The sequence below is a fragment of the Pan troglodytes genome, chromosome 14, assembly GCF_028858775.2.
Source record: "Pan troglodytes isolate AG18354 chromosome 14, NHGRI_mPanTro3-v2.0_pri, whole genome shotgun sequence".
Taxonomy (NCBI): Eukaryota; Metazoa; Chordata; class Mammalia; order Primates; family Hominidae; genus Pan; species Pan troglodytes.
The window spans coordinates 112,143,589-112,215,677 of NC_072412.2; the positions used below are offsets into that span (position 1 = coordinate 112,143,589).

At 39.8% G+C, this 72,089-nt stretch overlaps 1 protein-coding gene across 2 annotated transcripts; it reads right to left on the bottom strand.

Moving 5' to 3' along the window:
• Window positions 1-3,980: 3,980 nt before the first annotated feature.
• On the bottom strand, window positions 3,981-28,676 carry ARGLU1 (arginine and glutamate rich 1). Of its 2 annotated transcripts, none has more exons than XR_010150559.1 (4): window positions 28,330-28,676; window positions 18,340-20,437; window positions 17,829-17,912; window positions 3,981-4,818 (listed from the first exon to the last, which is right to left on the bottom strand). XR_010150559.1 is itself a non-coding variant. In XM_509724.7 (4 exons), the coding sequence occupies exons 1-4, from the start codon at window positions 28,674-28,676 to the stop codon at window positions 4,654-4,656; spliced, it is 822 nt and encodes a 273-aa protein (XP_509724.2). In that variant the 3' UTR covers window positions 3,981-4,653. The 2 variants fall into 2 exon arrangements, 1 of the variants encoding a protein (XP_509724.2); XM_509724.7 differs by having other exon boundaries at window positions 20,212-20,437.
• Between the last annotated feature and the right edge of the window lie 43,413 nt (window positions 28,677-72,089).

Here is a 72,089-nt window from a genome sequence, read left to right on the forward strand (position 1 = left end):
TTATAGACTGTCACATATTCCTTATGGAAGAAAAATACCGTATTTTCCACTAGTATCCATTTTAATCTGAAGCTCAACCTCTCATTTCGTTGACAGCATTATTAATGTAAAAACAGCACACATGGAAATACGAATGGCTCCAACAAGCACGCACACCTGGCATGAAACTTCATCTCTTTATTTGCAAACCAAGTGTGGAGGACCAAACTCCACTCATCATTCCAAGCTGGATTAAGAGGTGTGGTGGATACAAAGGAGCAGGTAATGGCTAGCTAGCTGTGCGCTCTCGATTGCATGATTAATTCTAATATTTAACCTCTCTAAACAGGATGTTTTTTCAGACTGATTTGATACATACATGAAAATTTAAAAGTTAAATACTACTCTTAATAAACATAAGGAAAACTTCTGACAACAATCGTAACGGATCTCCTCTTTTGGGTCCATAAAATCATTTTTTGCCTCCTCTTTATACTACTTAACAGCTTCAACAGCACTTAAAACCAGCTGCAATAATGTATTATTTTGTTAACTCCTTATTCTACTTGTCATTTCTTTAATCCAAAGTGAAAACCTAGAAAATGAGAATCATCCAAATGGTAAACAAACCCATTTTATTCTAACCCTAATAAGCCTAGGTTTGGTAATCAACAGTTGCAGCAATCAGAAAACATACACTATTAAAAACATACGCCTTTGGCCGGGCGCGGTGGCTCACGCCTGTAATCCCAACACTTTGGGAGGTCGAGGTGAGCGGATCACGGGGTCAGGAGATTGAGACCATCCTGGTCAACATAGTGAAACCCCGTTTCTACTAAAAATATAAAAATTAGCCAGGCGTGCTGGTGGGTGCCTGTAATCCCAGCTACTCAGGAGGCTGAGGCAGAAGAATCGCTTGAACCTGGGAGGTGGGAGGTTGCACAGAGCCAAGATTGCACCATTGCACTCCAGGCTGGCGACAGAGCGAGAGACCATTGGGGGTGGGGGGGCAACAAAACAAAACAAATACACTTTTATAGCATTGATACAAAAACAATGAGAGAAACAGCTGGATCACTGGAGTTACTATTCTCTAATGTACTGGCTCTTTAGAGCTAGAGCAAAAAATAAAAATATAAAAATAGAACTGTCCCAACATCCTCTGATCAACCACTGTAGGCTCAGAAAAAGATAAATCTTCAAGTATGACTTCCAATTAAGTTTTAATTTCTAAACCCAATAATGACTTAGGTATAAAAGCACTTAACTTGTGGAACACTTACATAGATGTAAAAGCAACCACTCTGATTTGTATTACTTTGTAATATCAGAAGAAAGTTCCAAAGAAATACTTAATGGAGTAAGAAGCTAGTTATTTCTCTCACACACGCAAATCCCTTAATTAGGTCTTCTGTATCCCCCACTTCCACTGTTTGCCAGCACTAAATCAGTTACTCTAGAACCAATACTGGATGGATGGATGGATGGATGGATGGATGGATGGATGGATAGATTAGGTAATACAATCCACTCATCTTAAGCATATCTACAAAGTAAACAGTGTAGTTTATCAGCAAATGCAAATCTTCTAGATTACTGCACCACATTTTCCATCATCACGGACAACTGAATGTTAAAAGCCAAAAACAACGCAAGAGTAAACAAAAAACGTTACAGACAACAAAGATAGTGAAAGAATCAAGACCACTGTTAAATGGCAATTCAACAGATCAAAAAAGTAGGGTCTATTGCTTGGGCTTCCACACTCATTCTAGACTTCCAGGTTGAGGCTTTTACCTTCAGCAGTCCCTTGAGGTCCTCTGATTAGTAACACTAGTACTTGTTCACAAGGCTCTCCTGGAAGGGGGAGGAGAGCCTCAAAAATTAGGATAGCCTGTCTTCAGTATTTCTCATGGCCATTAATACAAAACAGATGAATGGTTTTGCATGTAAAGATGCAGAAAATTTAGACAACTGAAAACAGACGCTCTAATGGATAGAAATAGCTTTGGAGAAATGTCAGTGAAGTGACAGGCTCCTCATAAAATGAGGCATTAGAAATGATACATAGAGTTCAACAAGCCAGGATTCTACGCTTACTATACTTAGAAAATTGAAAAAATACAAACCACTGAAAATTCTTAAGATACTGCTAAATCCAGGACAGGTGGTGATACAAAAAAAAAAAAAGCTATGGACACATACTAGCACAGTAAATGAATACGGAGATTACTTAGAGTAGAAATAGTCTGATTTGCTGCATCTTCATAAGGGAAACTGAAGTAGGTAAAATCTCATACTACAAACCCCTTCCCCAATTTAAAGCATTAAAGAGTCCTCACACCAAGCTAATTTAAAGGTTTAGTTTATACAATTGATAATTCTGCAAACCACAATATGTCAATAACTACATACTGTAATAAAAATAAACAAAGTCATAGTTAATTCTATAATGCATTAAGAATAACCTAAAAAAACAAATTGTGAATAAAGGCATATTTAATAAATTAGGGAACATCTTAACTTCTAATAGACTGGGGGAAATTTTTAAGTTTTTTATGTACACAAAGGCAGTGGGAACAAATGAAAAAAACAAATTACTACATTGTTGCAGCACATTAAAGACTGGATGGTGTATATTATTCACAATTACATCCTCTTTCCCATAGCCTGGCAGAGGAAAGTAGTTACCAAGCACAGGAACAATTTCAACATCTCATTGGAGTCTCCAACAGCAAGCAGATACTGCAGGATGTCATTAAGCAACTTACTGTCACTTCACACCATATGTGGCAGTAAGAAACTTAAAAAAAAAATTAAAAGGCACGCATAAGCTGATTTCAAATATTTTAAGTCCAGGCTACTCTGTTTAGATACAATGTTTTGAACACTTGTATAGAACAGTTTTTAAATAAACATTTCCAAAAACTTGAATACAGAACTTAGGAACCATGAATCTTCACCAAAAAAAGTTACATTGAAAAAAAAAAAAGATTCATGAAATAATTACAGCTAACCTATATTTAGAGATAAAATATTTTTTGGCAACCTATATTCTTTAGGAAAATAAAATGTTTGATTTTAGAGTAAGTAGTATGTTTACTAAAAGTTCTCACTATATTTCATGCCTATTTAAAATTCTACCTTTAAAGATCTTTAAACTGATTTTATATTGTTCCTTACCACAATTAGACTCATTGAAGAGCTCAAAACTAAAGCAACAGCATTTTTCCTAGCATGCACACACAAAATAATCTACCATTTAGTCATCTCTTTAGCTTATGTTTTCAATTTTTAAGAATAATCAAACTGTCTAAAAAATATTGGGCAAAAATAAAAATATTTTCTCTACTTGATGACATGTTTATGCATCTCAGGTAGCATTTTAGATCAATGTCCTTTTCTTGAATGTTTTAATACCAGTATACTTAAACATATGTTAAGAGTAAATGAGGCAGATTCTAGTGTATAAAATGAAAGCCATTCATAAGATTTCACATGCAAAAAAAAAAAAAATTCATAAAGTTCAAATGTGTTTGTCCTAAAAATAAACGTGCAAGTACACTACACAATGAAAATGACTCGACCATCTTAGCCTTTTTTTGACAGTATAAAGCTAGTTCTTTCTGATGGCCCACTCTGAAAACGATCTCAGATTCCATAACTTAAAAGCATTTTTCTAGCCTTTATTAAGTATACTTTGTGATAATACTTATATCCTAAAACAGAGGCACAGGTTTGAGAATTTAAATCTTCTGGATGTTGTTAGTCTTTCTTAAAGGTAACACTGATGCCATTTGCTCTATCAGCATAAAGTTGATATTTGTAAAAATAGCCATTAAATACTAATTCACAAGTATATTTAATGTACATATAAACCCTATGTTAAAAGTATAAACAAGAGGAAATATAGTTCTAAGACTTCTAAATGGTTGACCATCAAAAAGTGAACCACCCTCTTTAAGACTTAACATAACTTTAAAAAAAATTGCTTCAACATATGAATTTAAGACTTTACTTTATTCAGCAAAATCATTTATTTACACAATGGGGAATGCTGGTTTGATTTTGTCAATGAAATAAAAACAAAATGAACAGAGACAATACTGAACTGTATATATACTTTGTATCAGAGTTGACCAACTGTTTCCTTACCTGTATCAGGAACATCAAGAGCAACAGTATCACAAGGACACTGGTTTAACAATACACCACATAGGTCCAGTAATACCCTGGGAATTTCCCAATGCAATCACCAACTTTTTCTTTTTTTATAAATATATAAAAAAACAAAAAGTCAGCAAAACCAGCATTATGATGTAGCAAACAGAGTATAACTCTGAAGTCAGTGGGGTCAGTAAAAGCCTTATCAGACCATCCATAGTTTTACAATGTGATCTGCTCTTCCTCAGACCACTAATATAGAATCCAAACAGGTGAAAAATACGTCACTCCTTAGAATACAACAATGATCTGATAAGGATTTGACTTAGTGGAAGGAAAAAAAAAAAAAAAAAAAAAGGGAATTGCAGAGCATAGCCCCTATTAGAACAAGCTAACTTTCCAGATTTTACAAATTAAAAAAACAAAAACAAAAACAAAAAACCACTTCAACATGAAGCTACCATACAAAGTTTTTCCATTTTTCTTTGTAAAAAGTTCAGAGTTTGCAATTTAATCCTGGGTTTTTAATGAGAAGGACAGTTTTGGCCTGGACTTCCCCTTGCCCAGGATAATTTTTTGTTCTTCTTTTTGTTGACGTTGTCGTTCTTGTTCTAGTTTCATCCTTTCCTCATGAATCTTTCTTTGTTCTTCAACAATTCTCAACTGTTCTTCGGCCTGAAAGTTAAAAGTAAAAATTAATTATAGAAATGTATTAAAAATTATCATATGTACCCCTGCAATAGGTGTTATCTATTATGTATCTACAAAAAAATTTTTAATGCAAATGCAAAAAAGGGGGTAAAAACAAGGACTTCCTATGAATTACATGCCTTCAAAATATTTTAGTTATGAGGTGACAACTTACACACAATGGCATGTGTCATAAAATCTGACTAAGGTCACATAGTTTAAGTGGTAGAGAAAAAAGAATTAAGAAAATTAAAAGAGAACCCTTTATTAATTACATCTACATTTTCTTTCATTTTCAATGAAAATAAATGAACAAATTATGGAAAAGCATTTACACATTTTGGAAATGGAAATTAATTTCCACAAATCACATGTTGAGATCATGACAGATTTTGTGCTATACCTATTTTTATCTCTAACTTCATTGTACCAGATTAATAGATTGTTAATTATAAACCGAGGTACAGATTTACTCAAAGAGCAGGTTATCTACCAATTACCATATTTATAGTTGAACGGCATACACACACACAAAAAAACAGAAACATAGGAAAAAATCTCCACTGGGGCTTTTTGTGTGGTCAAATCATGCTGAAAAAAAGGGACTATATTATAGTATCAGTAGACAACCAAGAAACACGACAGACCCAATTACCTGAAGAAAAATATTACAAAACCTTCTGACCTAACTATAAAGTGCTATCTAATTTCAAAAGGACACTGGTATAACTGATTCCACTCCTGCAGTGCCTTCAACTCCTTCCATGTCAAGCAACTTCCTTCCCGCATTCTTCCACAGATTTCCCCCTCTTTACCAAAGTCAGGCCCTTCTCATGCTTCCTAGAGATACCATACACACATCTTCAATTCTCAATTCTCAACCAAGCACAATTTTAATCCCTTCCCCAAGGGGACATTAGGCAATGCATGGAGATGATTCTGGCTGCCACAACTGGGAATGGCTCCTGGCATCTAGTGGGTGGAAGACTGGGACAATGCTACACGTCCTATAATATGGAAGACAGCTCCCACAACAAAGAATGATCCAATCAGTGCCAAAATTGAGAAAGCCTGCTCTAACCCTTTTTAATATCAGTTATCATGATTTATCCTTTTTCCCCTCTATCTGACAGTGATCTTAAAACATTCGCTGCATCCTTTGAGCTGCCTACCTATTCCCATTCAAAGTCAAATTTTAGGTCATTGATTCCATCTCCATTATTCTACTAAAATTTTCTTCTGTATGGTCAAAATCTATCAAATTCGGTGATTTTTCTCTTTATTCAAATAAATTCTTCTGTTCACTTAAGTCTTTTAAAAATGTTCTCTCTTCTGATACATTCTCTAATGCCACACACTAATTACTTCTTTTGTCTCCATTGATACATATGTATTTTTTAAATAAAGTGTAATGTGACTGGTTTACAGGTATTTATGGCAGAGGAAGATGGAAAAGGTAACAGGACTCCGGTATGCAATAAAAAATGTTGAGATTTTATCTTAAGTAGCAAAAAGGGAAGAACGCAAACAAAGAAGTTTAGACAGCAATGTGACGTAGACTAAAAGATAGGTCTTGGAACAAATCAACCACAGTCAAGTAAGGTTGGAGATAACATAGATCAGAATTACAAGCAGTGAGAGAATCTGGCAGGTGAGCATGGTGGAAAATCCAACAGAGAGCTAAAATGTATCTTTAAGATACAGCTCTCCAAAACCTTTTTCCCATGCTACATTTAGACCTGGCTACTGGACACATCCACCTGGGAGACCTAGGACTTGCTTCAAAATTCAACATGTTTTAAGATTTAACTTCTTCCACTTTATCCTTAAAATAAATCTGCCCTTTACACTTTCCCTTCTGCCAATCAAATTCTATAGCTTTATTTCATCTCTTTCTTCTTCAGTCAAGTTTGCTAATTCTTGTTTTATATTCTCTGCCTAGAGTTTATTTTCATTTCTTTTGCCAGCTTCATCAGTTTAGGGCCACATATCTTTTGTACATCTAAAATGGTGCCCGTTTCCAGTGTGTCCTTCAATCCATCCTACACGACACTGCCAGACTCACCTTTCTTGACCACTGCTCACTCTTTCTTGTTCTCAAATTGCCAATGATATCCACTGTCCATGGCATACAGCTTAACTTCCTAAAGTATAATGTTTCTCTAAGACAAGATTTTCTATAACCTGGCTCCAGCTTTGTTTCTACTCCTCTTCTAAATTCTCCTTTCTATCTTGTTCCCCCGTCTTTTGCTCATGCCATTCTTTCCTTCTATGGAAATCCTACCTGTACATCAGAATCTATTTCAAATAGCCACTCTCTTCCTTAGGCTTTCACTGATATTACAACAAAAAGAACTGCCTGCTATCGGTCATCATTAGTGAATTCATATGCCAATCACTTTATCCAGTTTTAATAAATCATCACAAATTTGGGGTAAGAGCTTAGTGTGTGCAACTGAATCAAGATGTAGTAAGGGTTCTTTGGATGTGTGCGTGTGCCTAAGAAACATTTTATCAATATAAATACTCAGATTCACTTTCTTCTAAGGTTCTAACTCAACCCTACGAAAGCATCCTAGAGCCCTGGAGAGTGAGGGTACATAAAGAACATCACAACCTTAATCCATAAGAGAAATCTAATGAACATTACAAATATACCATTTTTTACCCTAGAAGACAGAAATTCAAAGTGTGACAGCACACTGCTGTGGTTTCAGTATGTCCCCCAAAGGTCGCTGTTAGAATTAACTGGCATTGTTAACAGTATTAAGATGTGGGGCATTTAAGCAGTGATTAGGCCATGAGGGGTTCATTCTCATGAATGGATTAATTCTGTTATTACCCGAGTGGGATGTGGGTTGGTTACCATGGGAATGGGCTCCTGATAAAAAGATGAGTCTGGCCACCACTTTTCTCTCTCTCTAGGGTCCTCTCTGTCTAGCTTGCTCGCCATGTGATGCCTTCCACCATGGGGAAACCTCATGGGATGCCTGTGCCATGTTCTTAGGCTTCCCGGCTTCCAGAACCCTGAGCCAAATATTTTTATAAATTACCCTGTTAGAGCAGCAAAAAATGGACTAACACACATATGCTATCATATAAAGAGCACTCTCACACTATCAAAATTACATCTTCATAATACTTTATGCCAGCAAGTACATTTTCTGGAATTTACATTATGTACTTGTACAGCAATGTGCAAATTTTGCACCCATTCGAAACTGATATATTTACAGGGTTACATATTACAACACAGTTTATAGAAAGAAAAGAATGTGAAAAAAACCCAAATATCCACCAATATGGGGTACACTAAATAAATTACTGAAGATATATAAAGGAGAATATTGTATAGCCATTAAAAACAAGAGGAAAAAAGGAGGCCCCTATGTTCCGCAATGGAAAAATCTCCAAGTTACACTGTTAAATGAAAAAAAGAAAGTTCCATGTGTACATGCTACTTTTGTGCAATAAAGGGAGAATTAAAATATTATGCATTTATATCTGCCTGAATATGCTTTTACAGACATTCTGAAAAGATTTTAAAAACCCGTAACTGAGTACACTTTTGGAGATGGGGTTGGGAATTGGGGATTGGGTTGGGGGTAAGGTAAAGGGACTTCACTGTTTCTCTTCCTAAAAAAACAAAATTTGAACCATGTGATCATTTTGCCTAATTAAAAACAAGATTTTTAAAGTAAAGCAACTTCCTTCAGATAAAATACTAATTCTGCACTTTAGATTGGGTAAAGAATCAAGTTTCTTCACTTAGGTCTACAAATACAGAAGGCAAAAGTGTGTTGTGTATGTATGTACAGAAGAGTTGATTTTCTCTGGGACTACGGCTCAACAATGTTAATCACCAATGCTAGGCATACAGTGCCTACTAGAAGTATTTAATGCAATGATTTAAAAATTAGTTGAATATACTGTCTATATACAAATATTGGTATTTTGTTCTACTGTGGCTTTAAGCATAAATCTTAATTACACTTTGACAAAAAAAAAGACTATTCAAACACTAACAACCGTCATCTCTCATTTTAATATAGTCTCTCAAGTGATAAAAGCTGGTTTCCTGTTCATCCACCACTTGTAAGTGTGGTATGACCCTATACCTTATTTGCTAGGTATTTTCCTAAATCCTACCCTCTCTCTGTGGTAACTTTTTCTTTCCTGATGACTTGACTTGCCAGAGAATACAACCATTGCTCCTTTCCCTGCTTGTTTCACATTTATGCACAAGAAAGCAGTATTTGCATGGGGGGTTGGGGATGCATATATGTATTTATACAGATGAGTAATACTAAGCAACTCACTCACAAGGATTACGTAGTGGACAGCTTGGAGGCCAAGGAGAAAGCTAACATCCACAATACCAGAACCATTACACTGGGGCAGACCCTCCTAGCCATTATGCCCATAACCCTGTTCAATCTCACAAAGGTGGCTTTCAACTTTGTACCCCAAGCTAAAGAGTGACTGGTGGTAAGAAGTACACACACACAAAAAATGTTCCATTATAGTTAAAAGGCCTACTTACCCCTCCCAGTAATCTCTGCCCTATTTTATTTATTTATTTATTTTTAGACAGAGTCTTGCTCTTGTTGCCCAGGCTGGAGTGCAATGACACGATCTCGGCTCACTGCAACCTCCGCCTCCCGGGTTCATGCGATTCTCCTGCCTCAGCCTCCCGAGTAGCTGGGACTACAGGTGCGTGCCACAACGCCCGGCTCCTTTTTTTGTAGTATTTTAGTAGAGACGGAGTTTCATCTTGTTAGCCAGGATGGTCTAGATCTTCTGACCTTGTGATCTGCCTGCCTTGGCCTCCCAAAGTGCTGGGATTACAGGCGTGAGCCACTGTGCCCGGCCTCTGCCCTACCGTCTTTACCCAGAGGATCTACTGATTTTATAAAGATTACCTTTCTAAGCATTCTCCTTCTTAAACTGTCTATAAATTTAATCAAGGTAGTTCTTAGCAACAGTCCCTTTAGCAGAGATACTGAAATCTATTCTCTATTTGAAATATATGTAACTTTATAAAATTTTAAAAAGCCATAGAAATATTTCTTTTCAAGAGTGATTATAGAAATGGATGACAAACAGCACAATTAGAAACTATGCCACTATTCAGAAAAGTGATTTCTACATTTTAAACCTTCCAAGATAAACAGCCTGATCCACTCTGCCATTTATAATTTTAATTCCTTTATTCATCTTCCCTTCCATAACTTTTTAAATGTATATCCCATTTTAGATAACCAATGAATAAAAAAATGAAAAAAATATATGTGATACGATTAGTTCTGACACTTAGTAAACTACGTCAGTACATTTTTCTGAGGTATTCCATGTACAACGTTAAATAACAGAAGGGTAAAACGCAAGGATCCCCTTCATCCCTGTGACAACATATTTATTCTCACAGTTACCTCCTTAGGGTTTCTAATATGCCAAACCATCATTACGGGATATCATTAGCTACCATCTAAATTCCTATCACCACCTACTCCCTTTACCCCCTTTTATTCTTAATTCCCCTCTTGTGACATTTATATATAATCTTAAATCATTTTTGAAACTTCAACCTTAGATAATATCTCCATGGATTCCATGTTACCTGAAGTGAAGACAACTGTTTCAAAAGGAGGAAGTGACTGAGATTGAGCTTTGTATGCAATATTATGTACAAAAAGCACTGCCTGAGCACTCTGGAGAGACTGCTGTATAATTTTGCCAAGGAAAATCAGATGCCTTTGGGATTTTCTTTATACTTTCTGTTCTAAAATTTCACAAATAAAGGTATTACCTAGATGTGGCTCTTTTAATCTTCTGTATCCTACATTCTCTCTTTTTACAGTTCTTCTGTCTTGGTCATTCACTATTTTGTGCACTAAGTTTTCCTTAAATGCTTAGGGATACCTGGCATGAGTTTGTTAGGAATGATTACATCAGGAGTGTCTTCTCTGGTTCCTACAACAGACTTCCCCCTGCGTCCCGGCTTTTTCATACCTCTTCACTCACCAAGTTTATTAGTTCTCCCTCACAGTTTCTAAGAACTGCTACTTTGGTGATTCAAGGCCCCATCTTTTGACTGGCCTTCAGTGGCTTCGTGTGTCCAATTTGTGTCCTACAAACCCATCCTTCACAATGTCAATACACTCACTCATGTCCAGAAATTTATTTTTTAAATTACTGTCCCAAATACATTAACATAAGGTCTTCAACCAGCTTTTTATCTTAACAATCAGGAAAAAACCTCTCGCTCTCTGAAAATCCTTACCTGACTTACCCAAAACTTCATTTCAAATTAAAATATTTGACATTTACATTTGGTGCCTTATTTTTCCTAAGTATTGTACCATTTCAACTTATAGAAATGCTCACTCTACTATAAGATACCCTGTTCTTTTTCCAACTGTGTTCATTTCCTGTGGCCACTGTAACAAACTGCAACTGGATGAAATTTATTATGGAGGCAAGAAGTCCAAAATCAGTATCACTGGAACAAAAATCAAAAGTGTTGGCAGGGACACACTTCCTCCAGAGGTTCTATGGGAGAATCTGTTCCCTGCCTCTTCCAGCTTCTGGTGGCTGCCAAGGTTTCTTGGTGTGTGGACACTTCACTCCAAGGTCAACATCCTCAAATCTGTGTTTGTTTTCACATCACCTTTCCTATGTGCGTGGATTCTGTCAGGAGTCTGAACACCTTCCTTCATCGTGTCATGTGTCTTTTTCAGTACCAGTTGGCAGTTTCTGCTGACACAACATTCTCAGAAACTTTGGAGGTCCCCTACACGTCACATCATTAAACATCGTTCTCCATAGATATTTCCTGGATAATCTCATCTATTTCTGGCTTTTACTGAGACAGTACGGGAACCTATGAGTTACATGCATAGTTTCTTCCACACAAACAAAAGGCTGTCTAGCAATACCCCTGGCCTTCTTTCCAGAGACAGTTTTTCTAACAGCGAACACCTTTTGCCATCTGAGTAGCCTGAGATATTCCCAACATCCAGTGCTGGTGGTTCTTTCTATACTTATCAGTTCATTCTTCAATTTAGCTCTTCTTGCCACTTTACTATAAACAGGAAGAAACCAGGCTACAACTTCAACACTTACTTAGAATTCTCAGCTAAATATGAAAAAGTTTTAACTTCTGCCTTATATACAACTGTAGGACACAATTCAGCCAAGCTTTCTATCACTTATAGAAAGGATCTCTTTCCCTCCAGTTTATATGTTCCTAATTTGCTTCTGAGCCCTAACCAGAAGCACCTTTAAAATCCACATTTTTGCCAACAGTCTTTAAAGGCAACATATGCATTTTCTATCATGTGACTCAAAACTGGAGCCTCTACCCACTGTCCAATTCCAAAACCACTTCCACATTTTTAGGTAACATATTACCACAAACTAAACAGCTCAAAACAAATTTATTCTGGAGGCCAGCAGTCTGAAATCAGTATCACTGGGCTGAAAGCAAGGTGTCAGCAGGGTGTCCATTCTCCTTCTGGAGTCTTTAGCGGAGAGTCTGCTCCTTGTCTCTTACAGCTTCTGGTGGCTGCGAGGATTCCTTGGCTTCAGCCTACATCACTTCAATCTTCAACGCCAACATTTCCAAATCTCTCTCCTCTGTCTTTACTTAGCTTCCTTCTCCTGTCTGTGCTATATGCTAAAATTTCCCTCTGCCTCTCTAAGAAAACATGTGATGGCATTTAAGGCCCACCAGATAATCCAGAATAAACTCCCCATTGCAAGATACTTAATCACATCTGCAAAAGCCCCGCCCTCCTTGTCATATATGGGCACATTCAAATTCCAGGCACTAGAATACAGATTGTTTTTCATGGAGAGAGGACAGAAGGGATTTTTCAGCCTACCATACAAACTCATTTAAAAGAAAGCCATCTCGCAAAGCAAACTCTGGTTTATTTTAAACTTATGTATGTGGTACACATTTGATATATAAGCAACTTTCAAACATGGCATATCTTTTCTTCTCTCAAACTGCTGAGATAACAAACTGGTGAGATACAAAGTGGTATAACACGATGAACTTGGCAAGGGGTGAGAAGAAAACTATTTCATTAGTAAAGAGATCTGTAAATCTAGAATTTATAACTTGCATATACTTTAAAACCCCAAACACCCCCATCTCCCATCAAAAGTAATTTGTCCTTCCTTTGACCAGTATGTTACCTAAAATTTTATTAGAAATTATCAATCTATCAATCTATTATTATAGTTTAGGCGTTTACACCAGATTCACTAACCAGGTTGTACGGTTTGTATTTTACAATCTTGACAAGGGTATAGATTGAGAGTTTCTTCCTTCTGCTGACACAACCTTCTGGAAGAGTATTTTATTCTATAGCAAAATCTATCCCCAATTTTTAAGTCTGTTTCCCTCTCCAAAAAAGTAAAATTCATATACATTTCAGAACAGTATCTGAGATTTTCCCAGGCACATCACAAAAACACCATGAAGAAGACTTCAAAAAATTTTAAGCATTATTTTTAACAAAAGAAAATTAAAATTTTCCATTGTATTAACCCTTCAAATACCTAAAGATAGTTATGTGTCGCCAACACTAACTCAAGAACAAAGAACAATCTGCCAAAAAGCCAAGTCAAGTCATATTTGGATGCTTTTACTTTGTAAATAAAGTATGTTTGTTGGTTAATACTTTTGTCTCTGTTGACAAACCAAATATCTTGGTACACAATGTGGAACTGAAAAAAACAGTAACTACCCATGGATTAGAGCACTTAATGATTTTCACATATGGATGAGCTCGTGTGGCTAGGCTAACACATTCCTTATTAGTCATTACGGGGTTCAATCTGTGAACTTGTGTCACAAAAGGCTACTTAAAAGTCAAAAGTATGACTTTAACTTCTTTACTAGTATTTCTATGTGATAAAAAAGTGATATATATTACTTGTAGCATGTAGAAACTGAAGAAAAGTATAAAGTTACACGTAAGACTACCAATTAAGGATAACTATTTTTAGCATTTTGGCTTATTTTTCTGTCTCTTAAAATGTGCAAGTATATGTTTCTCAAAATAAAAGGATCATATTGGATATATAAATTTTGTATTTAGCTACCTCCTATTTTGAATTTCCCCTGAATTATCAAATACTTTTTGGCTACAGAAAAACCCACTGTGTAATAATAATGAATCCAACAACTTGGACATTTCTATTTTAAATAATTTGAGGGTATCTTTGTACGTAAATTCATTTGTAAATGATTCTATCTCATGAGATAAATTCTTAGACACAGAATTAAAGTTTTTTATATTTACTGATTTACTGTTAATTGTCTTTGGAAACTGTTACACCCATTTAAATTCTCATGATCATCAGGTAAAGAGGTATCTGTATAATAACCCGCCAACACAGGACACTATGAAAAACAATGGCTTTAGGGGATTTCTATTAAGGAAAAAGAAAAGAGGGGGACATTTCTTTGCTTCTCTGAGGTTGAGATATATTTTCAGAAATTTATTGTAGTTGCTTCTTGTCCTACTTGTGTACAAATCTCCTTTTTAATTAGGAAGTTAGTCTTCTTTACTGATCTGTAACATCATTGTATTATTTTTTCAGTTAAAATGTTTAAGAAATCTCCCTCCCCACTTCCAAGGTACTTTCATTATCAACTTGTCTTTTCTATAATCCACTTTCCACACCAACTTCTTAGCATACATAAAGTTGGATGGCTGCTACTTTACTATAGCTACTTCTCCCAATATCCCAAGTTTCCACGCCCTAGCCTTTGTTTTATTCTACTACCCCAAAGGCCTTTGCCCTGTTTCATTTCCTCACACTCTTGTCTACCTCCTAACAGAATTTCCACCTATCCATCAGGGCCCAGCTCAAGGGACTACCTCTTCTAGGAAGGTTTCCGAGGCCACCCAGGGCAACTATGTCATTATCTTACATTACCTATACCACTTACCAAATATTTCCATGGTATTAGTAACTTTTTTTGGAGTTGTCTTTGTTTCCAAAATATGTTAAATTATTTTAAAGCACTTAATGGCTTGTCTACTTTTTCATCAAGTTGCTTTTCTCAATATAGACTTTAGCAAACAGTTACCTTTGATCACCCTTCATCATTCATCACTTTCTAGAGGCCAGAATGCTTCTCATTCTTCTTGCTTTATATGGTATCAAGTACTTTTAATAGGAGTTTGAATGTATTTTACATATTTCCCAATAAACATACATAAAGATTAAAGAATAGTGCTCAAAATTGAGAGGAAGGGGAAGGAAAAAGGCAATAAAAGTGGAAGTGGGCCTCAACGTGTACCGTGCCATCTTTATACATTTTTTGTCTCCTCCTACACAAAGAATACCCTACTTTTCCTGCCAGCATATGACTACCAACAGAACCAAATAAAAAACTTTTCTTGGCCGGGCGCGGTAGCTCACGCCTGTAATCCCAGCACTTTGGGAGGACGGTGCGGGTGGATCACAAGGTCAAGAGTTTGAGACCAGCCTGGCCAACATACTGAAACCCCGTCTCTACTAAAAACACAAAAATTAGCCAGGTGTGGTGGGCAACTGTAGTCCCAGCACTTTGGGAGGACGGTGCGGGTGGATCACAAGGTCAAGAGTTTGAGACCAGCCTGGCCAACATACTGAAACCCCGTCTCTACTAAAAACACAAAAATTAGCCAGGTGTGGTGGGCACCTGTAGTCCCAGCTACTCAGGAGGCTGAGGCAGGAGGATTGCTTGAATCTGGAAGGCGGAGGTTGCAGTGAGCCGAGACTCCGCCACTGCACTCCAGCCTAGGCAACACAGCGAGATTCCATAAAAAAAAGAAAAAAAAAATTTTCTCCAGTATCAATTTACTGTGCTCCCAACTTTATTGAACACTATAAGCAAACATGTTAAATATGTTCAAATTCTTACTCAACTTTCTCAAATCCAAGCCTCTTTTTCCCTAAGATATGTTTTTTACTGAAGTTTATCACAAGCATGCCATCAGAATAGTGTCACTCTGGGCCAGGAGCGGTGGCTCACACCTGTAATCCCAGCACTTTGGGAAGCCAAGGCGGGTGGATCACCTGAGGTCAGGAGTTCGAGACCAGCCTGATCAACATGGTAAAACCCCATCTCTACTAAAACAGAAAAATTAGCCGGGCATGGTGGTGGGTGCCTGTAATCTCAGCTACTCGGGAGGCTGAGGCAGGAGAATAGCCTGAACCCACCCAGGAGGTGGAGGCTGCAATGACCTGAGACTGCGCCATTGCACTTCAGCCTGGGCAACAAGAGCAAAACTCCGTCTCAAAAACAAAACAAAGCAAGAATAGTGTCACTCTGATCAAATCTACATCTGTGTGATCTAGAAAAGTGCTAATGTTAAGCATGGCCCACAGACCACTTATAATCTACAAACTAATCAATCCCCAACAAGGACAAATCAATATAAGGGTTTTAGAAGTTTTTACAGCAATATGACCTCATTTTTCTAGTAATTCATCTTAATTGTATTTTGCAAAAGTAGAGGTCTGAGACAAACTGGGATTAAAAAACAAAAACAGAACTTTTACTACCATTTGAGAATTATTAGGTTATGACTACCAATATTTTTTCCAGTGATCACACACCGAAAGTCATATTTTTTATTTTTCATGTGGGCAAATAATAGAGGACTGTAAGAATAATGCAAGGAGGCCAAGCCGTCCCTAGCTACCACAGGGTCAGAAGGGATCAAGATCTTGGCTGGGCACACCAAGCTTCCAGGCCACCCACATAATGAACCCACCACAGCTATCCAATCTCTTTAACATGTCCTAAAAGGAGGTCCAGTTCCACCTGCTCAGTAATTTTGCTTCAGTGATTTAACTGTCAACCATATTTTTTTCTTCTTTTCTGAAACATCCATGCCTCACAAACCAGAGTGTATTTACCCTTCAAAGCTCAACCTTCTAACCTCAAATTCAGATTGAACACTTTCCCTCTTCTTCCTATCTGCACTGAGGTTCTCTCCTCATATGGAATCCCAGAATAACTAAAAAAAAAAGTTATCACATACTTATTCATAAGCATGCAGCAATATAACTTAGAATGACTCATCCACTTCACATTCCTATTGCTTTTTCTACCTTAGCAGATTTTAAGATTTTCTTTGGGAAAGCGGATTATGGCCTTCCAATAGATTCCATTATGGCCTTCACAAATACCAGGTGATATTTACCAAGAATCCATTGTGCCATGCTCACTAAGTTATCTGGAGTATTTCTAGCATTATCTCTTATCCAGAGTACTCTATTTTTCAGAAGATGATGTTCTAGAAACAACTGCCCCGTATTAACTTTTTACATTCTTATTAAGGTTATTTATGGTCTTCCTTCATCCCTACTCTCAATGGGATCCACTGTTAACTACTCAGACCCACTTGGATATTTTTCTGTACATTTATAACCACAAAATTTCTTTATACCATGTAACTGGAGCTTACAACTTGCTTTCCCCCACCCCCATCTTTCTATATTATATAATTATCGAAGACTCTGTATTTCTTAAGATTATAAACTAGGAATAGGAAATTACTCCGGTGCACTTACTATCAAATAAATACTATCTACTCCTGGTAACAAGCCAACTAACACAAAGTAAAATGCTGCATATTATAGTTGGTTTAAATATACCCCCAAGCTTTTGTTGTTGCTATTAGTTTTTTAGGCATAGGAGAATGTGAATGAGGTTAGGAAAGAAAAAACTGGGGATAGAGAACAAAATAATTTCCCCAGAAAACTTGTTTTTTAAAATAACTGCAAATTTTGGAGTTCTGTCCAGATTGGAAGGAAAAATCTCAATTGTTCCTATCCTTGCCTCAAAAAGCCTTTAAAGTTAGTCCTGAGAATCCCCCCAAAATAAGTCAAATTATAGGGCACAAAAATCAATCCACAAAATCTGAAAAAAGGAAATAAAGCAAAATACAAAACACTTTTCACATATGCTTTACACTTACCAGTTTGGCTTGTGCTTCTGCAATTTTTCGGTTATTCTCTTCCAGTATTCGCTCTAGCTCCTCACGTTTTGCACGTTCTTCCTCCTAAAGGGGAGGATATGTTAAGATATTAGAAAAACAAAATGTTTATTTTTATTGATAAATATTTACTAATCTTCCTCTGAACTTTTTTGATATGACTTACAGGGTAGCTTTATAGCTACCTTCTGTCTGACAAATGATAAATTGTGCAGTCACTAAAATTGGTTTCTAGCACTAAATTTAAATCATCCCTCCCAGTCCAAACAGCAACCAACTAAACCCTCCCTAATGATAGTTTCCTGGCAATTATTACTAATACTTTAATATCACACAAATCAACAAGGACAACTACAAAACTGGATAGTATTTACCAAATTAAAAAAATAATATATAAAATATAAATAAAGTGAATATTTGTCTCACCAATTATGTATACCTACGTATTCTTTACCTATACTCCTTTAATCAGCATTAAAAGTTGAATATTTACTGTCTTGTCCAGTGTCCTGCAGAGTGTGCTCCTCGGCTGCCATACGCGCCAGCTTCCTCTTTAAAATGATTTGTACTGTTAGCTTGGCAATACCTGCATCAGCAGCTCAACCATTTATAAAGAAACAACATACAAGGAAGGCTGAGCTGAGGAATGCAGATGTTTATGGTAAGAAGGAACAAAAAATGTAATTCATCATTCCTAAGGCAAACAATTAATAAGAAAAATACATTTACTGTTAGTGAAAAATACAAATGGTAATCCATACTTCATGGAACTACGGGCTTCTTCCATGGGGAAAATGGACTTAACATTCAGATGTTGACAATTTCGGAAGGCAGCTTATATTGTCATCTACAATCTGAACTGAAACTCAGAAATCCAGGGGATGCATGGTCAGGAAATAAAATTCTTCAACTTATTTTTTCTTGGAGAATTTAATGAGATTTTATAATGCAAACTGTATGAAGACTGCTTGATGGCTTGAGCAGTGTTCAGATCACAGCATACATATTCAAATGATTTTAATATTTGGAAAGACTGTCAGAGGGTTGTGTCCGTGTAAAAAAAAAATTGTTAATATGAAACAAAAAAAGCAAATGAAGAGAAAAAAATCTTACTATGATTAATAACTCGCTACAAGACAGCACCATTACTCCAAAAATATCTTCATTATTAAAAGCACTGATATAAATAAAAATTTCATACATTCAATTTTATAGTCTGTGAAACCCACTATAAATATAAGCATGTATATCTAGTTAAAGACAGGACAAGGGAAAATGCATTTTAAAAGCTAAGCTTACCAGAAAGCAAAGAGATTTAATATGTCAACTTGTCCACAATAATGCCAAGATGAAAAATGACAATGAGTCTTAATTATTTTGAGTCAAATATTTCAGTTCAAGAAAATACAACTACAGGATTTCCTACATCACACACCAATGGGATTCATATTCATTATGCAAACTATGGTGAGGACACTCAGGGCTGTAAAGTAATTTGCCTTGAGTGTTTCAGTGACTTTCACCAAGTTTTTGGATCCTGGAGTAATCAGTGCAAATAAGCCATAAAGCTTCAGTAGCAAATTACTGTCTCACAGAAAGACATTTTCAACTTCTGCTCCAGCTGCTGATAAAACAAATCATGTGTTTAGCTTGACTCCAGACAAGGACAACCTGTTCCTTCATAACTCTCTAGAGAAAAAAAGGAGTTGTTAGTAGATACTAAAAAAAGTGGATGAATAATCTGGATATTTTTCCTAAAAAGATTCCTTGAAACACATTAGGAAAATGGAGGGCCTTATGATCAGAATGCTAGAATTAGTCCATTGTGCTGAAGCAGGGTTTAGGGGAGGGAGTGAGGGATAAAAGAAGGAAAAAAAGAAGAGTGAGAAAACCTATTTATCAAAGCAGGTGCTATCACTCAATGTTAGGCCCTGCTCTTTTTAATCTGACTGAAGGCAAAAGCCTCTCACAGTCTAGGTAACAGAGTGACAGAATAGAAGAATATACAACCACAGGTGGATTTTTAACCTTTTCCCTTTACCACTCCCTGTCTCCCCACCGTCCTCCCAAAAAAGAATGTAAGTCCTGCAGCCATGGCAAAAGTTTCAAACACTTCTCAAATAGCCAGTTCCATTAAATCAAAAAGTATCCTTGAATATGTTTTATAAAAGCTTCCAACTTTTAAGTTATCAGTCAGCACTTCTGAATAGGCTAAAAAATTAACTTTCGCAGCAATGTTAAGTTTAGACGAGAAAGGAATTAGATAGTCTGTATTCCATCTCTTTCTGAACTGAGCAGGAGGCAGAACCCAACACTGAAAGTTTTGCCATGGACTGTCTCTACTTTCCAAACGACCGAGCGTTACCTCTCTAGCTTTTTGTGCTGCAAGCTCAGCTTGTCTCTGTCGCTCGAGTTCTTCGAGCAACTGCTTTTCCATGATGCGTTTGGCTTCCTCCACCCTTCGGAGAACTTCTCGTTCAATTTCATCCTTCCTTTTCTCCAGTTCTTCCTCCACCCTTTTTGCCACCAATTCTTCTACTCTTCGTGCTGTTTCTTCCTCGATGAGTTTTTCTTCTATTTCTTGCTGTCGACTAGCAAACAAAGTGCAAAAAACGAGTTAGGTATTTATTTTTAAAACTATAAATTTAAACAAAACTAGTTTTAAGTCTATCAAGCCATTGAGCCTGATATTATTCAGTGATTTTTTCAGAATTCATTTCCATGTCACATTTAAGGAAATGACAGAAATTCAAATGAATATAAAATCTTTTTTTCCTTTATCATATTCTAAATACAGGAGAACAGGTATATACAAAGAGCCTAATTCATTAGTTCTAATTTAGGAACAATAAATCCGGACAGAAAATCTATTCTGTTATCGACTTTATAATCAGAGGACAAGTTGTTAAAACATATGGATTTGCTCATTTGCCAATCCCTTCGTCTGGGGCTGAGCTACAGAGAAGGAGAAATTATGTAGCAGGCAACTCAGATTGGCTGAATTCATTTCCCGCTAAGCAAAGAGAGAATAAATATAGATTGAAGAGATTCAGACTGCTGGACTAATAGTGCGTAGTTTTTACTGAAAATATGACCAACTTAAGTTTTGAACTGAAGTTCTTTAGCTTTATAGTTCCTTACTATGTCTTTTCTTCCTTTTGTTAATTTTCAATTAAAAGCTCCTCTAGAAATGAGAAAGTGGGTAAAAATATATTTTTATTACCAGAAAAAGTTCAATAAAGCATGATACTACAGTTTTAATTACTCCAATCCCATTTTGATATTATATACCAATTTACTCAAAATAAAATTCTGTGCTGAAATTACTGACATTCATCAAGGCACCACTGGAAATCCTGCACATTTCATACCAATGATATTCAGTGACAGCCACCAGTCATATGTGTCTGGTCCAAACTGAAATTTAGTATGAAGAAAAAGAATATAAATGATCTCCTATTTTTATTTGATTGCGTGTTAAAAATGATATTTTGGATAAAAATATACAACAAAATTAATTTCATCCATTTCTTAAAGTTACTAAAAAAAATTTTACATTGCATATATTGTTCATACTATTTCTAGTTAATAGCACTCTGAGACAATAATTTGTGCTGAATGAATACATTCTGAGGCTCTTGCAGTAAATCTCAATCCTAAGAGGACGATTCATGTTCCAACTTTCTCACAACTCTCAAAATTAAATAAAACCTGCAACCTTTATCTTTTGATGACTCATTTGACATACATATATATGAGAATCATTCAATTTATCGTTTAAGTAAAGACTTTATAGTTTCTAAGTGACCTTTAAATACCCCAATCCACTTCAACTCAACTCTATTCTTCGGGATGATTCAATTCTCACCCAGGGGCTCTCATTTTCAACTCCTGTTACTTATTCAGTGATAACACACTAACACCAATGTGTCTTAACCTGATTCATTTCAGTTTCTACATTTATCCTCTACATTCTTCTGTCAAGGAGACAGTAGGTACTAGAGAAAGAATATTTTCCTTTAAGGGCCTAGATGTTTGCCCAACACTCATTCTCAGGACTTTGTTGTTTGAAGTCTTTATCTACAGCAGCTCAGTGAGAGAGCAGGTATCTTCCCCAATACTAAAAAAAAATCAATCACTGGGAGCATATAAAAGGAAACCAGACAGCAACTTCAATAGAAATTAAATCACATTTCCATATAAAATGTTGTTTCTCTACTTCACCCAAAAGGAAAGAAAACTAATCAATGAAACAAGGCTGACAACTGTTGAATCTGGATAATGAGTACCCAAGAATAATAATAATAATCTGCCTTTATGTATATGTAAATTTCTCATAATAAAGTGTACACACATACACACACACTTTTGCTAGTTGGTTCTTCTGAAATTAGTAAATGTAGAGAAGCCTAAGAAGAAACTTAATATTTAAAATTTCAAAACCAGTACAATGTGACTTTTAATTAACAATACTAAGTGGATCATAGTACCGACTATTAAAAAAAAAAGGATAATGTAACACAGTTCCAATTAAAATTCCACACAAAGTAGAAAGAAGGCCCTAGGAGTAAAAAGTTGCCATCTTAAGAATTTGGTGAAGGCAGAAGAGACCTGATACACACTCAAGGTTATTTTTGGCAGTCAAGCCATCCCTCAGCAAAAGCGCAGTGGCTAACAGAGCCTCATTTCCATAGCTTTGGTCAGTAAGGAGAAAATGAGCCAAATAAATTTACTTACAGCAAATGCCAAATCAGAATGTCAGTTCCCTGCTTCTATTTCCACTGATGACATCAAACCAGAGGGCCCATGTAACAGGCAGTACAGGCAGGCCGTGGGCTGCTCCGCTGCTAAGGAGTCAATTCTAACTACAGCTCGGCGACTTTATAGCCCAAAGGGAGGGCAAGTGGAAAGTCCCACGCTCAACTGAAACACTGGAGAATGAGAAATGACCTAGTGCAGTTTCTCACAAAGCTGCTTATCTCCTTTTGTTCCTGGAGGAACTGCAAGGCATCCCAATATGAAAATGAAGCTTTGCAACAGGCAGGGTTCAGGGTACCACAGCAAAACTGTTTGCCTGCAAGTGTTAGCAAGAATATAATTTCTGCTGTTTTTCTTGGTAAAATTAAAAATGCTACTTCAGTAATCAGAAAAAAACTTTAAATCAAATTTTAGAAACAATGCTGAAGGAAAGCTCAATTTTATCCCCTCGCCATACACTGAATTCAGCAAACCAATGAGCACATATACAACTGAATTAAGCATGAGTTCATCTTTACTGATGGCAAATTTATCATCATAATCAATGATAAAACCACTATTATGCCTACTCCCATAAGAGGCACTGAACTTTCTTGAGTGGGTCAGTGTCTTGCAAAATAGGTATCATCTAACAGCCTATTCACTCCTCAAAACCCTTGCCATAGCAGTTCTCACCCTCATGATGTTCTTTTCTCTAATGTTTTCCTCATGCTCCTCTGCTGAATATCCATTCCCCTGCCAATAATATGTTATACTGACGAAAGCATTAAATCAAGATCTTCAAGGTTTTCAATGGAAATGGTATAATACTAGGTCCTATTTTCTCTGTGCTCTCAGGTATTTTAAAAACACTAGTCAGGCTGGGCACGGTGGCTCACGCCTGTAATCCCAGCACTTTGGGAGGCCCAGGCAGGTGGATCATGAGGTCAGGAGATCGAGACCATCCTGGCTAACACGGTGAAACCCCAACTCTACTAAAAATAAAAATAAATAAATAAATAAAAAATAAAAATTAGCTGGGTGTGGTGGCGGGCGCCTGCAGTCCCAGCTACTCGGGAGGCTGAGGCAGGAGAATGAGCTGAGATTGCGCCACTGCACCACTGCACTCCAGCCTGGGCGACAGAGCAACACCCTGTCTCAAAAAAAAAAAAAAAAAAAAAAAAAAAACCACTAGTCACACTGAACTTTAAAATGCTAACTATTAAAAACAAAACAGTAAGGCTACAGCACTTCGGCACTGTTACAGAGTAACTGGCACCATTATTTTAAAACATCTTTAAAATGGGGGAACTCAATCCTAGGGGTTTACTTCTAGGAATCGCTTAATAATTATTAGCAAACAGCATTTACTTATTACTTAATAGGTAACATATAATATTGTGCCAAAAGCTTTATATACCATGTCATCATTTAAATCTCATAATTATTCCTATGCAGTGGGTATGTATCCCATTTTTACTGAGGAAACTAAGAACAAGGAGCTGAAGTTTCTAGACTCGAGCACACTGGATGTTGCTGAGCTGTTTCTCTGAACCTAAGTAGATGCCAAAGCTAACGATCTCAAGCAAGCACTATACTACCACCCTACACCGGTTTCTGCAGGACAAATAAGCAAGGCAAAGACAAGCACACAGATTTAACGACCAAAAAAAGGAAGAAAAAAGTACAGGCCAGGCACGGTGGCTCACATTTGTAATCCCAGCACTTTGGGAGGCTGAGGTAGAAGGATTACTTGAGGCCAGGAGTTCAAGATCAGCCTGGGAAACATAGTGACTCTGTCTCTACAAAAATAATAAATAAATAAATGAATACATATTCTTAACATCAGCTAGGTCTTATGCCTTAATGTTCTGTCAGAGCCTTAACCTCCAAAAATATGCGGTTCCATATAATCAATTTTCTCCTAAAAGCTCTTCTTTGCTCTCACAATGAACTGCCCAAATATTCTAAGAATCACTTATATAGATCCCAGTTCAGTGTAGATACTCTAATTTAGAAGGCTCTTAATCCGTCATCCAGTTGAACACGGAGGATATTCGAACCTAGATATCACAGGCTAGAGTAAGTTACTATGCCATTAACATTTTCCTGATTTGCTGCAAGTTATTTTCAGTTGTCTATTTTTTCAACAGTTAATACAACATGCATGCAGCATCTCAAAAGAGCATTTAAGAAAATGGTGCTACTGGTGTGGGGGAGGGGTGAGAAGAACCACACTGAATGGCTGGGACGCAAGGATGAGAGGAAGATCTTTTGAACTGAATTTTGAACCATGTGAATTGCCTATTCAAAATTGAGGGCAAAAGTCTTTAAAAATGTAAAGGCCTACCTTTTCAGCATTAAGATTACAACCATAAGATCACTTCTGAAATTCATCAGGCTCGGTCTGGCTCCATGTAAGTTAGTTACATTAAATAACATTACTTATTGAGAACTATTACATGCCAAGTATCACCTACTTTAAATACATTATCTCCAATTTTCACAACAAGCAAGACAGATTATCTCCATTTCACAGATTTAAAAACAAGGTTAGAGGGAGGTGATTTATTCAACAACTCAGAATTACAAGTGGTAAACCAATAAGATTTCCAATCTTACCAAAGAATTCCTAATTAGTTAAACCCAATGGTTGATTCTTATTTTACGGTCTCTTTCCATCTAACTAGATTTATTGTAAGGGCACTTGACACTATGCATTTTTACCATATTCCTTTCTGCTTCCACCATAGGCTCTTCTCCCTCTTCCTAATTGCAAATACGGGCATGTCCTAAGGTTCTTTCAGTCCCTTGAATGAACCGCTCTCCTCTCTCCACACTCTCCCTGGGTCATTCCATACACTCTCAAGGTTTCACGACATTCAGCGAAGCCCCTCTCAGCTAGGCTTCAGTCTCACATGATCAAGTCTGGATAAACTCAGTACAGTATATCCAAAACTAGTGCTCACAGTGAAGGCACCATTCTCTTATCCCCTTTCCCTCTCCCTTATCCACTATTTAAAAAGTTTCTGACATTTTTACCAGTACCTGCCACATGGTTGTTACTGAAACATTTGGTAGATGAGTTGCAACAGCCACACTATAAACATGAGAACCAACATTCTTTTTCTTAAGTCCCACATTCCATTTAATATACCCTGAATGTTTCTTAAATCTGTCCCTCTTTTCCATTCCAACAACCATCCTCACTACTCCTGTGTAAACTTCTGTACCCACCTCTTAGTTTCCATCCTACACAACAATCAAAACAAAAAAGGCACCATGTCATTCACCTGCTTAAAATCCTTCCCGTTTCTAGGATGCAATCCAAGCTCTTTAATATGACATACAATAACCCTAACATGATTCCCAGCCTCTATTTACCTCTCCAGTCACTCCATGACTTAAATATTTATAGAACTTCGTGTTCTAAGTCAACAGTCACCTGATTATTCCACTTTTAAGACCATTTCCTCTATTTTGGCAGGAGTCGGGGGAGGAGGCTCTTTTCTGTGCTCCACGTATGTCCTATACCTTGCCTGACATTGTCATATTCTTATATCCTCCACCCACACAGGATACTTCCTTTATACAGTTTATATTATTGTCACTAAATTTACTACACTGTATTATTGCCTATTTAATGATCTGTCTTTGAGCTAGATCAAGCTCTTGGAGAAGGGCCAATCATCTTTATATTAACAGTGCCTAGCACAGTGCCTGGCACTTGTTAAATGCTCAATAAACATCAGTTAAATGAATAAAATAACCAACAGGATATGTAGACTGAAAACTGTTTCCTTACATTGCCAAAGCTCCAACACTTAAGTCTTTCCATTGTTTCTTTTGCATTGTTTCCAAGACATTAGAATATATTAAATAAAATGCCTATTGCACGGCACCCAGGAATTTAGAGTACAAGTGGCTGCTAGTCCTGGTCCCTTCTCCCTCCTAAATACTATTGGCAGTTTGTGTCTTCTCTCAAACCAGAGAACCATATAGCTCCTCTATTTGCCATATTTCATTCCTGAATTTCTTCTCTGCTATACATGCGAAACCTGCTAAATGCTTCTATTTATTCTTTGCATACCAAGTTTCTTTTCATTTTTCCTACATATCTTAGCTTTCTAGTGAAAGGCAAGTTATTACTCTTTGGAGGTCTCCTTTGTTTTCACATGTAGAAATTATCTCAGCAATGTCTTAGGTAACTTTTCATACATCCATCTAATTGATAGCTATTTGAGATCTTTACAGCTAAGGGCCTTGTTGCAGACCCAAAAGTTGTATTCTACAAAATCAAGGTTTAATTTGAAACGATTACTTGAACTTTGTTTTCATATATATCACTGACAGTTCTAAGTACAGGAAAAATGAGTGTTGCATGTGTTTTAAAGGAGTGTTGGAAGCAAAACAGCTCCAGGTACAGCTTCCTCTGTAATATTAGTGCTCCAGTCCTACCTTTTAGTAACTTTGGTTTTAGAAACAAGCTGTGTGTGTGTGCTGGAAAATCTACCTAACACAAACCCAACTACAGAAAACTACAAACCCTGCAGTCAATTCAGCACACATAAACTCGCCTCGAGAAAATCATAAATTCGGTAACGTTCTTGCTTCATGAGCACTTTCTAAATATTCACTGAAGAACTGACCAAGTACGGCTGGTTCAATAGGGAGTTAGTAGGACTGTTCAAATCTACTTTTCAATGCGGTTTTTGGAAACTGAATACCCAGAGCATCAAAGTACGATGATCATAAAGCAAAACACACAACAAATCCCTAAATTTTAAAACCCAAAAATTCCTTTAGTTTGGGATTATTTATCCACATCTACTTTCATAGCCAGAAATACTTGAGAGCTGACATTTTCGGAAACACACTCTAACTCTAGTTTTCACTAAATATCCTTCATGGGAGCAACGCCAAAATAAAATCAACTCTTCAAGTGTCTTCTGAAGAAGCACAGTGTAAGGGAAACAACAAAACTGCACGTGTTTGCTACAGGAATAGAAAGCAAGTTAAAAAAGCGGTAGGCTTTGGGATGGTGATTACACAGGTGAATTCAAAGGTCAAAAAACTCATCGCACTGTACACTTAAGGTCTATGCTTTTTTTTTTTTTAACATCTCAAGGAAGGGGTGAGGGTGTAGGCTCAAGGGGAAAAAAGCAATCCCAACACCTTAACAACAGGAATACACTAAAGTGAAAATGCATTTTTCTGGCGGACCACCTAAAGTGTATGATTCCCGAGATTAGTTAAGTCCTGTCCCAAATTTGAGCTTCAATAGAATGCTTCTGGCCAGCTGTGATTCGCATCTCAAAGGTTAATTCCCTTCTCTCTCCTTCTCAAGCCGACCAGCAAACGCTCACCACCCTCCACATCTGCAGGCCAGCTCGCTCACGGCCTCACAAGCCAACGCAGCTCTCCGACCTCACTCCGAACTCCACCCCTACTTCCGGGACACCACTCCTCTCTCGCGCCAAAATCGCCTTCTCTTATTTAAACCCTTTCTGCTCAAGCCCTCGAATTTTCCATCCCGAACAACTTCTGGGTCTGTCCCACCCCAAGCTTTCCAAACGCCAAGCCTGCCCGCCCCGCCGCCGCCTCTCCGACCCGTTCCCGCGCCCGGTCCCCAGCCCCGGACCGTCCCCGCCATTCTCCCGGCCCGCACCGTCCCGCCCCGGCCCCACGCCCTCGCCCCGCGCCCTGCTCTCCGCACGCCCCGGTCCCTCCCCGCGCGGGCACTCACATTTTTCGCTGCCGCTCGAACTCCGCTTTCTTCTCCTCCTCCTCTCGCTTCTGCTTCTCGTCCAGGCTGCTGCGCTTGCTCACCGTGCGCCCGAAGATGTCGATGCGGTCGGGCGGGGACGAGGCGCGCTCCCGGTCCCGCTCGCGCCGGGACACGGCCGTGTTGGTGGAGCGCGAACGGGACCGCGACTCCCGCCGCCGGTTCCGTTTACTTTCCCGAGATTTGGAACGCTTCCGCACGCGCTCCTTGTCCCGGGATCGCGACCGGGACCGGCTGCGCTTCTTGTTGTGCTTGCTGCTCTTGGTGTGCTTGGAGCGGGACGAGCTCCGGCTCCGAGACCGGCCCATCCTTCCGGGAAACGCTCTAACCGCTCGCCTCAGGCCCCTCACGCGGCCAGTTCCCCTCGCCTCCGCCTTCGAACGCGGGCTGGCGGTTCTACCGAGGCCGGAGGAAAGAAAGGTGTCGGCCAACAGACTTTATGCCTTTTCCCGGCGTCTACAGCTGCCACGAAGGCCGCCTCCAACGAGAAACCCGTAGCGCCAGGCGTCCCTAAGATGGCAGCTGCGGCTGCACCGGCCGCCCTTCCCACAATGCCCTGCGCGAAGCGTGCCGAAGCGTGGGCCCCTCCTCCTGACGATTTTTGCCGAAGGCAGACGAGCGCTTCCGAGCGGACTCGTTTTTTTCCGCCAGTTTTGGCGGAAGCCTGAGACGCAAAAGATGGAGACTCTCCTTTTCGCCTTGGCGTACTCTTTTTTTTTTTTTCCTCCCTGGTAAGATGCCAACGCCTGTTGAATGAATTAAGCACGTTTTAGTGGGATTTAAGTCCGACCTCGCAGAAGTTGATTGCTTGCATTATTTTCTAGGAGCTGGTCTTGTGGGGCAGCCCTAAAATGTATCTCCAAGTGACCCTGCACTCATCACTTGCTGCCTTGAGCTTAGTTTCCTCATTCGTAGAATGGAGACACCACACTTTCTGAAGTGCTTATGAGACTTGCAGGAGGTAAGTATGCAGCAGGTTTTGATGAATGTAACCTAATGCTTACTATAGGGCTTAATGTGCCTTCTAAATGCTTTCATGTATTAACAAGTGCTTAATTCTTACAATTCTGAATTAAGTACTACTATTATCCACGTTTCAGAGATGAGGACCCTGAGGTCCACAGAGGTTAAATAAGGGTCACACAACCAGTAGGTGACAGAGCAGGGACGTGAACCTAGATCATATTGTGCAAAGCCCTTGCACATAACCAGCAAGCCCTCCTCAACCCTAGCCACGAAAAGCTTCGTCCCTATGTGGCACAACAAACTGTGTCCTTGTTAAGACCTAAAAGGAAAAGGCAATGTTAATATTTGCAGATGACAGGAAACCTTGAAAATCTAGGTGCCTCAATTTTAAAATTGAGTGCAATAATAAAGCTTAACTAAGTAGAAGAAAAATTAGAATTATTTGAATAAGCAAAAACGTATTAAAAATGAAATAATATTTCCTCCACAATGGCAACAGAAACCATAAAATACTTAGGAATAAACTTTAACAAGTTACACAATCTTTATTATAAACCTTTACTGAAAAGGCAGTAATAAGGCCCTAGTAAATGTAAAACATGCTGTATTCTTAGGTGAGTAGTCAGTATCAAAAATACTGTCAATTCTTCCCAAGTCAAATTACAAAATTAGTGCAATTCTCATGAGAGTCCCAAATTCTCTTGGGGATATGTGTTTTAGAACTAATTAATTTTAAGTTTTATATGGAAGATCACATAATTAATTATCAAGAAAACTTGGAAACAAAGAAGAGTAGTGTATTAGTCTGTGTCGACTGCTGTAACAAAATATCATAAACTAGGCAGCTTATGAACAACAAATTTATTTCTCACAGTTCTGAAAGTTGGAAATCCAGGATCCAGGTGCTAGCCAATCTGGTCGCTGGTGAGGACCCAGAGATTCACAGATGACTCACAGAAGGCACCTACTCACAGTGCCCTCACGTGATAGAAGGGGCAAGCTAGCTCTCTGAGCTCTCTTTTAGTGGCACTTCTAGGGTCTGAAAGTTTGTGTTCCCTCAAATTCATATGTTGAAACCTAATCACCAGTGCAATAGTATTAAAAGGTGGGGCTTTGGGATATTGATTAGGTCATGAGGGCTCTAACCTCATAACTGGAATTAGTGCCTATCTCAGCCCATTTCCACTGCTATAACAGAATACTTTAGACTGAGTGATTTATAAATAATAGACATTATTTCTCAGAGTTCTGAAGGCTAAGAGGTCCAAGATAAAGGTACCAGCAGATTCAGTGTCTGATAAGAGCTTGCTATCTGCTTCCAAGATAGTGCCTTGTTTTGCTGGGTCCACAGAAGGGGACGAACACTGTGTCCTCACATGAGGGAAGGGATGGGAGGCAAAAGGGCAAAAAAAAGGAGGGGAGGAACTAGGACACTCCTGTCAACCTCTTTTATAAGGATACTATTCCCATTCAAGAGGGTGGAGCCTCATTTCTTAATCACTTCCAAAACGGCTTCAGCTCTTAATGTTATTATAGTGGATTTTAGGCTCCAACATAGGAATTCTAGAGAGACACATACATTTAAGCCATAGCAATGCCCTTATAAAAGGGGCCCAAGGAAGCTTGTTCACCCCTTCTTTACCATGTGAAGACATAGAAAAAGGTGTCATCTGTGAAGCAGAGAGTGAGGCCTCACCAGACACTGAATCTGCCAGTGCCTTAATCTTGGACTCCCAGCTTCCAGAACTCTGAGCGATAAATTTCTGCTGTTTATAAATGACCCAGTCTGAGGTAGTCTTATAGTAGGCTGAATGGACTAAGATAGGAACTAATCCAATTCATGAGGGCAGAGCCAGCAGCCTCACCTCCTAATACCATAGTCTCCCAGCAGCCCCACCTCCTAATACCATCGTCTCCCAGCAGCCCCGCCTCCTAAGACCATCATCTCCCGGCAGCCCCGCCTCCTAATACCATGGCCTCCCAGCTGCCCCGCCTCCTAATACCATAGTTTCCCGGCAGCCCCGCCTCCTAATACCATCCTGTCCCAGCAGCTCCACTTCCTCATACCATCATGTCCCAGCAGCCCCACCTCCTCATACCGTCATCTCCCAGCAGCCCCACCTCCTAATACCATAATGTTCCAGCAGCCCCACCTCCTAATACCGTTGTCTCCCATCAGCCCCACCTCCTAATACCATCGTGTTCCAGCAGCTCCACCTCCTAATACCATCATCTTCCAGCAGCCCCACCTCCTAATACCATCACATTGGTGATTAGATTTCAACATCTGGGTTTGGGAGGGCACACAAACATTTAGACCGTAGCAAACAGTACGTGTTTGCCCTACACAAAATTGAATACACTGAACAACAAGATTTTAGGACAGAAATAGGAAAACAGTGCAATAGAAGGATAGATCTATTCTTTTACTTCAGATACGTTCAAGTAAAATCACATTTAATATAGAATGTATAGAATTACCCCCATTATAGTAGAAATATTTCTGTCAATCTAACCATCTGTCCGTACGTATCTGTACCTATCTATCCAGTGGGAATGATATATATGGTTTATATATCCATATATGGTGTGAATATATGATATGATATATAGATATATCTGGAATTTTGTTTATATATATGTATATTACATGTATATATAATCCAGAATGATGTCTATTTAATGATAAAGATAGTTATTTCCAATGAGTTAGTGTATAAATTTTCTAGAGCTGCCCCAACAAATTACCACAGACTGATGTCTTAAATGAACAGAAATGTATTCGCTTACAGTTCTGGAGTCCAGCAGTCCAAAATCAAATGTCAGCAAAGTTGGTTCCTTTGGAGGCTCTGGAGAAGAATCTGTTCACTGCCTCTCACTTAGCTCCTGGTGCTTGCTGGCATTCCTTGGCTTTTAGTCCCTGTCTCCATCTTTACTGTACGTCTGTCCTCTTCTTATAAGACCACTGGAGATTGGATGTAGATGTATAGGGGATTATGGAGCTTTTAAAAGAGGATGATATTGGGCTGGGCGTGGTGACTCATGCCTGTAATCCCAGCACTTTGGGAGGCTGAGGTGGGTGGATCACAAAGTCAAGAGTTCAAGACCAGCCTGGTCAAGATGGTGAAACGCCGTCTCTACTAAAAATACAAAAATTAGCCAGGAGTGGTGGCGGGTGCCTGTAATCCCAGCTACTCGGGAGGCTGAGGCAGAGAATTGCTTGAACCCAGGAAGCAGAGGTTGCAGTGAGCTGAGATCGGGCCACTGCACTCTAGGCTAGGTGACAGAGCAAGACTCTGTCTAAAAAAATAAAAGATGATATTTACCCTGCTCAGGCTCTGGCCATGTCTTTTGGCTGCTGCCAGAAAAAAAAAAAAAAAAAGGAAAAAGTGCATGAAAGCCCTTAATTTACCAGGGATCATCTCTGAGGATGCATTGAAGGAATGAGGAACACACACATTTTATGCCTGCATTTTATAGTATAATTATCAAAATCTTGACATTTCACACTCCCTGAACTCACCTTATTTTCTCATGTATTTCTTTATTGACTATTTTTTGCCAACAGAATCCAAATTCTCGGCATCTTGACTGTTTTGTGTCCACTGACACCCTATGGGTTAGCTAACCTCGATAAATATATGCCGAATACACCTTGAAAGAAAAGAATTGCGTGGTTTTTTATCCTGAGTATAAGTTTGGCTTCATTTGTTTTGTTTTGTTTTGTTTTGTTTTCAGACTCTTAAAATTTTTAGTTGCCTCCCTTCCTCCATTCCCTTCTCCAATAAAAGCGTTTCCTCAGTTCATGTTTGAATAATTAGGATAGCCAAATATAAATAACACATCATTCAAATCCAGATCATTCCAAAGAACAATTTAATGTAAAAAATAGGAGATGCATGAATGTATCTTTCCTCCTTAATATGGTTTGGCTGTTTTCCCAACCAAAATCTCATTTTGAATTGTAATCCCCATAAACCCCATGTGTCAAGGGAGAGACCAGGTGGAGGTAATTGAATCATGGGGGTGGTTTCCGCATGCTGTTGTCATGATGGTGAGTGAGTTCTCATGAGATCTGATGGTTTTATAAGTGGTAGTTCCTCCTGGGTTCACTTCTTCTTCCTGCCACCTTGTAAAGAAGGTGCCTTGCTTTCCCTTCACCTTGGGCCATGATCGTAAGTCTCCTGAGGCCTTCTCAGCCATGCTGAAATGTGAGTCAATTAAACCCCTTTCCTTTATAAATTACCCAGTCTCGGGCAGTTCTTTATAGTAGTGTGAAAACGGACTAATATACTAATTCTTAAATTACTGATCCTAATTCTTAAATTAAATTGATCCTCAATTGTTTTTGCCAACTTTTCAAAATTTGAGATGTATTTTACAACATGCCCATGAAGCGTCATAAGTATCGATTGCCTTGTTAATGGAAAATACCATCTTAGTTGCTCAGAGAGTTATGTCTACACTTACAGTGTAGGTGGAGTCCTTGGGCACCATGGTCCCACTCTCTCTATAGTGTTGTTTCTTAGAATCTCACCTACCTAACTTATCCTGAGCTGTCTGACACCCAGTTTATGCCCATTTCTCCCTATCCCACTGACTCCCAGTCCCTTGGCAGGTTGTCGCCTTGGCAGCACTTTATTCATAAGTTTTAAAAATGACATATAAATGTGTTCAATAATTTAAAGGTAAACGTCAACACAATGAAAATAAACTTAAAAAAATAAAAATAAACATGTTCATTAATTATTTAATATTCATCTTTCTAGCTAAAAAGTGAGCTCCTTTGGTTTGGGGGTTGGCGGGGCAGGGGGTTGGGGGAGTCGGCGTCCATTTCTAAGATTTGGGTCATCCATCTCAGGCCTAGGACCTAGGAGCACATGATGGGAGGCGGTCAAGAAAACATTCAGAATGAGCAAATCAATATGGAATGTGTTGTCTGGCTTTTCTTAGCAGCATGGGTTCTTTGAAGAGTTTTAAAGAGAATTCACAATTACAGAATATTACATAATTTGAAGATGAGTAAACTGCTTTCATCACTGCTCTGGCAATAAAATCTGGAAATCTGGAGAACTCTAGCTTCTAAAAACTATCTTATGATCCAATTCAGAATGTGTAGTTCTGCACACATCGTACATTTCTTTTTCCTAAGCTAAATGATCATCAATTCATCTAAAACCATTGTCAGGAGGCCCTGTGCTATGCAAGACTAATTGTGAGTGTGACTGTATGCAAAAACAAACAAACAAACAAGGGAAAAAAAGCTTGTTAAAAAGGGAATTCTTTACTCAAGAGGCAGGAAAAAAATACCTCCTGACTAGGGAAAGCACATATTGATAGTTCCAGCAGCAACAAACCTGGAGATCTCTGTCATTTCTGTTCAAGTGCATGAAAAGCAAGGCAGCAAAAGCTGTTGGTGCTGTGAGCATAGAAGGCTAAGGACATACTTCCCAGCAACTTGCTCGGACTGGACGGTGACTGGAGCTGATTCCTGAGATGGGAGTGTGAGCTTGGCAGGCTTTGACATGGACCCAGGCCAAAGTGGGAGGCCAAATTTACAGTGTCAAATAAACCATGACTTAGGCGAGATTTCGTTCAAAAGTATCATTGGAAGGGGTTGGATGGTGGTGGGGTGTGGGGAGACTGTTGTAATAAATAGAACACTCTACATATGAGATCTGCAGGCATCTCAAGAGTTAGGCAAAAAGTGGTTTTGTTTTATAGGAGGAATAAACAAGGAAGTGATGTGAGGAAGTGGATGAAGGGGTCCCAAAAGTGGGTAGTGGATCAGGGAACATTCTTCTGGAGGCCAGCCTGTTCTTAGGAGTGGGTGAAGACCGGCTCAGGCTGATGGTGGGCCAAGGTTCTGGGACCTGGGGAAAGGACAGAAACTTAACCAAAGTTCAATAAATAAGCATTTTGTTTCCATTAATTTCAGGGGAAAAATAGTTCAGCTAATCTATGAGGCAAAGAATAGGAATTTGGAAGGCCCAGTCTGGTCTGTCATAAGTAAACAGGGGCAGGGGTGGGGTGATATGGTTAAGCTTTGTGTCCCCACCCAAATCTCACCTTGAATTGTAATCCCCATAATCCCCACTTGTCAAGGGAGAGACCCGGTGGAGGAAATTGAATCCTGGATGTGGTTTCTCCCATGCTGGTCTCCTGATAATGAGTGAGTTATCATGAGATCTGATGGTTTTATAAGGGGCTCTTCTCCCTTCATTCAACACTTCCCCTTCCTGCCGCCTTGTGAAGAAGACGCCTTGCTTCCCCTTGGCCTTACACCGTGATTGTAAGTTCCCTGAGGCCTCCCCAGTTATGCCGAACTGTGAGTCAATTAAATCTCTTTCCTTTATATTAGGGTGGTACAAAAGTAATTGCAGTTTTTGCCATTGAAAGTAATAAATTACCCAGCCTTCAGTAGCTCTTTATAGCAGTATGAAAACAGACTAATACAGGAGGCTTCCATGAATCTAATTTAAGTCATACAAGGAAGAGGATCTTGAAGTTAAGTCATTTCCTCTAGCACGAAGGATGGGAGATTTCTTAGCATCCTCTGTTTTCTAAGAACACAGGTAAAATTCAACACTGTCAGCAGTAAGGGCTTCTAAGGAGAACTTAAGAGTCTTCTTTTTTCCTTTCCCAACTCTCATCCTTTCTTTAGGTAGAGAAGAGTTCCTGACCTATATCTTTTTCCTTCCCTCTGAAGAACTTCTTTCAACATTTCTTGCAAGGCAGATTTACTAGTGACAAATGCCCTCAGTTTTGTTGATTTGAGTCTTTATTTCTCCATCACCTTTGAAGGATAATTTTGCAGGATACAAAATTTTACGTGAGTTTTTTATTGTTTCAAATCTTTGAATCTTTACTCCACTCTCTCGCTTGCCTGATTACGGCCTAGAAGTCTGATGGAATGCCCATCTTTGTTCCTCTCTGGGTGGGTGTCCCCCACCTTGCCACCCCTACCCCAGGATTTTTTCAAGATTTTTCTCTAGGTCTTTGTTTTTCTGTAGTCTGAGTATGATATGCTCAGGTGTTGATTTGGGGGTATTAATTGTGCTTGTTGTTCTCTGAGCTTCTTTAATCTATGGTTTGATTTTTGTTAATAATTTTAGAAAATTCTCAGTCATTATAATCTTTAAATATTTCTTCTGCTCCTTCACTTTCTTTGTTCTCCTTTTGGTATTCATTAGTGTGTGTTATGCCTTTTATGTCTCACCATTCTTGCATATTCTATTTCTTTTAAAATATTTTTTTTCTTCTCCTTGCATTTCAGTTTGGGAAGTTTCTGTTGATGTCTCTTCAAGCTCACTGATTCTTTCTTCGGCTGTGTCCAGTCTACTCGTGAGCCCATCAGGGTGAATGCTTCATTTTTGTTATGGAAGTGGTTTTGGTTTCTAAGGTTTCTTTGCTTCTTTCTTATAATCTTCATCTCTCTGCTTACATTACCCATCTGTTCTTGCATGTTGTCCAATTTTTTCATTAACATTTTAACCACAGTTACTTAGAATTCCTGATATAATGATTTTGAAGTATCTGCCATATCTGAGTCTGACTGTGATGCTTGCTTTATCTTTTCAGATGGTTTTTTTCCATGCCTTCTGTCATGTCTTGTAATTTCTTGTGAAAAGCCACACATGATGTACTGGGTTATGAGAACTCAAGCAGACAGGCCTTTGGTGAGAAGTTTGATGTTTTTCTGGCTAGAAGTTAGTCTGTGCTTACTGTCCCCTGTAGCTGTATGTGTCAGAAGCTTATTTGTCCTCGGTCCTGGTTTTTGGCTCTCCTATTGTCTGTGGGTTTCTCAGGAACTTTTTCTTAGGAGTCTGGTCCTTGAAGTTTTATTGTGCTGCAACCCCCTGCTATTATATGGGAACCCCGTTGATGTGGGATAAGGTGTGGGATGGGGAACCAGTTCATGATCCTATGACCAGGTCTCAGTGCTTCAGTGAACCTGTGACCCTGGGCTGTGACCTTCACCAGTGTTTCTCAGATGGTTTTTCTCTTCTCATGCCAGAGAAAGCAGGCTAGAGGGGGCTGCAATTGGGTCATTTCCTTTCCCCAAAATTGGGTAAAGCTCTGGCTTGGTGGTGTTTGTTGTGGAGAATGATCTGGGCATATTTCAGAATGGTTACTCTTCCCTTCTCCCTGGCCATGCACAGGGTATATTCACCATGAGAACCTGGTGGGGTTCCTGGAGGAAAAAAAAAAATGTGTCGCACAACCCTGCTCTAGGGTCCCCAGGAGTTTTTAACTCTCACGTTAGTCCACCCTCAGCCCCTGGTGATTGGTCAGCTGCACCCTTCAAGTGTTCTCACCAGCTCCAGTGGCCTGTGCCTCCGGCGAGCTGATCTGCACTCTCCCTCTTCACCCATCTCTTCAGTTTTCAGGGTGCTGATTTATCCTCCACCTCAGTTCTGTGATGGATCTAAGAAAAGTTATTGATTTTCAGCTTGTTTTTGTTGTTGTTCAGAGAGCGGGAGAGATGACTTCCAAGCATTTTTATTTGGTTGGTTGTTGTTTTTGGATTTTAATGTGCATATATATTTAAATTCTCATTAGAATTATACACTAATGATCTCTAAACTCCCCTGTTTTTTTTTTTTTTTCAGTTAACATGACCTTTCAAAAAAATTTATCTGAGCTACCTCCTCTCTCTGAATGGCTTTTTCCCACTTGAGCCTAGCAATCTTTCCTTAAGTAAAAAAAGAAAGCTGAGATATTCAAAAGAGTCCCCAAAGTTAGTGTCTCACCCAGCCTGTTGTTTGTTAGCCAGTTTCCTTCTGGAGGAGGAAGTTAGTTTAAACATGGCCTACTTTCCTCCCTTCTCCCTTTCATTGCAGTCCATAGTTATTAAATTAAATGTGAACTCAGCTGTTTTATTGAAGTGCTTTTGTGGTGTTTATGAATAGAAGGGATTAGCATTTATTGGTAAATCGTTATGCCCCAAGAACTGTGTTAGGTAGTCCTCAAGCTTTAACGTGCACAGAATCATCGAGAGATCTGGTAACGTGCAAGCTCTGGCTCAGCTGGCTGGGGTGCAACCTGGGTGTCAGTGTTTTGCAGGAGGATGGGCTCACAGGGCCTGCCCAGGGCCACTGGTCTCAGTCAGCCCCCACTCACAGGTAAGAACTCTGAGACTGGTGAGGGAAATCGCTTTCGCACAGCTTCACAGCCAGTCGGTATTTACACCCAGGGTCTTCAGGCCACATGCAAAGCAGCAGCAGGCGTGCCCTGGATTAATTATCATCTCCTCCTGCCACAACAGCTTTTTTTGTTTAGGGCACTGCTGTGGGTTGAACTGTGTCTCCCTAAAAGGTAGGTTGGTGTCTTAACCCCTGATACTTGTGAACATGACCTTATTTGGAAATAGGGTCTTTTCAGATATAATCGAGTGAAGATGAGGCCATACTTGAGTAGGGGGGCCCTTAATCCAACATGACAGGTATCCTATAAGAAGAGGAAAGGAGACATGGACACACATACAGAGGAGAATGCTGCGTAGCAGAGATGGGAGCGGTGTGGCTCCAAGTCATGTCAAGCATTGCCAGCCACTACCAGAGGCCAGAACGGCCAAGAAGGCGCCTCCCCTGGAACCTGCAGAGAGACCATGACCCTCTCGGCACCTTGATTGAGGATTTCTAGCCTCCATAACTGCGAGATAATACATCTCTGTTGTTTTAAGCTTCCAAGTTTGACGTGATTTGTGATAGCAGCCCTAGGAAATGGATAAAAATACTGAATATACTGCCTTGGTTTTCCGTGTTGCTGACTGTGTCTGTGCCCTCTAGACTGTCATCAGGCAAACTCAGTGACTGCCAAAAGCGCATCTGACCCACACAAGCCCTCAGCCCACCTTGCTGTTTACTTGGCTTTCAGCATTAGGAGAAAAAATGATGTTTATATTATAAAAGTAAATCAGCTGTATTGTACTTTACAGCAGAGAAACCCTTTGTTACTCATATTTTCAAATACTTTTTAAGAGATGTTTAAAGCATGGAAAGTATTTTTAGCATTTAAAGTATTTGCATTTTTAATAAAAAAATTTCTCCACAGAAAAATTGTTGTATATGTGTGATTAATTAATTGCCTGATATTTGCTTGGGAGCTATACTGCCAAGCAAACGTTTATCATCTTCTGAAAAATCTCGTGACATTTAAAAAAGAAAAACCTCTTGGGGTTGCCTTCTATTTGTTCCTCAAAGAATCTATGCTGCAGAAAGTGAAAATGCAGAGCCTGGTTTTATTTCATTTCTCTTTTCAAACCAAATACAGTATTTTGGCTTTAGTTGGCCTTGAGTGAAAGTAAAATAGACTAGGAATGAATTTTTCTGTTTTGCTTCCCATCCAAAAGTCTGTAGTAGAACAAAAATACTGCTCCTGTTTCAACTGCTGGTTAACAAATCACTCTAAAACACAGTGGCAAAAAAGTCGTCCATTTTATTATGCTCAAAAATTCTGTGGGTAAGCAATTCAGAGAAGGACACAGTGAGAATGGCTTGTCTGTGTTCCACAATGTCTGGGGGCTGAGCTGAGAAGAGTCAAAGGCAGAATGGGGAGCATGACCCAATTTGGTAGTTGATGCTGGCTGTTGCCTGGAACTTCACCTGAGGCTATCATCTGTTTCACCTTCATGTGGCCTCTTCATATGGCCTGGGCTTCCTCACAACATGGTGGTCTTTTGGCAGCTCATTGATCCAAATGCAGGTGACCCAAGAGAATTAGACAGAAGCAATAGAGGCTTTTCTCATAGCTTCAAAAGCTGTGCTATATTCTACTAGTTACCAGTGAAGTCCCTACAATTGGCCCAGATTTAATGGGAGGAGAACTAGGCTCAACTTCTGGATGGAAAGAATTACAAGAATGTGCAGGTGTGTTTTAAAATCATCATAATGCTTTTAATAGATACATGTTTCACATAACATACAATGAAAATGGCGTCAACTTCTAGTTGAAAGATACTGATTGATTTCTGTTTAATTTTGAGTAAGATGTTGCACCTCTCTAGTCCTTACTTTCCTTAACTGCAAAATGAAAGGTCGCACTGAGTGGACTCCACAGGTCCTCAGCAGAGCTATGATTTGGTTTCTTCCTGTAATTGTACCAATCGAATCGTTAGAGATTCAAGACTGAATTTTATAGCCAACATTTATCTAAGAGGACACTACTGTGCCGCGTTTAGCTGTCTACAGCAGAATGAGGTAGAAACACATCTAATCTCAATGTTTCAATTCCAGTTCTTCCTATTATTATTCATAGCAGGTATAGCTACCATGTATTGCCTAGTGCTGAAAGCCATTTCTTTGCCTCATTTGCTCTCCATACCCACAACAATGCTAGCCTTGGTATTTCTTGTAGACATCTTTTGAAGGGTCTGTGTGGGCCCACCCCATTCACTGTAAAGGTGTCCTTCTTTGCCTCCTTTAGGAATTGTCCAGGATCCCAGACAATTTTTTTTTTTTTTTTTTTGAGACAGAGTCTCGCTCTGATGCCCAGGCTTGAGTGCAGTGGCACGATCTTGGCTCATTGCAACCTCCGCCTCCTAGGTTCAAGCAATTCTTCTGCCTCAGCCTCCTGAGTAACTGGGACTACAGGTTCACGGCACCACACCCGGCTAATTTTTGTATTTTTAGTAGAAACGAGGTTTCGCCATATTGGCCAGGCTGGTCTTGAACTCCTGACCTCGTGATCCACCCGCCTTGGCCCCCCAAAGTGTTGGGATTACAGGCGTGAGCCACTATGCCTGGCCCCAAGACTATTAATCACCAGAAGCAAAGCTTCTGTGTTCATGAAAATAGAAGGCAGTCAGGAGGTGGGAGGAGGTGGAGGATGGAGGTGGTGTTTCTGGCTTGGCTAAAGTGAAGTCCCATGGGAAGGAAATTGCCAGAAAATTCCAGTCAGGCATATTGGCACCCATGAATGACTCAGAATGCAGAAGCTCCTGCCACCAGATGAAAGGCACCTCTTAGGTGGCCAATAACAATACCAATTTGCCATGTGGCAGATACAAAGCTCAGCATTTTCCATGGATCCTTACAAGAAATGAGAGATAACTAACATATCAGTTTTCCTCCATTTGACAGAAGAAGAAAATGAATCTGGTTGGACTTAAATCACTTGTCCAGGAAGGTCACAGGCAGCTGTTAAATAGCACTGTACTTGAATCCAGGTACTCTAACTCTGAGCCCACACCTGTCTTCTGTCTTCTCTCCGTAAACATGCTGAGTTTTGTCAGATTTCCATATCATCCACCACTGAAACTTTAGCACCATCTTGATTCATCACGCTTTCCCCCTCCACTAGGTACTCATTCCTATCCAGGACTGGCTGCATAATTTGCAAAACCCGTTGCAGATGAAAACATGGGGACTTTTTCTTCAAAAAGCAGGAAAAAGAGTGTTGTTAAAGATACTAAAATATAAAGCTTTTTCATTTCTTCAGTGGTTTCTTTCTCGAGCTGTAATGATAATTTTTGTCTCTGTTTTTCTTGTAATTTAATGTCTGGTTTCCTCCGGAAAACGGAAAGGGTCCACAGGCAAATGCAGACCCTCAAAAGCATCCTGCTGCCACCCTTGTACCCCCTGCCCACCAACTTGGGATTCATGTCCTAGCTGAGAGTGAGGGAACTGAGGCAGGCAGGCACACCTCCTTTCCAAAGGCAATGCCTAATCCATGGCCAATGCATGACCTCCACATTGGGTCAAGCTAACAACTGGGTGGGGGCTCATTCTGTTATCAGCCTTAGATGTGGTACTGCCGGCTTGGGAAGGGGAGGTGGTGAAGGTGGGTTGCATGTGAGCCAAGGCTGCAAGGTCCTCCACTCCACAGCATGCTTCATTTCTTATCAAACTTCACATAGAAAACACACTCAAAGATAAGATGAAGAATCTCAAGAGGGGAGTAGCGGAGCATTAAGCTAGGTGCCAGCCTTTGTGAGCTCAGGGTGCTGTGTGACTACAGGTCACCTGGCCCTGGATCTGGCCCTGGTCCTATTCATCCTCTCTCCAAAATGATTTTCCCTTTTATCTTTCTCTGTCTGCTCTTAGTCTCCATCCAAGCCCAGGACTTTGTTCCTCATTTCCGAAGCTGTCAATGGCATGTAAGTGGCTGTCACTTGAATCCAAGCTTCTCAACCTAACTTTCAGTGGCATCTATACTCTGGATCCCTGTACCTGTCCAGAGTGCCCCATCCTGTCTAGATTGTCTTCCCCAGTGCTCATGAGTACACACCCTCTGCCCTTCATCCTGGTGCATGGTCTTGTTCTCCATGCATACCCAGCACCAGGCTCTCACTTAACTTACTTCCCCTTGTGCCAGCCCCTGACTCCTTAGGTGCAATGCCTCCCAGCTAAGTTCCACCCTGTTCCCCAGCTTCCCCTGCAGGATTAGGGTGCGGCTGCCCACAGCAGCAGTGGCTTGATGATTTACTGTTACTGGCTGCTTCATTTTCCCTCTCTCACTGCTCTGCTCCTCTACCAGGTTTCTCCAGATCATGAACAGTTGAATCTGTGTCTTTGGGCTCTATTTTGCTGTGGGCAAAGTAAGGATTCAGTGGTTTCAAACCAGATCCAATAGCATCTGGTTTGAGATGAATTTGTCCCAAAACAAATGTTGCTATGGTTTGAACATTTGTCCCCTCCTAAACTCATGTTGAAAGTTAATCCCCAAAGTGACAGTGTTAAGAGGTGGGGCCTTAAATAGGTCCTACCCTCACGACTGGACTAATCCATTCATAAATTAAGGACTAATGGGTTACTGGATTAATGACTTCTATGGGTGTGCAACTAGTGGCTTTATAAGAAGAGAAAGAGAGACTTAAGCCAGCATGCTCCGTCCTTTCACCATGTTGTATCCTGCACTGCCTCGGGACTCTGCAGAGAGTCCCCACCAGCAAGAAGGCCCTCACCAGGATGGCCTTTTGACCTTGGACTTCCCAACCTCCATAACTGTAAGAAATAAATTCCTTTTCTTTATAAATTACCCACTTTCAGATATTCTGTTATAAGCAACAGAACAGGGACTGAGGCAGATATACCTTACACTGCAGAAGAGGGATGCATTGGACAGTCATAATATAGATGCACCTTGCAGCTAGTCTGTGGGCTACTAAGCCCTGATCATTGCTGCCAGATAAATAAGGCACATCAGTTGCATTTTTGCTTTGCATTGTGAATATGCATCAACAGCATGACTGATGTCCAAATCTGGAAGGAAATATATAATAACATATATATTATGTGGAACTGATAACACACAAGGATTATTAGGACAAGGCTTGCTGCAATGTAATTGACTGCCTAACCACCAGCCTCCCTCCACACTTCACTGCCACAAATAACCTACATTATTCAGGTGTCATGAGGCCATGTTGTTTTGGTCCTTCCTTAGCCCCTGTGGGGGTAAATATTAATGTATTGAAGACAATCACTGCTGCTCTGTTCCCTTTGGCTGTGAGTGGTTTAGGAGTGAGCATGTAACACAATCTGGCAAACAAGATATTAGGAAAATTCTGCTGGGAGGCTTCTGAGAAAGTTTATCTCATTCTATAAAAGGGATACTTGAAGGAATGTTCTGATTTTTCTAAACCTATGGGATTAAGATGCTTGAAAGTGCTGCAGTTCTCTTGCAACTTCCATAGGATGAGCATGAGGGTGGAAGCTAGCATGATGCAGATGGCAGAGAAGAAAGGCAGAGAAAGCCTGTGACCTTGATTATATTGTTGAGCCACTGGCTTAACCACTGAATTGCCAGCTGTGGCCTTGTCCTCCCTTCTGATTTCTTGTTACATAGGATAACAAATTCCTGTATTGTATGAAGCGTTTTGATTTGGGTCTCTGGTTACTTGTAGCCAAAATCTGGAGTCAGACTGGTCAACAATCAATGTGAAACACAAAAACAAACAAACAAACAGCCAAGGTGTTGAAAGGAGGCTGACTTTCCTAGATAAGATAATTAAATGCAATGCGTGTCCCTGTTGAATCAATCAAAGTTTGAACAAACCACTTGTAAAGGACACCTTGAGGACAGTTTGAACAAACCACCTGTAAAGGACATCTTGAGGACAATAAAGGAAACTTGGGTATTGAAAGATTTTGATGAATTTTTGTTAATTTTATGTGTGACCATGATCATTATGATTATGTAAGAAAATGCCCTAAGACTTTAATAGTATATTTTAAAATGTTTAGGAATAAAATTTCATGATATGTGTATTACAGACAGTGACAAAAATATGAGCAGCAAATACAGCAAAATGTTAACAATAATTACGTCTAAGCAAAGGTTATATGGGTCATTACACTACTCTCTTCACTTAGTATATCTTCAAGACTTCACACAATTAAAACATGAAAGAAAAACAAAACATTTCTAGATTGTACATCTGATAAAAAATTAATATGGTTTCATGTGGCCCAGCTGTATGGAAAAAGGCGGGGTTCTTTTTGAGAAAAATTAATACAGAGAAACACACGCAAATAGCTTTAAACACTCTGGCCATAGGAACAGTGCTACCTGTTGTAGAAATCCAGTTTATTTACTACCCATTTGCTAAAGGCAGTACTCCTGTTTGAGGGAGAAACTATGACCTCAAGGGGACATACCGTCGGCATAAGCTATAATGCAGGTAAGAAAGGGCAGGCTCACCCCCTTTCCTTTTGGAATGGCCACTGTAAAGATGTGCCTGCAGTTTCACAGAGGTGGACCTCATAGTATTCTGTAAAGTGAATATCCACCAGTGTCCCCAGAGCAACAGCCATCCACAGTGAGCAAAAGATGCTCCTGAAGACTATGGATCGTGGGGGCAGAACCTTGGTTACCAATGATCCAAGATGGCAGCAGGTAACAAGTCTCCTTGGGTATCAGGTAGGTGTGGACAGGAGTTGGGAGGACTTCAAAGTCTGTCTTAAAACCAGTGACACTTTTACAGACTGCAAAGCTTCACTTGAAACCAATGACTTGAAACATTATCAGCAAAGTGATGGAGATGTTAGGAGTTTGAATAAAAATGGTCATATGGTTTGGTTGTATCCCTACCTAAATCTCATCTTGAATTGTAGTTCTGATAATCCCCATAATCCCACATGTCAAGGAAAAACCAGCTGGAGGTAACCGAATCATGGAGGCCATTTCCCCCATTCTGTTCTAGTGATAGTGAGTGAGTTCTCATGAGAGCTGATGGTTTTATACGTGTTTGACAGTTCCTCCTTCACACACTTAATCACCCTCGCCTGCTGCCTTGTGAAGAGGGTACCTGCTTCCCCTTTTGCCATGATTGTAAGTTTCCTGGAGCCTCCCCAGCCACACGGAACTGAGTCAATTAAACCTCTTTTGTTTATAAATTACCCAGTCTTGGGTGGTATCTTTGTAGCAGTGTGAGAACAGACTAATACAGTAAATTGGTACTGCAGAGAGTGGGGTACTGCTATAAAAATACTTGAAAATGTGGAAGTGACTTCAGAACTGGGTAATGGGCAGAGATTGGAACAGTTTGGAGGGTTCAGAAGAAGACAGGAAGATGTGGGAAAGTTTGGAGCTTCCTAGAGATTTGTTGAATGGTTTCTGCCAAAATGCTGATAGTGATGTGAACAATGAAGTCCAGGCTGAGATGGTCTCAGATGGAGATGATGAACTTATTGGTAACTGGAGTAAAGGTGACTCATGCTATGGTTTAGCAAAGAGACTGACTGAATTTTTGCCCCTGCTCTAGAGATCTGTGGAACTTTGAAGTTGAGAGACATGATTTAGGGTATCTGGTGGAAAAAATTTCTAAGCAGCAAAACATTCAAGATGTGACCAGTATTATTCTGAAAGTGTTCAGTTTTATGTGTTCACAAAGAGATGGTTTGGAATTAAAGCTTATGTTTAAAAGGGAAGTAGAGCATAAAAGTTTGGAAAATTTGCTGCCTGATGATGTGATAGAAAAGAAAGAACCATTTTCTGGGGAGAAATTGAAGCTGTCTGCAGAAGCTTGCATAAGTAGTGAGGAGCCGAATACTAATCCCCAAGACAATGGGGAAAACATCTCTAGGGCATGTCAGAGATCTTGGTGGCAGCCCCTTCTGTCACAGGCCCAGAGGCCTAGGAAGAAAAATGGTTTCATGGGTTAGGCCCAGGGCCTCCCTAATCCCCCAGCCACTTCAGCTCCAGCTGTTGCTAAAAGAGGCCAAGGTACAGCTTGGACCATTGCTTCAGAGGGTGCAAGCCTCTAGCCTTGGTTGTTTCCATGTGGTGTTGGGTTTGCACGTACCTGTAAGTCAAGAATTTGAGGTTTGGAAACCTCTGCCTAGATTTCAGAGGATGTATGGAAATGCCTGGGTATCCAGGCAGAAGTCTGCTGCAGGGGTGGAGCCCTCATGGAGACTTTCTACTAGAGCAGTATAGAAGGGAAATGTGGGGTTGGAGCCCCCACACAGACTCCCCACTGGGGCACTGCCTAGTGGATCTGTGAGAAGAGGGCCACTGTCTTCCAGACCCCAGAATGGTCAATTCACTGACAGATCACACCGTGTGCCTGGAAAAGCTGTGGGCACTCAATGCCAGCCCATGAAGGAGCTGCCCAAGGCTGTGGGAGCCTACTCCTTGTATCAGCATGCCCTGGATCTGAGACACGGAGTCAAAGGAGATTACTTTGAAAATTTAAGATTTAATGACTCCCCTGCTGGATTTTGGACTAGTGTAGCACCTGTAGCCACCTTGTTTTGGTCAATTTCTTTCGTTTGGAATGGGAGCATTTATCCAACTCCTGTACCCCCATTGTATGTTGGAAGTAATGAAACTTGCTTTTGATTTTACAGACTCCTAGATGGAAGGGACTTGCCTTGTCTCAGATGAGACTGTAGACTTGGACTTTTGGGCTAATCCTGGAATAACTTGAGACTCTGGGGGACTGTTGGGAAGGCATGATTGTCTTCTGAAATGTGAGGACATGATTTGGGAGGGGCCAGGGGCAGAATGATATGGTTTGGCTGTCTCTACCCACCCAAATCTCATCTTGAATTGTAATCCCCATAATCCTGACATGTTATGTATGGGAGGGATGTGGTGGGAAGTTATTGGATCATGGGGGTGGTTCCCCCCATGCTGTTCTCATGATAGTGAGTGAGTTCTCATGAGATCTGATGGTTTTATAAGTGTTTGACAGTTCCTCCTTCACATACTCACCCCGCCTCCTGCCACATTGTGAAGAAGGTGCCTGCTTCCCCTCCCGCCATATATTTGTAAGTTTCCTGAGGCCTCTCAGCCATGCAGAACTGTGAGTCAATTAAACCTCCTTTGTTTATAAATTACCCAGTCTATGGCTGTATTTTTATAGCAGTGTGAGAATGGAATAATACAAATGGGATGTTCTTTATGGATAATAAAGAGTCAGAAGAAAGCAAGAGGTGTGGCCCTTCCTGGAAAAGTGAGAACCCTGATTAAAACGAAGTCATCTTAGTGCAGGGAAAAGAACAAGCCTGCTTCTTTAAGGCTGTGAGTGTGTGTGTGTGTGTGTTGACAAAGATTCTCTCCCCAAGCAAGCAAACTCTAGTTAGGCTTTTCTGAACTCTCTTCTCAACTGGGTCCTGAATTTTGGGCTTCTGTGTTTTCTGCATGGTCCCAAATCCTGCTAAGTCAATTTAGCCAGAACCCTCCACCCTCTATATCTGATCACTATCAATATCTCATCAGGTTCCTCATCCTCCACCATCTCCCCGGTGATTGATCACTTTAGCCTGCCTTCAGTGAGAATCCTATTAGGTCAGTTTAACCAGAATCCCCCTTCACCCCTAATGTTTCCTCTTAGTAATTTGTACCCAATGACCTCTAGCCTGTTTCTTGGCTGTAAGTCTCTACTTTTTCTTACTGTATTGCAAGTTGAGCCTGCCCTCTCTCTCCTGCTGCAAAACCCTATTGCAGTGCTCCCTACTCTTATGGTGATGGCCCTGAATAAAATCTGCCTTACTGCACTTTAACAAGGGAATGAGTAATTTTTTTGCTTAAAAATATGGGTATATCATTTTTAAAAACACAACACAGAGAATATAGCTTTTTTTCACTTGCAGCTCCAAAAAGTGCACATCTCAGGGGTGAGTTTATTTTACATTTTGCACAAACAGACATTCAGAGAGAGCTTTTTGGAAACCACCACTACTAACCACTGGAATAGCTACTATGTCAGACCCCTCATCACTGGATTTAAAACAAAACAAAATAAAACAAAACCATCCTGCTCTTCCTGGTTCTGTGGAAACTGTGGGAAAAGCATTTGTGGATCTTGATACAGAAAGATGATCAATTACCCTGTAGAAGCTATTTTCTTTCCATTCGATCTGTGAGTGAGGATCTCATTGGCCAGAACAATGACTGTGACTGTTGCAGGGTTTCATTGAGTCAGACCTCAATGATAGTGAAACTTCCTTGGCTATGGTATTTACAGAAGGTGGAGACACATGTGATAAACAAATTTACAGAGACACACCTAATAACAGGAAGAAAGACCAGGGGAGGAAAAGGCACTTTGCTTTGTGAATTGTTCTCAAAGAACTGCTGGGAGCTGGAGGCTTGACTTTCTAGGCCCTTTGTACAGTGAAGTGTTTTACAAAAAATAAATGTAGTTGCTAAATGATTGAGCTCTGAAAATCAGGCTTTAAGTATCAAGAATGCCTTTTGCTTGATGACTTCTTGGCCATTTGTACGTTTAACTATATATAGAGTTGCAAGATAAAATAGGGGACATCCAGTCAATTTGAATTGGATTAAATAACAACAATCATTTTTTAGAATAGGCATGCCACAAAATTGCATTGAACATACTCAATGCTTGGGACACACTTATTCTAAAAGAAGGTGTTGTTTATCTGAAATTCAAATGTAACTGGACAACTTGTATTTTCATTTGCTAAATCTCACAATGTTAACTGCATATCGTTTTCATTTTTCTTTCCGTCAAGGAAGTTCTTGCTGCATCCTGTGAACTGCTGGAACTTACTGATTGCACTTCATAGACAATTCCCCAAAGCCTGCATTTGCAAAGCTGGCCTTTTCCATTTGGAACACTCCTAGCAGCTACCAGTGCCACCCTCCCCACAGCCTCTCTGGCAAAGTATGCTGGGGAACTTGGCGATTTTTGCTAAGCTGATTAGTTCGATATTGTGCATCTCAGTGTAGTTTCAGTTACTATTTTTCATATTATGAGTGAGTGTGCATTTTTTCATATGTTTGAGGGTTATTCACACTGGTTTTTCTATGAGCGATCTATATCTTTTGCCTGCTTCTTTTTCTAAGTTTCTTGTTTTTTTCATCCATTTTGGGGAGCTCTTTTATATTAGGAAATCCATCCTTTGTCTTGAATATAACTGAACATATTTTTCCTTGGTGTTTATATTGAAATCACTATATCTTTTGACAATTGATACTTGCCTTTTCTTTGTCCTGTGAATTTGTCATATGCTGAGAGATGAATTAAAGTCTCTTTCTACCGCTGGGTTGTGTCTGTTTCTCCTTGTGTCTCCTAGAATCTCTTGGTGAATACTGCTGGTGGAGTATTCAGTGCATTAAAAACCACCCTTCATGTCACATTTAATGGTTTGGGGCCCGGATTGTACTCAGTCTGATCTTTATATGGAGACCACAGCTTTCTTCTTGCTTGCATGTGCTTGGGTGTACTTGGCCCATCTTTTAATTTTCAGTGGAATGGAATTGCTTTTGTGGTGCATGTCTCTTGTGCATAGCATAGGGTTGCATTTTGCTTTGTGTTCATATCTGAAGACCTTTTCCTTTTAATAGGTGAGTTAATCCTATTTTCACTTAAGGATTAACAGAAATGTTTGATATTAGCTCTTTCACATTATTTTGTGCTGTATTTCAGTTTTTAGGGTAGTTCTAAAAAGTCTTTCACTATGTAATCTGCCCTCTTTGCTTTTTGTGTAGAGTCCTTATATTTAAAGTATGTATTTGGTTTTATTGGCTACTTTGATAAATCTAATATTGCACATACTTTACTCCTTCATTTTTTAAAAATAGCAATGATGATATTCGAATTTTCCCCCTCCCTTTATTCTATAAGCTGCTTTTAATCAATGATGCTGTATTTCTCAGTTTCTACATCTGAGTAGTGTAATCTGCTTAACACCTCTACTGCTTGATGTATCATCCTTAAAGTGCCTCGTCCACTGCCAGCAATTGGTGTGGATTGACTCTACCTCCCGCTCTCTTCCCCTCCTCAAGTTTGTCAGTTGTGTCACCTCTACATCATCAGCACATATGACATTTACGTTCTTCTCTTTAACCTTCATCACCACATTAGAGTCAGTAATTCTGTTGAGATTTTAGTCAGCTGACGTTCTTGCTCTGAGAGTTCCTCAAAAGCACGTCATGGGAGGTCATCACTTTCAAATCTATGAACTTTTGTATTTGAAGGCAGCTTGGTTGGATATAAAATCTTTGAGTCATAAGTTTTCTGTTCTTGCTGTTTGTTTTTTTAATCTTTGGGTTACTGCTCCATTGTCTTCTGGTTTTGAATATCGCTGTGAAGAAATCAGAAGCCAGACTGATCCTTTTACCTACCTGCCCAACGGAGTCTTTCTTTATTTTTGTGGTCAGATAACTTTATTAGGATATGTAGCTATGTTGATGATTCTCGTCAGTTTCCTGGACATAGTGGGAGACTTTTTTTTTTCACTTAAATTACATCTTCTTTAATGTGAGGAAAGTTTTTAAATTATTAATATGTTCTATACTATTATTGTTATTATTGATAATGTTATTATAGGTGGGAAGATTCTAACTGTGAGTACACTTTTTTTTTCAGTCTTTCATCTTCTCTTGAATCCTATTAAACTTTTAATTTCCATTTCAATTGCATGTTTTTCTCATTTCTGTCTTCTACTTCTCTTACTATGTTCTCAACAGTATCTCTTATCCCTTGCTTGCCTTCCTATTTATCTTCATTTCTGTATAATTTTTCCTTTTATTTTTGTTTTGCTTTATTTTGTTTTGTCTTGCCATTTCTTTTTTTGTTTGAGACAGAGTCTCGCTCTGTCGCAAGGCTGGAGTGCAGTGGCACGATCTCGGCTCACTGCAACCTCTGACTCCCTGATTCAAGCAATTCTCCTGCCTCAGCCTCCCGAGTAGCTGGGAATGCAGGCACGCAATACCACACCCAGCTAATTTTTAGTAGAGATGGGGTTTTACCATGTTGGCCAGGATGGTCTTGATCTTCTGACCTTGTGATCCACCTGCCTTGGCCTTCCAAAGTGCTGGGATTACAGGCGTGAGCCACCGTGCCCTGTCTGTCTTGCCATTTCTCACTTGAGTTTTTGTGTTTCTCTTATGTGGCCTTACTTCATAGAGGCTTTTTTTTTTTTTAATCAGACTGTCTTTTTAAAGAATGAGAATGCTCGTTAGTTACCGATATTTAAAAATCTTTGATATATTTTAAGTGAAAAAAGCAACAGACGGAGCTGTATGTGACTAGTTGTGCAAAAAGAGAAAGAGAACAAAATAGCAATATTCGTTTATATATGCATAAAATAATTCTGGAAGAATTTTCAAGAAATGGTGACATTGTTGGCATCCAGGTGGGAAAAATGTCTTTGGGAGACACTAGTAAAGGAGAGATTTTTATTGTATGTTCTTTGTAACTTTTGAATTTTGAACCATATGAATGTATTGTGACTTCAATTACTAAAAGTAGTTGAAATTACTTTTATACTAAAAGTTTAAGATCATCTGGAAAAATGTGCTAAAATACTGAAGACAAATTTTTAAAATAGGGATTAAATATAATGTTATCAAAATGTCTATTGTTTTATCAGACATTAAAATGTTCCACAGATTTCTAGAGTTAGGTCATTGTGGATTTAGCCCAAGGTTAGAGAGACAGATGAAGGGATTGGAATAGAAATGGAAGAACTGTCCCTGCCCTAAACGAAGTTCATCCCTTGAACTGGGTCCAGATCTTAATCACTTCTTTTCCCTGCCTTTATCCCCTCTGATCGGCACGGCTCACTTTATCTTTCACCTGGGGTTTATCAGCGTGCAAACATGCTAAATTAGCTCCCATTAAAAACAAATGAACAGAAAACCTCCCTGGTTACATATTTTTCCAAGCAGTTCTCCATATACCTATCTCTGTTTTCACTGTTTCTTAGTCTTTTCCTCATTCTCTTTCAACTCCTCTTCCCGCTGGGAGCCCTACTCCTATGTGACAGCAGCTCTTGTCAGCGTGGCCGGTGACCTCCAGCTCACCAAGTCCAGGGGACCATATGCAGCCCCAATTTCACTCACCCCTCAGCTGCTTCAACAGGGCATCTCCTTATCGCTTTCTCAAAGCATTTTCTTCTACTGGTTCCAGCCACTCTCCACTCCCCACTCACTGGTCATTCCTCTGCCTTTTCCCCTGGGCCTCCTCTCATTTCTATATACTCTTTCTCCAAGGAGTTCCTCAAGGCCCTGCATACTACCTGAACACTGGAGACCCCCATCTCGCTCTCCAAACTTGTATTTCCAGCCCTGAACATTCCCCTGAGTCCAGATTTGTAGAGTTGACCCTTGAATAACATGGGCTTAAAACGTGTGCATCCACTTCCATTTGAATTTGTTTCCAATAAAAGTTCCATCGAGAGTGCCTGCTTCTCCTGCCTCCCCTTCTACCTCCTCCACCTCTTTGGCCTCTGCTCCCCCTGAGACAGCAAGACCGGCCCCTCCTCCTCCTCCTTGGCCTACTCAATGTGACAACAATGAGGGTGAAGACCTTTATGATGCTCCACCTCCATGTAGTGAATAGTAGATATATTTTCTCTTCCTTATGATTTCCTTAATACAATTTTCTTTTCTTTAGCTTAACTTATTGTAAGAATACAGTATATAATACATATAACAGAGAAAATACTTGTTAATGGGCTACTTATGTTATCAGTAAGGCTTCTGGTCAATAGTAGACTATTAGTCAAGTTTTTGGGGAGTCCAAAGTTAGATTTTTCACTGGACAGAGGGTTGGCACCCCTAACCTTCGCGGTGTCCAAGGATCAACTGCATATCCAATCACCTGCTTAACATTGCCACTTGGATAGATAGGAAGACTTTCAACCTTAACGTGTTCCAAACAAAATTTGGTGTTCTTAACTGGAACTTCCCATACCCCCAGTTTTTCCACCTAAGTGAATGGCACGACCATTCACCCCATTATTTAAACCATCTCCAAATTTCCTTCCATTGCCAAATTTCTTCCTTATGTTCAATACATGAGCTGGTTTGGACAGCTCTCAGTTAACTATACGCTAGAGCTGATCCCATTTCACCATCTTTGTAACCCCAGCCTAGTCTCCTACACCCGTCCAAGTGCTTCTCACCTGGCCTTTCTCATCCTGTCCCTGCCTCACGAATGCCAGTTCTTTGCACATAGCAACAAAAGTGCTTGTTTAATCAATGTGAACCAGACTACACTCCTTAGCAAACAAGACTTCGTTAGCTTCCCACCAAATATAAAGTAGAATTCAAATACCATTCCATGGCCCCCAAAGACCCCAACCTAAACCTCTAAACTTTTCCTCATCTATTTCAGTCCAGCCACAGGGGCCTTTTTGCTCTTCCCCCGGATACCAACCTGTCCCTGCCCCAGGCTCTCTGTGCTTCCTGTTCCTTTACCCCCATACTTTTGTGGGGTTGACTTCCTCACTCCATCTCAGAACTCCCTGCATTATTCCTATTCCCTCTGCTCTTTTCAGGTGTCTGCCCAAAGACCAACCCTCACAGAGGCCGTCCTGACCACACTTGCTCACATGGCTCCTGGCCTTCTCCCACACGGTCACCCTTGTGGCTTGCTGTGGCTTGCTCTTCCTCTTTTTCGGGAATCACTGTTCATAGTCTGTGCCTACTGCTTAAACAAAAGCTACAAAAGGCAGAGGTCTTGCCCATCGTATTCAATGCTATATTCCTTGTGCCTAAAACAGTCCCTAGAACATAGTATTTGCTCAACAAAAATGGTTGAATGAATGAATGAAAATTCAAAAACAAACCCAAGTTCACATAAACTTTGAATACATAATAAATATGACATTATACACTAGTGGATAAATAATTGATATTTATTTATTGATATTGACATAATTTGCTAACTAACAATTTGGGGAAAAATAAGTTTCATTTCCCACCTGTTTGTATTTAGATAAATAAGCAAATAAATTCCAGGTGAAATGGTTTTAAACTTATGTTTTTATATATTGCACACCCTGGTACAAATTTGCTTTTTGATCTAACTTTAAGTATTTGTTTTTTTTTCATATTTTAAATAGTTAAATGTAAAAATAAAACTATGCTTGTGGTTTGATATTTTATGTTTCCATATGTATTGAATAATTGTTTAAACATGACCCTGAAGAAAAAACAAGAGAAAGTATTACTAAATTTTAAGAAATAAAAACCTAAATCTTCTTATGGTAAAAATTTTTAGAAATAATGTTTAAAGTAAAATGACCCGGCTGGGGGCAGTAGCTCACGCCTATAATCCCAACACTTTGGGAGGCTGAGGTGTGCAAATCATTTGAGGTTAGGAGTTCAAGACCAACCTGGCCAACAAGATGAAACTCTGTCTCTATTAAAAAATACAAAAATTAGCTGGGCATGGTGGCTCATGCCTGTAGTCCCAGCTACTTGGGAGGCTGAGGCAGGAGAATTGTGTGAACCCAGGAGGCAGAGGTTGCAGTGAGCCGAGATTGCATCACTGCATTCCAGCCTGGGCAACAGAGCCAGAGTCTGTCTCATTAAAAAAAACCAAACAAAAACAAAAACAAAAAACAAAAAACAAACAAACAAAAAAAGTAAAATGACCTGATACATGTGCAGGGTTTTTATTGAGCTGTTTTCCTTTAGTAATACTATTTATTCATCCAATAAAAATGTATGTGATTTGCACTGTGCTAGATCCTCTAGACGACGCAATGATGAAGGATAAGATGCCTGTCCTCACAAGATTTTATATTTGTGGAGTTCTGTTTTTGGGTTACAATTGGAGGATCTCAAAGTCCTTGTTCAAGTTCACCCTCTTTTCAAAAAAACAAAAGAAAGATTACAATATTTTGTCTCCAGCTTCCTGGAAGCTATCTCTGCTACATCCCTTCTCATGCCAATCCTATGAGCAGCACCCGTAAAACAAATGCCACGGATTCATCAATGCTTTCTAATGTTGCAGAATGGGGTGGGGGTTTGCAGCCGGCCTGGAGGCTGGGGACTGGTGGTCAGAGAAGCGCACAAAGCCTCTGAGCAGGAGTGGTAGGGGCAGCAGCCTCTGAAAGCTGACAGTCTTGTCCTCTAAAGCCTGGCTTGTGGTAGGGAGTATGGCTTTAAAGATTCAGCTGCGTGATTGACGTCTGAAGGTTGGAGCAAAATCAGATACTATCCAGAAATTTAAGTCCACAATTTTCTTATTTGTTTAGATGACTAGGGACTCCAGCTTATTTTAAATAACCAGCTTCCATTGCTTAAGTTTGTTTCATAAAAGTTGCTTCCACTCGATAATGACAGGATTAAGATGCAAAGTCATGCATGCTTAGAGCCCATTTATATCTATGGCGAAAGCTATGATGATTTTTATCTAAATAGGCTGTATATCATGCTGAGCACTCCTATTGCCAAAAATCTGAGATCACTTTATTTCAAATGTAGTGCTCCTTGGTTGGTCTCTGAATCTCTGCAGTGTGTGTGGGTGGGTGTGAACGAGGATATAGATGAGCTTGTGCGTGCTTTTGTGTGCATTTATTTGGAAAAACTTAGGGGTTGGATGAAAGCAAAACTTTTTCTCAGATGAGAAGGAATTCAGTTTAATTGCTGGATTACCCAGTCTCTTTTCCCATTTTTCTACAATTAAAATGTATTATAGAGACTTTTGTTTAAACACAGCACATTGAACATATGTAATTTACAATTTCCATAGCTTCTCTAATCTTCAACAGAAATAACAGAAAAGTAATTTTAATAAAAGGGTATAAACAATAAACACAAAAACACAAAGAATATGAGAAAGGACAATGTCAGATGAATGACAAATTCAGAGCATTTCTAGACGGTGGAAAGTAGAAGCAAAATGGCAACTAGCTGAGTTGGAAGAGTGGGAGATCTAGAATCGAAGTCTTTCTAGAAGGGGACAGCAAGAAGAAGTGAGAAAGTAAAGCATCGAGGGTGGAGGAGGCAGGACAGGATGGTCTGGAAGGAGGAGGAACCCTGGCATCTGTGCACAGAGCAGTCACATTGCTGGCCTGCCCTTTGACACCCAGGAGCAGGCGGCCAGTCCTCCAGATGTCTGCAGGAGCCTGGCTGCATTCTCGAGGCCAGGAGGAGCTGGGCTTCCAGGCACCAGGCCCAGTGGAAGGAGTGAGGGAGGAAACAGGAAAGATGGAACAAATATCTTACCATGGAACTATGAATAAATTGTTATATTACAACCAAATGTAGTTTTTTCCGCATGTAATATTTTTGGATCAAGGAATGAGGTGTTTGCTTTCATTTTATGCAAAGGATATGTGATGTGGTGTGTGTGTGTGTCTGTGTGTGTGAGATGTGATTGGCTTATGTGTGTTGTGTGCATTGTATGGGTTGTATGTGTATGATGTGTGTGTATGTCGTGCTGCGTGTGTTGTGCTGTGTGTGTGGTGTGATAGGTGTGTGCATTCTGCTGCATGTTGTGCATGATGTGTGTGTTGTACTGTGTGTTGTGTGTGTTTGGTGTGTGCAGTGTGTGTGTGAGGGTGCGTGTAGCATCTAAACCTTGCCACGCTATCTCTCACAGGCCTTCCACAAGGCATTCTTTTCACTTCAGTTGGTCTAATTGTTCCTAAATACCCTGCCCACCGCCTCACTTTCTCACCGTGGCTCTCAGCTGCGACGCGCTCTCCACTCCCCCTCCTCCGACACACCTGTCAGGGAGCCAGACTGACGCCTACTCCCTCCACTGAGTCTTCTGGCACCTCAGCCCTCCGGTATCTTCTGGACCTTAGCCTGGACTTCTCTGGCATGCAGCATACACTCCCTTGAGAGTTGCTTTAGTTTAAGTAAATGTATTTTCTGTCCAAGTCGAACTTGCGTTCTACTTTTTATTTTTGTTGTATTTAAACTCACTTTTCTATCAGAAGGTGAGGCAAGCTGGTTCTATCTAACTGTGCAGTGAGTGGGCTGAGGAAGAGGCTGGGAGGCAGTGCCCTCTGTCTGCAAATGGCCTGGCTGACTCCTCATGGTGGGTGCTGCAGTTTTATTTCCATCCTCCCTGGTATGGACTCAGTATTTACTCCTGCACATTTGGTGCTGGTCTAAGATTTTGCTTCATGGAGCCCACATGCTTTTTTAGCCAACAGGAGCCTTCAACAGATGAGTTATTTTTTCCTTTGTGGTTTTATGTTGAAATGATTTTAGGCGTACGGAAGAGTTGTGAGGATACTACATAGAATTCCTTCATACCTTCACCCAGCTTCCCCGAAAGCTAACATCTCACAGGACTCCATTATATGCATCAAAACTCATAACTCAACACTGGCACAGTACTGGTAACTAAAACACAAACCTTATTTAGATTTTTTTTTTTTTTTTTTTTGCTAATTTCTCCTGTTTTTCTACCAATGTCCTTTATCTGTTTTAGGATCCCACAAGTCTCCTTATATCTCCTTCAATCGGTGGCATTTTCTCTGTCTTTCCTTGTCTCTCATGACCTTGCCACTTGAGAAGTCCTCATTTCCTGACTTCTCCTTCCCCAGTACTTGGTCTTGTTAGCTGTGTTTGTGACCGTGCTGAGGCTGAAACACACGCAGTGGAGGCAGCTGTGTGGCCACAGAGGCAGAGCAGGGAGTGAAGCCGCCTCAGCCGGGGAACGCCCGGAGCCACTGGAAGCTGGAAGAGGCAGGAAGGGTTTTCCCCAGAGCCTTCAGAGGCAATGTAGCCCAACTCAAGCCTGCTGCAGACTTCTGGCCTCCAGAAATCTGTTTTTTTGTGGTTTGAATCATGGCTCGCTGCAGCCTTGAATTCTTGGGTTCAAGCAATTCCTCTCAAGTCAGCCTCCCAAGTTGCTGGGACTACAAGCACATGCCACTACATCTGGCATTTTTTTTTTTTTTTTTTTTTTTTTTTTTTTGTAGAGACAGAATCTCTCTATGTTGCCCAGGATGGTCTTGAACTCTTGGCCTCAAGCAATCCTCTTGCCTCAGCCTCCTAAAGTGTTGGGACTGTAGGCGTAGATACCTGTTTCCTGAAGCCATCCCATTTGTGGTAACTATTACAGCAGCCACAGAAAACTCATACAGGCTCCCATAGGAAATATTTAACTTTCCCAATCACTCTGAGCACCTGGTTTTTCAAGAGTCCACTCAACACGTTCTTTGTGGAGATCCAAGTGCCCCTCCAGGCCATCCTCCTGGCTGGGAGTACCATGACTCCAAGTCAACTCTCCCCCTGCACAACCCAGCTCTGGCTACAAAGATGTTTATCCTGCCAAACTCTGAACCAGCCCTGCAGGAGTTCTCCTTCACTCCACTGCTGAAGAGCTGGGAGTCCAGATTTGTACTTGCAATTTTCCAGGCAGGGGTAAACGTGAGTCCGCTGTGTCTCTACTAGGTAATCTCCAGTTGCCTCTCTCCTTGACCAGGAAGGCTGGCCATGGGGACGCGTCATACAGGCTCCCTTGCCCTCTAGCTGCCTGCAGGGTTCAGCCAAGGGGAAGGCCCCACAGGAGGAGAGTGGCTGCGTGCTTATGCCTCATGTTCCCTGCTCAGCAGTGTCTGTGTTTCTTAATGGCAGGCCCTCGCCCTGTCAGGTGCCTTCACCAGCAGATCCAGCAGTGCTGATCTCCACTAACCACTTCTTCTCCTCACCCCTGCAGAGTAAAATGGTGCTGTGCTTGGCTCTTCATTGCTTCTTATTGCTTTCTCTTAACTCCGATCTCACCTTTCTGTCTCCTTAGACTCTCGACAATCACCCATTTTATTTGTGCTGTCTCTTTCCTGCCAGGACCCTGAGCAACTCAACACCCCTCTAATTATAAGGGGCACCCTCTAGCTCTCTACTGGCACTGTTGAACGTTCACAGATTCCAACTTGGGGGGGTAGTTTTAAAAACATTTATAGCATGTGTTGTGAGCTAAATTGTATCTCTCCAAGAATCATATGTTAAAGTTCTAACCCTCCATGGCCTGAGTGTGACTGTATTTGAAGACAAGACCTTTAAAGAGGTAAGGAAGGTAAAATAAGGTCATGTGGGTGAGCCCTCATCTGATATGACTGGTGTCCTTATAAGAAGAGGAGACCATGACACATATGTACACAGAGAGCAGACCATGTGAAGACAAAGAGAAAGCAGCTGGCCATCAGTAAGCCAAGGAGGGAGGCTTCAGAAGAAACTGAACCTGCCGACACCTTGACCTTGGACTTCTAGTCCCCAGAACTGTGAGAAAATAAATGCCTGTTGTGTAAGACCCCCAGGCAGTGGTACATTGTTAAGGCAGCCTTAGCAAACTAATACAGCATATCAACAGCTTTTTTTCGCAAGGCAATTTTCCCTAGAAGACGGTATAATACAATAGAATTGAAAGAAACATATCTGATTCCAACAGTCCACCTCTTTCATACCAGCAGTGCAAGGTAAGTGGCACAAGAGCTGTTTAACTGGGTTCTGTCCAGTTCCTTTTGCTTGAGAGTTTTTGTTTATTAGCACTTCCTTTGGATTGTAGCATCTGTGTAATAGGATCTCCTATTAGATCTGTAAAATAGGATAAATCCTAAGGGATCCTATTTTCTCTTTGTTTTCTACATTTTCCTTAGCTGCTTTATTGTTTTCTCACTTAATAAATGATAAGATAAATTATTTTAAAAAATGGAATGAGTAACGAATACTGCATTACTCTGTTTTCATGCTGTTAATAAAGATATACCTGAGACTGGGCAATTTACTAAAGAAAGAGGTTTAATTGGACTTACAGTTCCATATGGCTGGGGAGGCCTCACAATCATGGCAGAAGGCAAGGGAGAGCAAGTCACATCTTACGTGGGTGGTGACAGACAAAGAGAGAGCTTGTGCAAGAAAGCTCCCTCTTGTAATAACCATCAGATCTCATGAGACTTACTATCATGACAATAGCACAAGAGGGACCTGCCCCCATGATTCAATACCTCCCATCAGGTCCCTCCCACAACACGTGGGAATTCATGATGAGATTTAGGTGGGGACACAGCCAAACCACATCAAATACAAATTAGTGAAATGAAATTAGGCTATTGACTGATAGCTTGTCTTTTTCCCACTTTTACCCCCTCTCCTTAAGTCTTTGTCACTTATCTTAGTACAAAGTAAAGGAAGTTAATATATAAAGTTTAGTAAAGTTTTAAAGCATTGCAACACTTTTTTCTTTTCACCATTGAAGTTGATCTACATTAGCCAAAACGAATAGAATAAGTCAAACAGCCAATTTAAGTGTCATTTCTACTTTAGGGCTGATTACTCAGTCTCATTTACCTGGTAGTGTCTGAGAGTTGAATGGTTTTGAAGGGAGTGACTCTCCTGCCTTCTCTTTCTCCTTCCACCCTGCTCTATTTAATGATCAGTTAGCCCTCTGCTTCCCCACTCCTTGGCTCCTTTTTGATGACATCATCCAAAACTACAATCTTTATACTAGACTTGTGTGTTAATGATTCTTAAGTCCCACAAGCAGCCCCAAACTCCTGAGATCCAGCATCTGTGTATCACACTGCCCACTGAGCATCTTCATTCATGTGTCCTCCAAGCCCCTCAAACTCACCCTGGCCCAAAGGAGAGTCTTCATTTTCAATGTCTCCCCAAACCTGCACACGCAGTTTTCTATTATTGCTCTTGATCTCAGCCACCAGAACCCTAATCTCCCCAAGCCCATGAAGGTCATCCTGTGCTTCTCCCCAGATTTAACATTTTATTACTCATCGAGGCTTATACATGTCACTTATTTAACATCTGATACTAAGTTATTGAATGTTAAAGAAGTGTCACTCTCATTAGCAATCACATACAAATCAACCAAGAAAGAAAGAACATTTGTCAGCTGGTTAGAAAACATGTAAAAGATAATACCCAATGTGATTAAGAGTCAAAGGAAATGAACATTTTTATATGCAGCTAGTGGGAAGGAAAAACTTTTGCTGGGCAATCTGCCAAAGTGCACTAGAAGTCTTTAAAAATGCATTCCCTTTAACTCAGTAACTTCACTTCAAGAAACTTACCCCTAGGAAATAAACTGGCAAATATATAGCTATTTAACTACGCTTCAGCTTCACTACTTTTCTTTTTTTTTTTTTTTCTGAGATGGAGTCTAGCTCTCTTGCCCAGGTTGGAGTGCAGTGGCATGATCTTGGCTCACTGCAATCTCCGCCTCCTGGGTTCAAGTGATTCTCCTGTCTCACCCCCTCCCCCCACCAAGTAGCTGGAATTACAGTTGCCCGCCACCATGTCTGACTCATTTTTGTATTTTTAGTAGAGACAGGGTTTCACCATGTTGGCCAGGCTAGTCTCAAACTCTTGATCACCTTGACATCAGGTGATCTGCCTGCCTGGGCCTTACTACATTTTTAAATAGTAAAAAGTTACGAATATTACAATGCCTAAATAAGAGATCAGTTAAATAAATTATTTCATTTTTGTAATTTCTTTTCAGCCATTAAGAATGAATATGTGTGTTTGTACTTGACCTAAATGATACCCACATATATTTTTAAATATAAACAAAATTGCAAAACATATATATAATAAATATATAACATATACAGAGTTTCCATTTTAGATTGAAATATATATGTGTGCACCTTAACAGAAAAAGATGCCTGGAAAAGTGTTCTTCAAATATTGATGGTGGTTATTTTAGGAAGCAGTTTTGTAGAAAATAAATTTTCATTTTAAACATTTTCTGTAGTTGCTGTTTTTGTTCAAGAAGCAAGACTTTCTTTTATAATAAAATAGCCAATATTTTTATTTTTAAAAATCTGGGTGATTTTGTGTCTAGGATGAAGCTAAGCATAACCCATTAAATAAGGACACAGAATCGTGCAATTCATGTGCCGTGGAACCCCATGTTAAACTTAACAACCCTTAGAACCATACCCTTATTCCTAAAAGAGAAGCAGCATCTGCTGAATGAATAATGCCCGCATAAATCAACCATTTCAGAGTTCATGATCCTTGCTTAATAGAAGCAGTGCAATACTCCTAAAATCTCTGACTAGGTGTGGCAAAAGTGTGAAAGAGTACTAAAGCCGCAGGCCTGCAGTCATATCTAGATTTCAGAATTGCCAGATGCTAATTATTTTCTCGTGCTTGAAGGCCTTTACATGGAAAAACTAAGGTCATCTCTTCACCAATGCTGAAATTTTGGACTTATAAGAAATAGAAACCTGCTCCTAGGAGTTTTCATGCTCTTTGCAGACTTAATTTCTTCTTTGCCACAATTTGTCAGTGACCTTTCACAGAGGAACTCACTCAAGTGCTCACCCTCGTGTACAAATGTGAACAGATGTCTCAGCATCCTTTCTAGGTGAACCACTGTTTGTCTTTTCCAAACCTGATGCTTCCAGGTTAGGGTCTTGAGATGACAATCAGTTGCTTCGTGGGAATGAGCTGTGGCACCGACCCTGTGCCATGAGCCTAGACTAACACAAGAGGCATCCAACCAACAGTTTTCGTGAGAACAGTTTTGGATCTCTTGCCTGATTCCCGCCTGCCCTCTGAGCATGCACTTCATTCTTTGTTTACTCAGTTCTGCCCCTTGGCTTCCCTCCTGTTTCTGTTCCCTGTGCCTGGGCATGACTGCTGTGAACCTCAGCAGGACTCAGTATTTACTCTTCCACTCCCTCTGCTCTCAAAGCTCCAGATAACTCCCCTACAAATCCATCTGGAGCTCCGGAGGTGCACCTGTTGATTTTGCCCATTTGGCAGCCCTCCTGTCAAGCCTCTTTGGCCCCCCTGGGGCTGTTTAGACAAATAATCCCTAAGGATGCTTTCTCACAGGGTGGCCATGAGGACCTCTTGACCTCTTCCTAGCAATGTGCAAAGTAGGCAACAGTCTGCAATTGGTTCATTCATTCACGTGTTGCATGGACCATCTCTACTTCCTTCAGCCCATTTGCTCTTGTCTCCTTCCACCATTCTTTAATTACACAAGAACCCCAGTTCTTTGAGTTTACCACTTCCTTACCCATTATTGTTTCAAATTCTTTCCTCCCTTACTAACATTCTCAATTCTCTGATTGCTTTCCTTCTATAGTAATTCATGATAAATTACTGATTACATTCATCCTCCAACCCTGGTGAACCCAGCTACCCAACCCAAGTATCCAGCTCCTCTGCACTTTCACCCATTAGAAGTTAAAATTTCCCTGGGCCAGTCGCAGTGGCTCACACCTGTAATCCCAGCACTTTGGGAGGCTGAGGCGGGTGGATCACCTGAGGTTAGGAGTTCGAGACCAGCCTGGCCAACAGGGTGAAACCCCATCTCTACTAAAAATACCAAAAATTAGCCGAGCGTAGTGGCAGGTGCCTGTAATCCCAGCTACTCAGGAGGCTGAGACAGGAGAATCACTTGAACCCAGGAGGTGGAGGTTGCAGTGAGCCGAGATCATGCCACTACACTCCAGCTTAGGCAACAAGCGTGAAACTCTGTCTCAAAAAAAAAAAAAAGAAAAGAAAAGAAAAGAAATTCCCTGGGAACATTGTATACCACGTGGAAGGTTTCACTGAAATTTCATGACCACAGACCCATGTGAGCACTCGACACTCCCTCATGGTTCTACCATATTTTCCAAGATCTTTGTGACTTTTCAACTCTTCTTGAAACCCTGTATCTGGCCCCCTTTACTTCCCTCTCTTAGCCACTGCCCTTGACTTGCAAACAAGCAGATGGGAAATCCCTCATCTTTCCGCTACCAAATCAACACACCTATCTGCGTCTACATCCGGATTCTGCCCTTTCTCTCCTGTCACCACAGTGAGACACCGGTGCTATTTTTGAGAGGCAAATGCCTTCTTTCATGATCTGCACCACCTTTCCTCACTCACCTGCACCAGGTCTTTATTTCGGGAGTTACCCTGCCTCTCTGCTCTGCACCATCCATTTCTCCCTCTTTGCTGGCTCAGTCCCATGGGCACTCAAGCAAGCTGTATTGTTTCACTTTTTTAAAAGGATCTTTTATTGACCTTCATTCTAAAGGATCTTTTATTGACCTTTATTCTCTTCTGGCTACAGCACCGTTCTCGGCTCTGTTTTCACAGTAAGATGTCTGGAAAAAGTTGTCTACATTTATTGCTGTCTCTCACATGCTATTTACTTTTCACAATGTGAGATGTATTGTGAAATATGTCATGCATTCGAGGGCATATAAAACATATATAAATATATATTTCTTTATATATTATATATATAAATGTATAGAGGTATTCAAAAATCTATGTCTAAAATAGTAACATAAAATGTTGCCAGCCCCTAGGAGTCCCCCAAGTGACACTTCTAAATCATATACTGTGGCCTGCCCCCACAGATATAAACACTTTCCCAAACTTTGTGATAATCATCCCAATACTTTCTAGTTTCTTTCCTTCCTTCTCTCTGTCTCTGTCTCTATCTCTCTCTCTCCGTCTCTTTTTTGATCCTAGAGTTTAATAAAAATAATGAGCTTTAACAGAGCAAGGGCACCTAGGTCAGCCAGAGGAGGGAAGTTGAGTTGTAGTTTCATTCAAGGGGGAGAAAGGGAGAGAAAAAGAGGTGGGGAGAGAGGAATTGAGTGAGTGAGTGTGAGAGAGGATGTGAGAGGAGAGAAGGAAAAAAAAGGGAGAAAAGGGAAAGACAAAGAAGAAGGACAAGGAGGAGGAGGAGGGAAAGAAAGGAGGGGAAAGAAGGAAAGAGGGAGGGAGAGCCTCAGGCTTTATAGTTTTCCCAAATTTATATGTCTCCCTAAACTACACATATTTTTTGTCTGTTTGGTAAAACATATTATTGTGTCCATTATAATATTAGATTTGTGTTTTGTTTTTGAGTTTTGCTTTTTTTGCTCAACATTATGGGATTGGGATTCTAACATGTTGATATGTGTATCTTAATTATGTTCAATGTATAGTATGGCATTATATGAATATATCCAGATTATTTATCTTTCCTATAGTTGAAGGATATTTGGGTTGTTTCCAGCTTTTTCCTTTTTATTTATTAATATAAATAATGCTTCTATGAATGTTATTTTATATATCATATGTGTAAGAGATTATCTAGAAATGGAATTGCTGCCTTATAAGATTGTATATTTTCAGTCTAACTATAATTGCTAATTTTTTCTTTAAGAAAGTTATACTATTTTACACTGTTCAAACATTCTATGAGCATTTCCATTACTTGACCTGCTTGATAACCTTAGTATAATCAGATTTTTAATTTTTTCAACTTTTGGACGTGAAAAGCTGGTTCATTATGGTTCTAATGAGGGTTTCCTATATTGTTATTAAGGCTAAATATCTTTCATATGTTTATCGATCATTTGGATTTCCTCTTCTGTAAAATTCCACCTTACATCTTTTTGATTGTTTTTCTTATTGAGGGATGGTGTCAGAGGCATGTGAACCAGAGCAACTCCATGTTGAATAGGAGCTAGGTAAAAAAGGCTGAGACCTATTGGGCTGCATTCCCAGATGGTTAAGGCATTCTAACTTACAGGATGAGATAGGAGGTCAGCACAAAATCCAGGTCATAAAGACCTTGCTGATAAAACAGCTTGCAGTAAAGAAGATGGCCAAACCCCACCAAAACCAAGATGGCGACCAGAGTGACCCCTGGTGGTCCTTACTGCTACACTCCCACCAGCACCATGACAGTTTACGAATGCCATAGCAACATCAGGAAGTTATCCTATATGGTCTAAAAGGGGGAGGCATGAATAACCTACCCCTTGTTTAGCATATCATCAATAAATAACCATAAAAATGGGCAAGCAGCAGCCCATTTATATACTCCCAATATATTCCAATTTATCAATCTTATCTTTTATGATAAATGGTTTAGCGTCTTGTTTTAGAAAATTCTTTGCTACCTCAAGGTCACAAGTATCTTCCATATTTCTCTTAATGTTTCAAAATTTTGCCTTTCACATCTAAGCTTTATCAATTAACTATAAATGTTCCAGTTGAAAATGCAAAGATTGGAATTTTAGACATCTAATTATCTGCTGAAATTATCAACATCTAAAATGAATCAATATCTTTGTTCTCCACCTGGAAAATTTAAGGATGTAGAAAACTCAGTCATTCTTTAGGTTCTCTTTCCAACTGTCATGAGTACTTTTGACTTACATCGCCAATTTCCTACTCACTTACTACTCTTTAGCTCTTTACTTATTCTTTTATCTCAGACATTCCATCTGAATCACTCTTCCTTCCACCTTTAGGCTTTTCTATCGTGAGGATCTGAGAATGGAAAATCCTTAATCTTTGTCTGAAAATGTTTTTATTTTACCCTTGTTCTCAAAAGACATTTTTACTGGTATACAGTTTTAGGTTGACAGTATCTTTCTTCAATCCTGGTCTCCATTATTGCCATTAAGAAATCATCTGGAAATCCAATAGCCACTCTATTAAAGACAATCTGTCTTTTTTCACATCATGATTTTATATATAAAAAACCATAAAGACTCCTCCAAAAAACTGTTAGAACTAATAAATGAATTCAGTAAAGTTGCAGGATACAAGTCAACAAACAGAAATCAGCAGTGTTTCCGTATTCTAACAATGAATTATCTGATATGGTTTGGCTCTGTGTCCCCACCCAAATCTCATGTCGAATTGTAATCCCCACATGTCAGGGGAGGGACCTGGTGGGAGGGGATGGGATCATGGATGTGGTTTCCCCCACGCTGTTTTCGTGATAGTGAGTGAGTTCTCATGAGATCTGGTTGTTTGAAAGTGTGTGGCACTTTCCCCCTCTCCTCTCTCTCCTTCCCTGGCCGTGTAAGATGTGTGTGCTTCCTCTTAGCCTTCCACCATAATTGTAAGTTTTCCTGAGGCCTCCCAGCCATGCTTCTGTACAACCTATAGAACTGTGAGTCCATAAAACCTCTTTTCTTCATAAGCTACCCAGTCTCAGGTAATTCTTTACAATAGTGTGAAAATGGACTAATATACTATTTTAAAAAGTAATAAAGAAGACAATCTCATTTACAATAGCAACCAAAAAAAAAAAAAAAAAGGCCAATTTTGGATAAATTTAACCAAGAGGTGAAAGATCTTTACATTGAAAACTATAAAACATTGCTGAAAAAATTGAAGATGCAAACAAATTTAAGATATCCTATATTCACAGATTGGAAGAATTAATATTGTTAAAATATCCATACTAATCCAAAGTGATGTACAAATTCAGTGCAATCCCTACCAAAATTCCAATGAAATTTTTCACAAAAATAGGAAAAGCATCCTAAAATTTGTGTGGAACCACAAAATAGCCGAAGCAATCTTGAGCAAATGAACAAAGCTGGAGGCCACACTACCTGATTCAAAGTATATTTTAAAGCTATAGTAATCAATACAGCAAGATACTGACATAAAAACAGACACATAGGCCAGTGGATCAGAATGGAGAGCCCAGAAATAAATCTATCCATTTACGGTGAGCTAATTTTCAACCAAAGCACCAAGAAGACATAATGGCAAAAAGACAGTCTTGTCAACAAATGGTATTGGGAAAACCGGATATCCACATGCAGAAGAATAAAACTGGACCCTTATCTTACACTGTATAAAAAATAATCTCAAATGAATTAAAGACTTAAATGTATGACCTGAAATCTTAAAGCAACTAGAAAAAAATATAAAGAAAAAACTTTCTATATTGGGCTAGGCAATGATTTTTTTGATATGACCCAAAAAGCACAGACAACAGAAGCAAAAATAGACAAATGGGGCTGCATAAAACTAAAACGTTTCTGCATAGCAAAGGAGACAGTCAACAGAGTGCAGAGATCACTTACAGGAGGGGAGAAAATGTTTGCAAAGCATCTGTCTGATAAGGGATTAGTATCCAAAACATACATGGAACACAAACAATTCGATAGCAAAAAAACAAATAACCCAATTACAAAAATGGGCAAAGGACCTGAATAGACATTTCTCAAAAGAAGACATATAAATGGCCAACAGATGTATGAAATAGTGCTCAACATCAGAATCACTAGGGAAATGCACATCATAACCACGGTGAGATATCACCTCATATCTATTAGCATGGCTACTATAAAAAAGACAAAAAACAATAAGTGTTAGTGAGGATGCAAAGAAAAGAGACCCTTTGTACACCATTGGTGGGAATGTAAGTTAGCACAGCCTTTACCAATTAAGAGTGTGTGGTTACCTGGAGAACAGTATGGCGGTTCCTAAAAAGTTAAAAGGAGAACTGCCATGTGATTCAGCAATCCTTAATACTTGATATGTACCCAAAGAAAATAAAATCAGTATGTTGAAGAGGTATTTCATTCCCATGTTCATTGCAGCATTATTCTCAACAGTCAAGGTATAGAATAGTCCCAACTGTCAATTGACAGATGAAGAAATAAAGGAAATGTAACATATATAATATATAGTATAGTACATACTAAACAGAATGCTATTCAGTCTTAAAAAAAAAAGAAGGAAATTCTGCCATTTGTGACAACATGGATGAACCTGGAGGACATTATGCTAAATGAAATAAGCCAGGCCCAGAAGGACAAAGAAATTGCATAGTCTCACTCATATGTGGAATCTAAAAGATTCTAACTCACAGAGGCAGAGGTAGAATGGTGCTTGCCAGAGGCTGGAGAATGGGGGAAATGGGGAGATGTTGGTCAAAGGGTATATACACTTTCAAGTAAGGCAGGATGAATAAGCTCTAAAGAGCTAACATACTGCTTGGAGATTATTGTTAATACTGTACGATATACTTGAAATTTGCTAAGAGAGTAGATCTTAAATGTTACCCATCCCCCCGCCCACACACAATAACTATGTGAGGCGATGGATATATTAACTAGCTGATTTGTGGTGATCGTTTCACCATGCACAAATATATGAAAGCATCACTTTGTACTCTGTAATATAAACAATTTTTATTTGTCAATTATGCTTCAACAAAGCTAGAAAAAATAATGTATTTTTATTCTGGTTCCTCTTAAAAAAATGTTTTCTTATTGTCATTGGCATTTTTCAGCTTCACTGTGATGTGTCTGGGTTTTTTGTCTGTGATGTGGATAGATTTTTTTTTTGTCCTGTTTGGCATTTATTGAGTACTTGAGTATATGTACTAATGACTTTATGGAAAATTATTGGTATCTCTTCAAATATTGCTTGTTCTTCAGGTTCTCTCTTCACCACAAACACCAATTATGCATATATTAATATTAATTTTCTCAATGTGCTTTCCATTTCTCTTTACTTATCTTTCATATTTTACAAGAAATGATTGACGAAGAGGTACTCTGAGCTAAATTGAGAAGGGCTAAGGGCGTTTCAGAAGGAAGACTGTGTGGTTTCCTGGGAAAGCTGAGAAGGAAAACCACACAGGCTGCTGCTCAGGGAGTGATCGGGGAGGTATGATGTAAGGATGGTGACATGGGCAGAGAGAAGATTGTGTAGCATCTTCAGCCAACAGGCAGCGGGAAACCATTGTAGGGTTTAGGATGAAGGTGAAGGAATCAGATGTGTGTGTTAAAAAAATCACCTGGGCCCTCGTGTAGAGAATGGATGGAAGAGGGCCAAACATGACGTCAGGAGACTAATTAAGAGGCTGTTGTAGTGTCCAGGCTTGTGCTGACATGATGGTAGCCAAGACAGAGAAGCAGATGGAATGAGAGATACTTAGGAGACAAAAATCAACAGAACTTCATGTTGTGGAATTATGGCTTCTAAAATCAGAACGAAATAGAAATAAAGGACATGCTGATACAGAAAGAATAAGAGACATCATTGTTTTCAGACTGTATACCTAGGGAATCTGAAATCATCAACTGAAAAGCTAGAATTAGTAAAATTATTTATTTAATAACTGTCACTTTCCCTATTCCATTTATTTTCTCACTCTCTTTTCTCTTCTCAAACCTCCCACATCTTTTCTCACTTTCTCAATGTCCCAGCATCTCACTCTCCACCAGGGATGTGCTTTTAATTTCAGAGAAAAGCTGAAAGCAACCAGAAGAGACTCCTCACATGCTCCCACCACAGTACCTTCCCCCATTTATGTGCACGTATTCCCTTGTGCTCCATCTTTTCTCATGTTGCTAGAAGTAAGCTGTCCTCACTAAGGCCAAGCTCCCTGTGTGTGAACTGGCTTCTACTCCTTCTACTGCCTCAATTCTCTGTCTCCCTCAGCCTCACCACTTTTCCACGCTATTAGTTGATCTATATCAACACAGGAACATGATCTAATTATTTCCTTTTTACAAAGACTCACTTGACCCCATGTATGTATCCAATTACACTTCCCCATTTCCCTGCTTCCATTTGCAGCATCACTGATTCATATGGTTTGGCTCTGTGTCCCCACCCAAATCTCATCTTGAATTGTAATCCCCTCAGCATGTCGAGAGGGGGAGGTGATTGGATCATGGGGGTAGTTCCCCCATGCTGTTATTCTGATAGTGAGTGAGTTCTCACGAGATCTGATGGTTTTATAAGCATCTGACATTTCCCCGGTTGCACTTCTGTCTCCTGCTGCCATGTAAAGAAGGTTCTTGCTTTCCATTGGTCTTCTGCCATGACTGTAAGTTTCTTGAGGCCTCCTCAGCTTTGTGGAGCTATGAGCCAATTAAAACTCTTTCCTTTATAAATTACCCAGTGTCCGATAGTATCATTATAGCAGTGTGAGAATGGACTAATACACTGCTCAAAAGACTTGTCTACACTCACTGTCTACAATTTCTCCCTTCCCACTCTCTCTTAGACACACTCAATAGGTACATTCCCACCTCATCACTGAACCTGATTTGATGAAGGTCATAAGTGACAATCAGTTGCTAAATCCATGTGGGTGAAAGTCTATGACTGAATGACACAAGGATGTAAACATTGCCCCCTTGCAACAAGGTGCAGTGAGCCTCCCTGCAGGTTCAGACTGAAGCTCATCTCCAGTTGAAATCATGCACATTCTTACTGAGCTTTGCCTCCTGCCCTATCCTGCTGCCTGCACATCCCTGATGACTCTCAATGAATCACCTACAAACATCCTCTCTCAGGCTCTACTTCTAGGAAGCCAACTCAAGACAATTGCTCTGTGCCTCATCACTGGGTGTTCAGAGAAAAACTTTTCATATCTGTGTCCAAATTTAAACCATCTTAACTTAGTAATGAACCTTTATCAAGATCCCAGTCTATCACATCTGGAATTTTTGGAGGTAGTTAAAAGTTCTACTTAGGTCTTTCTGTGTCCCTGACCTAGTTAGGAACGTAATTTCACTCAGATGAGGATATCTTGCTTAGAATTATAATCAACCCCTCACACAGTTTCCAATAATTAACACAGAACTGGCACACGGAAGGTATTCAAGAAATGCTTTTGAATGAAGGAATCATTGCATTTAGCCTTCTCTTGGACTTTGGCCATTTGCCTTGTGTTGTTGCTTTTAGTATCTTTGCCCTGTAGAATCTGAAGCTTGGAGAAGATGCTGACTTCTGCTTCCATACAAGCAGTACATACATGAAAAAGGCAAAGCTTCTCTTCTAAAGCAAACAAACAAACAAAAAAGCTTGTTGAGAATGGACAAATGATCTAGCTCAGA

Bases quoted from the DNA above. Each gene is read 5' to 3' on its own strand.
- ARGLU1 (XM_509724.7), bottom strand. From the start codon at position 28,676: ATGGGCCGGTCTCGGAGCCGGAGCTCGTCCCGCTCCAAGCACACCAAG. The intron at 20,438-28,329 runs GTGAGTGCCCGC...TTTGTTTGCTAG, and splicing joins TTCGAGCGGCAGCGAAAAAT to TCGACAGCAAGAAATAGAAG. The intron at 4,819-17,828 runs GTAAGTGTAAAG...TTTAACTTTCAG, and splicing joins CAGAAGCACAAGCCAAACTG to GCCGAAGAACAGTTGAGAAT.